The 71,894-nt window shown below is 38.0% G+C and overlaps 11 protein-coding genes across 11 annotated transcripts; 5 read left to right on the forward strand and 6 right to left on the reverse strand.

The window, feature by feature from the left end:
- Window positions 1–21,584: 21,584 nt before the first annotated feature.
- Window positions 21,585–22,060, reverse strand: IAQ61_004959 (uncharacterized protein; the record flags this gene model as incomplete). Its single annotated transcript, XM_066096555.1, has 2 exons — window positions 21,585–21,872; window positions 22,046–22,060. The coding sequence occupies 2 exons, from the start codon at window positions 22,058–22,060 to the stop codon at window positions 21,585–21,587; spliced, it is 303 nt and encodes a 100-aa protein (XP_065953478.1).
- Window positions 22,061–22,240: 180 nt separating this feature from the next.
- Window positions 22,241–23,671, reverse strand: IAQ61_004960 (uncharacterized protein; the record flags this gene model as incomplete). The annotated part of the gene is made up of 1 exon (XM_003838015.1): window positions 22,241–23,671. The coding sequence occupies one exon, from the start codon at window positions 23,669–23,671 to the stop codon at window positions 22,241–22,243; it is 1,431 nt and encodes a 476-aa protein (XP_003838063.1).
- Window positions 23,672–24,098: 427 nt separating this feature from the next.
- On the reverse strand, window positions 24,099–24,967 carry IAQ61_004961 (uncharacterized protein; the record flags this gene model as incomplete). Its single annotated transcript, XM_066096556.1, has 2 exons — window positions 24,099–24,455; window positions 24,512–24,967. 2 exons carry the CDS (start codon window positions 24,965–24,967, stop codon window positions 24,099–24,101), a joined length of 813 nt encoding a protein of 270 aa, XP_065953479.1.
- Window positions 24,968–25,348: 381 nt separating this feature from the next.
- IAQ61_004962 (uncharacterized protein) lies at window positions 25,349–25,915 on the forward strand (the record flags this gene model as incomplete). The annotated part of the gene is made up of 1 exon (XM_066096557.1): window positions 25,349–25,915. One exon carries the CDS (start codon window positions 25,349–25,351, stop codon window positions 25,913–25,915), a length of 567 nt encoding a protein of 188 aa, XP_065953480.1.
- A 913-nt stretch (window positions 25,916–26,828) lies between these two features.
- On the forward strand, window positions 26,829–28,249 carry IAQ61_004963 (uncharacterized protein; the record flags this gene model as incomplete). Its single annotated transcript, XM_003838011.2, has 2 exons — window positions 26,829–27,161; window positions 27,221–28,249. Coding segments are annotated over 2 exons (1,362 nt in total), but the record flags the coding sequence as incomplete, so codon positions are not given.
- Window positions 28,250–29,067: 818 nt separating this feature from the next.
- IAQ61_004964 (uncharacterized protein) lies at window positions 29,068–29,349 on the reverse strand (the record flags this gene model as incomplete). The annotated part of the gene is made up of 1 exon (XM_066096558.1): window positions 29,068–29,349. One exon carries the CDS (start codon window positions 29,347–29,349, stop codon window positions 29,068–29,070), a length of 282 nt encoding a protein of 93 aa, XP_065953481.1.
- IAQ61_004965 (uncharacterized protein) lies at window positions 29,328–29,642 on the forward strand (the record flags this gene model as incomplete). Its single annotated transcript, XM_066096559.1, has 2 exons — window positions 29,328–29,448; window positions 29,527–29,642. The coding sequence occupies 2 exons, from the start codon at window positions 29,328–29,330 to the stop codon at window positions 29,640–29,642; spliced, it is 237 nt and encodes a 78-aa protein (XP_065953482.1).
- A 493-nt stretch (window positions 29,643–30,135) lies between these two features.
- On the reverse strand, window positions 30,136–32,591 carry IAQ61_004966 (uncharacterized protein; the record flags this gene model as incomplete). Its single annotated transcript, XM_066096560.1, has 5 exons — window positions 30,136–30,444; window positions 30,868–30,988; window positions 31,342–31,609; window positions 31,983–32,265; window positions 32,352–32,591. 5 exons carry the CDS (start codon window positions 32,589–32,591, stop codon window positions 30,136–30,138), a joined length of 1,221 nt encoding a protein of 406 aa, XP_065953483.1.
- Window positions 32,592–32,988: 397 nt separating this feature from the next.
- Window positions 32,989–34,977, reverse strand: IAQ61_004967 (uncharacterized protein; the record flags this gene model as incomplete). The annotated part of the gene is made up of 1 exon (XM_003838006.2): window positions 32,989–34,977. The coding sequence occupies one exon, from the start codon at window positions 34,975–34,977 to the stop codon at window positions 32,989–32,991; it is 1,989 nt and encodes a 662-aa protein (XP_003838054.2).
- A 314-nt stretch (window positions 34,978–35,291) lies between these two features.
- Window positions 35,292–36,518, forward strand: IAQ61_004968 (uncharacterized protein; the record flags this gene model as incomplete). Its single annotated transcript, XM_003838004.2, has 1 exon — window positions 35,292–36,518. One exon carries the CDS (start codon window positions 35,292–35,294, stop codon window positions 36,516–36,518), a length of 1,227 nt encoding a protein of 408 aa, XP_003838052.2.
- A 586-nt stretch (window positions 36,519–37,104) lies between these two features.
- Window positions 37,105–37,473, forward strand: IAQ61_004969 (uncharacterized protein; the record flags this gene model as incomplete). Its single annotated transcript, XM_066096561.1, has 1 exon — window positions 37,105–37,473. The coding sequence occupies one exon, from the start codon at window positions 37,105–37,107 to the stop codon at window positions 37,471–37,473; it is 369 nt and encodes a 122-aa protein (XP_065953484.1).
- Between the last annotated feature and the right edge of the window lie 34,421 nt (window positions 37,474–71,894).

The following is a 71,894-nucleotide window of genomic DNA, read 5'->3' on the forward strand; positions in this document are numbered from 1 at the left end:
TATTTACTAATAGAAAGAAATTAGATAAGGAAGACTTAATTAATAACGCCCTCCTAGAAGGACCTGCTTCCTATCTATCTCTAGAGGTACCTTGTGCTCCTAGGAAATCTTAAAGCAACACTTCCCTTAAAGATAAATATATATTAACCCTATCTAAAAAGGAGAGGTTAGAGGAATAAGTTAAGTAACTTACTAATTAGTTATATAACACCTCCCTCTATAAGGAGATATAGGGTACTACCTAACCTAGCTAGTCTTTAGCTTCTATATTAAACCCTATAGTATATACTATAAAAGCTAAGAGATAATCTAAAAAGATGCTAAATATCTCTATACTTAGTAATAGTACTAATCCTACTTTTAGATAATAGCAAGCATCTATTTAGGATAGGCTAGAGATTAATACTAATTACTACCCCTCTTCTAGAGCTTAGATAGCGTTAGTCTAGGGACACTACTTAGGACTAGCAAGAGAATACTTAGAGCTATATTACCTATCTAATTCCCTAAGTCTTTAATTCTAAAAAGCTAAGGAAATAATTACTCTCCTTTAAACTTACTTTATTACTAGAAATAAGATAGCTAAGAGTTAGACTATATTTAACCGCCTGTATATAACTAATATAGAGACGTTCCCTGCTTTTAAGTTATAATTCTAGAGTCTTGCTATTAGAGGAGAAGTACCCTAATTAGAGTAGTATTACTACCTCTAGATAAAGATTACACCTTCCCTAAGGATGCTAAACCTCGCTTTCTAACAGAATTAGCACAATAATTTTAAGACTATAGTAGATTATCTTACTACTTTTAATATAGAACACCACCTATACTCTACCTTGTCTATTCCTATCTAGACTACTCTATTATCTAGAAAAGGACTAACCCCCTTCTAACACTCTAGAAACTAGTCTTATCTAGACGCTAATTAGAAACCCTATAATAGACCTTTAATAGCTAAACCTTATATACCCTACTTTTAATAATAAGGCACTACCCCTTAAAATAATTAACCCCTATCTGCTACGCTAGCTACTCCTAGCGCTACTATAACAGGAACCCTAGTAACTTGCTATAATTATAGAAAGCCTAGGCACTTCTCTAGTAACTGCCCTAAACCCCCTAGGATTTAGGCTATAGATATAGAACAGGTTGTTAAGAATTCTAAGGAAGAAGAAACCGCTGAATTAACTAATTCAGATAGCTATTAGATAGGAAACAACGACGCCTAGTAGGATCCTCCTTCCTAGGCCTAACTTAATATAACCTATTAAACCTTTCCTTAACTAAATTATTTATTAGTTCCTATTTACTTGCACGTATAACCCTGTGCCTTAATAGATCTAGTGTTCGCCTAAACGCTTTAGTAGACACTAGGGCCTAAGGTTACTTATTTCTTAATTTAAAAATTACTTATAATATCTCTTCTATACTTAGGGTACCTATCTAAAAGCTACTATATAAGCTTACTATTAAAGGGTTCTAGGATTAGATTACCTCCCTAGTTACCTACTATATTTAGCTTTATATAATAGTTAGTAGCTAAAAGGTTTATAACTGCCCCTTTATAATAGTAGACTTAGGTTCTTAGGATTGTATTATTAGACAACACTAGCTAAAATAGTTCTAAATCCTAATTAATACAGATAAATCTTAACTAATCTAGCTAGAGAAATATCCTCTAACCTACGACCCCGCACCTCCTATTCTAGTACAACTCTACTAGCAAGTGCTATCTACTTTATTTACCTACAATATCTTACAAAGAGACGCCCTTTAGGATTAAGAGGAGAACTAGAACTAAAACAGTCCTAGTTTAATTAATAGGATACGTGGTATACTTAAAATTCTAGCTGCTTATAGGGCTGCTACTAAACCTATTACGCTACCTACCCTAGTCTAATTGCTAACTGTTACCCTACCTGTAAAATTCTAAATTGCTACTATTTCTGCTAATACTTTCTATTTTAATATAAAAAAACCTTCTAATAAATTCTTTACTACTAGCCTGTATAAGATTAAGCGTAGGATCTAAACCCTATCTAAATAGGATACTTTTAACTATAGCTTGTTAGATTAGAAGCTCCTATCTAACTATAACTCCTATTAGGATGTCTTTAACAAAGCTAAGGCTAATAAACTTCTAATCTACTAGCCTTATAACTACAAGATAGTCCTAGAGGAACCCCTTCTAAACTACTAGAGTCCCCTCTATTATTAAAATGCTAAGGAACTCTAGGCTACTAAGGAATATATATAAGAGCACCTATAGAAAGGTTTTATAGAGACTAGTTAGAGCCTATTTGCCTCTCCTATCCTATGTGTTAAGAAGCTAAATAGAGGCCTTAGGATCTGTATAGATTACTATAAGCTTAATAGCTTAACGCAAAAGGACGCGTATCTAATACCCTATATAGATAATCTATTATCCTAGCTAGCTAAAGCAAAAATCTTTACTAAGCTAGATATTTATGCTGCCTTTAATAAGATCTAAATAGACCCTAACTTAGAGGAGTATACTACTTTCCGCACTAGGTATAGTGCCTATAAATGTAAAGTCCTACTATTTAGGCTATATAACAGACCTGTAACCTATTAGCGCTATATAAATAATATACTAATAGATTATTTAGACAACTTCTATATTACCTATCTAGATAATATCCTTATCTACTCTAAAAACCTTGCTACTTATAAGGACTATGTTTAAAAAGTCCTTAAGCGTCTTTGTTTTGCTAGATTATAGGCAGATATTAAGAAAAGCAAATTCTATATAACTTATACCTATTATCTTAGATATATCCTTACTAATAAAGGCTTAGAGGTAGATCCTAACAAAGTTAAAGTACTCTAAAACTGGTCCGCTCCTAATACAATAACTAGAGTAAAGTCCTTCCTAGGATTTACTAGATTCTATTAGTAATTTGTGGAAAACTTCTCTAAGATAGCCTAGCCCTTAACTGCTCTCTAGAGTCCTGCTACCCTATTTGTATAGACTTTGGAATACTAACAAGCCTTTAACTAGCTTAGGAATGCCCTGCTAGCAATCCTAAGCTTAGCTTACTTCTATCCTAAATACCCTCTAAAACTAGAGATAGACGCCTCTAATAGAGTTATTGCAGCTATCCTCTTATAGGAGTATCCTAATAGGAAATAGTACCCTATATCCTTCTTTAGTTAGACCCTTACTAGTTCTAAACTTAACTAGGAAATCTATAATAAAGAATTGTTTGCTATAATCTGCGCCTTTAAGAAATAGCGTGCTAACCTAATAAGTACTTAGCACCTTATTAGAGTATACACAGACTATAGAGCACTAGAGTACTTTATATCTACTAAAGTCCTTAGTGCTAGGCAAGCTAGATAGCTAGAGGTTATAAGTCCCTTTAACTTCTAAATTAAGTATACTCCTAGATCTTACAACGCCTAAGCTAATATCCTAAGTAGAAGGGAACAGGATATAGTTAACCTTAAGACTACTTAGAGGGATAATTATTCACAAGTAATAATCGCCCTAGATAGGTTACACCCCTAAATTAACTCTAACTTAGCGCAAGACTACCTAGCTAAGCGTTCCTTACTAATCCTTGCTTTAATTATAGCAGTTTAGAACCCTATAACTCTTAGATCCCTAGAACTTATTAAAACTCTTCTCTAAGAAAATAGGTCCTTATTCCTAATAGAAAGATTAGAGCTACCTAAGCACTATTAGATAGAAAACAGACTCCTTCTCTACTAGGATTAACTTTGCGTGCCTATTAGATTAGTCCTATGTACTAGACTAATTTGTAAGGCTTATAATTAAGTGTCTACTACCTACCTATTAGCTACTAAAACCTATTAGATTCTAGCCTAATATTACTACTAGAAAGGTATAAAGACTACCTATAAATGCTATGTTTAAAACTATATCCTATATAGGAGAGGGCACCTAAGATAGTACTAACTCCCTAGCATGCTCTACCCCCTTCCTATCCCTAGTCTACTAATGCAACACCTATGTATTAATTTTAAGGATTTTCCCTAGGATTAATATAGTTATAATTAGATTATAGTTATTATTAATCGCCTATTAAAGCAAGCTATTACTATCCCTTGCTATAAAACTATAGACGCCTAAGGTATAGCTACCTTATTTGTTTAGTAGGTATACTAATTTAGACACACTCTAGATACTATTATTTCTAATTAAGGCCCTTAGTTTATATCTAGTTTCTAGTCTAAGTTCTATTAGATTATAGGCACTAAAGTTAAGCTCTCTACTACCTACTATAAATAAACTAATAGACAAACTAAGATTATAAACAAGTATATTAATTAGAGACTAAGGCCTTTTATATCCTATTACTAAGATAACTAGAGTAACCTACTACCTATAATAGACTGTGCCTAAAGTACTCTTCTATATTTATCTATTAGCATAGCTCTATATTAGCTCCTCTTTAGTTCCTTACTAAAGTAAAGTTAGTATTAGAAACTAGAAAAGACCCTATCTACTATACTAGAGAAACTAAACTATAAGGACGCCTTATCCCTTGCTACTTAGATACACAACGCCTAGAAGATTACTAAAGAAAATATAGAAAGAGCTTAAGACTAAATACGCTCTACTACTAATTACTATTACTATCTAGTTAACTAGAAGGTTAGTAACTATATTTATCTATCTACTACTAATCTTGCTATTTTATAACCTAGCTAAAAACTATCTAAATAATAGGAAGGTCCCTTTAAGGTATTAGAACAAGTAGGAAACGCGTATCGCCTCTAATTGCTACCTAGTTCTAAGATCTATAACATTTTCTCTCCTAATATACTATACAAAGATCCCTAAGACCTATTACCTAGATAAGAGGCACTATAAACCCCTAGTACCCCTATATAAGGTGTAGAGGAATAGGAGGTGGAAGAAATCCTAGCTAGTAAATTATATTAATCTAAGCTAAAATATAAGGTTAAGTAGGTTAGATATAATCCTAATCCTGTTTAGTATCCTACCTCTAACTTTATAGGTGCTCCCTATAAATTATAGGTATTCTACTAATAGTATCTAAATTAGCTAGGTCCCCCACGCAGCTTACTAAAATAGATTTAAGCCTAGGAAAAAGGCAAAGAGGATCTAACATCACTTCATAACAATCATGCCTAGTATTAGAACTAATTTATATCCTATTTAGCTACGCATTATCTATTAACTACTACCTATTACTATTATTCTTATTGCTATTTATTATTATATCCTATTTAGAACCTTTAAGGTTCCTAGGACACTACCCCTAGGAAACCTCCTTATTCTATATCTATCTCTCTATTAGACCCTAGTTTAGACTCTGTATTAGCTAAGATAGCGCCTAGACTATCTTTCTTAGCTAGCTTCTAGACAACTAGTGCAGCAGGTGTAGGAGCTAGAACTAATTTAGACCCCTTCTTATTAAATACCTTTATCTTAGCCTACACCGCGAAGGTTGCCTCCTAATTTAGTACTGTTTCCTCTTTAAGTTTGTTAATAGCCCTTATTAAGCCCCTAACTACTAAGACTATCTTATAAATACTATTCTAAAGCTAATATAAATTAGATATAGCAGTATAATATATAGCTATAAGGATCTTAGCAGCTTCTATACCCTTAGTCTAAGATTTAGTAATAGTAATAGTTTTAGCTAGGTTTTAGGCAGTCCTCTAAATAGTAGCCTTAAATTAGTTAACATCCTTCTAATAGCGCTTTAACACCTAGGCTCCTGTAGACTCCTTAGGGGGGTTTGCTATCTAACTATAGTACTTATCTAAAGCACCTTAAAGAAGAGAGTACTTAGGCCTAATATAACTAGGAATCTATTATAGTTAGGAAAGAAACCTAGTAGACTTAGATACAAACTAGATTATAATACTTATTCTATAAAATATAGTACTAGTATTTCTTAAAGTTCTATAAAGCAAAGTTAAAGTTAATAAACTTGCCCTAAGCTAGAGCCCTAATAGCTCGCATGCACAGAGTACAGTGGGCGGCTAGCAAGACTCCTAGTGGTACTAGGACAGGCATAGTATTTAGATCTAATTTAGATTAGCAACTATTTTAATTATATAAATCTATTACTTACTAGATTTTAGATAGGATAGATATAGGTTAAAAAGTTTAAAAATTTAGGGGATATAGGAATAAGAAAGTTAGTAGGTAGAGGGCTAGTTATAGGCAGGCTAGGGATAGGGGTCCGTGCTATAGGAAGAAGAAGTAAAGGTAAAGGTAGAGGTAAAGGTGGATTTATTTTGCAAAAAGCTCTTCTTTACTAAGGGATCTAAACCTAGTCCTAAGGATAGGGACTATCCTTTCTCTATAGGAGGGGGTAGTGTAATAATAAGGCAGAATTGCCTGCCTATTATTCTATACCAAGTTAGGCCTAATAAAGGCCTGACTTACTTATGTATATAGAGAATAGCTTACCTATAGTTAGGATAGGCATGTTCTTCTTGTCCTTTTGTACAAGACCTATAGGTGTAGGAATCTTATCCTTTTCTATACAGACGCGCACTCCTATATGCCTTTGAGTCGTATAGGATACCTTTTGGATGCCCTACCTACCTAAGTTGTTACAATATTAGTATATTATTTATATAGCGCTAATAGGTTGCAGGTCTATTATATAGCCTAAATAGTAGGACTTTGTATTTATAGGTACTATACCTAGTGCAGAAAGTAGTATATTCTTCTAAGTTAGGGTCTATTTAGATCTTATTAAAGGCAGCACAAATATCTAGCTTAGTAAAGATTTTTACTTTAGCTAGCTAGGATAATAGATTATCTATATAGGGTATTAGATACACGTCCTTTTATATTAAGCTATTAAGCTTATAGTAATCTATATAGATCCTAAGGCCTCTATTTAGCTTCTTAATATATAGGATAGGAGAGGTAAATAGGCTCTAACTAGTCTTAATAAAACCTTTCTATAGGTGCTCTTATACATATTCCTTAGTAGCCTAGAGTTCCTTAGTATTTTAATAATAGAGGGGACTCTAGTAGTTTAGAAGGGGTTCCTCTAGGACTATCTTGTAGTTATAAGGCTAGTAGATTAGAAGTTTATTAGCCTTAGCTTTGTTAAAGACATCCTAATAGGAGTTATAGTTAGATAGGAGCTTCTAATCTATTAAGCTGTGGTTAAGAGTATCTTATTTAGATAGGGTTTAGATCCTACGCTTAATCTTATACAGGCTAGTAGTAAAGAATTTATTAGAAGATTTTTTTATATTAAAATAGAAAGTATTAGTAGAAATAGTAGTAATTTAGAATTTTGTAGGTAGGGTAATAGTTAGTAATTAGACTAGGGTAGGTAGCGTAATTAGTTTAGTAGCAGCCCTATAAGTGGCTAGAATTTTAAGTATACCACGTATCCTATTAATTAACCTAGGACTATTTTAGTTCTAGTTCTCCTCTTAATTCTAAAGGGCGTCTCTTTACAAGATATTATAGGTAACTAGAGTAGATAGCACTTGCTAGTAGAGTTGTACTAGAATAGGAGGTACGGGGTTGTAGGTTAGAGGATATTTCTCTAGCTAGATTAGTTAAGATTTATCTGTATTAATTAGGATTTAGAACTATTTTAGCTAGTGTTATCTAATAATACACTCCTAAGAACCTAAGTCTACTATTACAAAGGGGTAGTTATAAACCTTTTAGCCACTAACTATTATATAAAGCCAAATGTAGTAGGCAACTAGGGAGGTAATCTAGTCCTAGAACCCTTTAATAGTAAGCTTGTATAGTAACTTTTAGATAGGTACCCTAAGCGTAGAAGAGATATTATAAGTAATTTTTAAATTAAGAAATAAGTAACCTTAGGCCCTAGTATCTACTAAAGCGTTTAGGTAAACACTAGATCTATTAAGGTATAGGGTTATACGTGCAAGTAAATAGGAACTAACAAATAATTTAGTTAAGGAAAGGTTTAACAGGTTATATTAAGTTAGGCCTAGGAAGGAGGATCCTCCTAGGCGTTGTTGTTTCCTGTCTAATAGCTATCTAAATTAGTTAATTTAGCAGTTTCTTCTTCCTTAGAATTCTTAATAACCTACTCTATATCTATAGCCTAAATCCTAGGGGGTTTAGGGCAGTTACTAGAGAAGTGCCCTAGCTTTCTATAATTATAGCAAATTACTAGGGTTCCTGTTATAGTAGCGCTAGGAGTAGCTAGCATAGTAGATAGGGGTTAATTGTTTTAAGGGATAGTGCCTTATTATTATAAGTAGGGCATATAAGGTTTAGCTGTTAAAGGTCTATTATAGGGTTTCTAATTAGCGTCTAAATAGGACTAATTTCTAGAGTGTTAGAAGGGGGTTAGTCCTTTTTTAGATAATAGAGTAGTCTAGGTAGGAGCAGACAAGGTAGGGTATAGGCGGCGTTCTATATTAAAAGCAGTAAGATAATCTACTATAGTCTTAAAATTATTGTGCCAATTCTGTTAGAAAGTGAGGTTTAGTATCCTTAGGGAAGGTGTGATCTTTATCTAGAGGTAGTAATACTACTCTAATTAGGGTACTTCTCCTCTAATAGCAAGACTCTAGAATTATAACTTAAAAGTAGGGAATATCTCTATATTAGTTATATATAGGTAGTTAAATATAGTCTAACTCTTAGCTATCTTATTTCTAGTAATAAAGTAAGTTTAAAGGTGTAACAAGGCTAGGCTAAAATAGCTAGCGCTTACTAGATGCCTAGGCTAGACTTGAACAAGGTTCATAGGTTGGCGCTAGGGTCTAGCACTATTATCTTAGGCTAAGCTTAGCTAAGATATATATATTATACTATACGAGGATTACTTAGCTTAAGTATTCTCGTGCGTACCTTTTGGACTATAGCCAAGTGGTACAGGCAGGGGAGATAACGTAGTATTTATTTTATAGGCAGGGCGCCTACGTTGTTATATAATACTTAAGCAAACCTAAAGGTTAAGGGTTTAAATCCACGTGCAGCGTGAATTTATCTCTGGCTTAAATTATGCTTAGGGGACTAGGCTAGACTAGATCTGCTAGGGTTAGTGCTAGGGCCTATTTAGGACTAGGCTAGACTAGATTTCTAGGGTTAGTGCTAGGGCTTGCTAAGCCTAATTGGGGTAGAGCGGATATATATTGCCCTTAGCTAAAGAGCTTGTAGCTTACTTATCTTAGGGACTAAGACATTTAAGGAGGGAGGTAGTGTAACAAGGCTAGGCTAAAATAGCTAGCGCTTACTAGATGCCTAGGCTAGACTTAAACAAGGTTCATGGGTTAGCGCTAGGGTCTAGCACTATTATCTTAGGCTAAGCTTAGCTAAGATATATATATTATACTATGCAAGGATTACTTAGCTTAAGTATTCTCGTGCGTACCTTTTAGACCATGGCCAAGTGGTACAGGCAGGGGAGATGACGTAGTATTCATTTCATAGGCAGGGCGCCTACCTTGTTACAAAAGGAGGGTAATTATTTCCTTAGCTTTTTAGAACTAAACACTTAGGGAATTAGATAGGTAACGTGGATCTAAGTATTCTCTTGCTAGTCCTAAGCAGTGTCCCTAGACTAACGCTATCTAAGCTCTAGAAGAGGGGTAGTAATTAGTTAATCTCTAGCCTATCCTAAATAGATGCTTACTATTATCTAAAAGTAGGATTAGCACTATTACTAAGTATAGAGATATTTAGCGTCTTTTTATATTATCTCTTAGCTTTTATAGTATACACTATAGGGTTTAATATAGAAGCTAAAGACTAGCTAGGTTAGGTAGTACCCTATATCTCCTTATAGAGGGAGGTATTGTATAACTAATTAGTAAGTTACTTAACTTATTCCTCTAACCTCTCCTTTTTAAATAGGGTTAATATATATTTATCTTTAAGAGAGGTGTTACTTTAAGATCTCCTAGGAGCACAAGGTACCTTAAGAGATAGATAGGAAGCAGGTCCTTCTAGGAGGGCGTTATTAATTAAGTCTTCCTTATCTAATTTCTTTCTATTAGTAAATAGGCTTTTAAAAGCAGCTAAACTAGATACCCTTCCTTTACCTTTATCTAATATTTTGTAGTTAATAAGAATAATAAATCTTTTTTTTTCTTTTTAGGGGGTTTAGTTATAGAAGGATATTAGCTTTGCCTCTAATTCCTCTAGGCTTTTAGTAGTCTCTAGGTCTCTACCTTAACGCAATCTAACACGATTTTTCTAAAGGTAATCTAGCACCACCTATAGGTCTAGAAGTCTAAGCCTATAGGCTTTGGTTATTAGAAGTTCTAATAGCTATTCTAACTATAGAGTTGCAGGGTTAGATAACTACTAGAACTAAATTAGTAGCTTAAAGTAATAATAAATGCAATATTCTTAAATACTATTACTAGCTAGGATAATATTCTTCTTATAATATAATAACTTAGGTAGGTAGGGTATCTAAAAGGTATCCTATATAACTTAAAGGCATATAGGAGTGCGCGTCTATATAGAAAAGGATAAGATTCCTACACCTATAGGTCTTGTATAAAAGGATAAGAAGAACATACCTATCCTAACTATAGGCGAGCTGTTCTCTATATACATTAGTAAGTTGGGCCTTTATTAGGCCTAACTTGGCATAGAATAATAGGCACGCAATTCTGCATTATTGTTACACTTATCCTTAAGAAGATCTTAGCTCTTACCTACCTACTTCCTTACTAGAAAGGATAGTATAGCATGTTAGGTAAGCTTAAGGCTAGATTAGTTTATTAGTATTTTATCTTACTAAAGTATTATAAAGAAAAATTCCTAGATAGATTATATATATTAGGATATAGCTATACCTAAAGAGGTACTATAAGTACTAAATCTCCCTACTGTAACAAGGCTAGGCTAAAATAGCTAGCGCTTACTAGATGCCTAGGCTAGACTTGAACAAGGTTCATGGTTTGGCGCTAGGGTCTAGCACTATTATCTTAGGCTAAGCTTAGCTAAGATATATATATTATACTATGCGAGGATTACTTAGCTTAAGTATTCTCGTGCGTACCTTTTAGACTATAGCCAAGTGGTACAGGCAGGGGAGATAACGTAGTATTTATTTTACAGGCAGGGCGCCTACCTTGTTATATAATACTTAAGCAAACCTAAAGGTTAAGGGTTTAAATCCACGTGCGGCGTGAATTTATCTCTAGCTTAAATTATGCTTAGGGGACTAGGCTAGACTAGATCTACTAGGGTTAGTGCTAGGGCCTATTTAGGACTAGGCTAGACTAGATTTCTAGGGTTAGTGCTAGGGCTTGCTAAGCCTAATTAGGGTAGAGCGGATATATATTGCCCTTAGCTAAAGAGCTTGTAGCTTACTTATCTTAGGGACTAAGATATTTAAGGAGGGAGGTAGTGTAATAAGGCTAGGCTAAAATAGCTAGCGCTTACTAGATACCTAGGCTAGACTTAAACAAGGTTTATAGGTTAGCGCTAGGGTCTAGCACTATTATCTTAGGCTAAGCTTAGCTAAGATATATATATTATACTATACAAGGATTACTTAGCTTAAGTATTCTTGTGCGTACCTTTTAGACTATGGCTAAGTGGTACAGGCAGGGGAGATGACGTAGTATTTATTTCACAGGTAGGGCGCCTACCTTGTTACACCTACTAGAGGAGTTATAGTATTTACTATTTAACTTATTAAAAAGTGTAAAGTATAGATAATTTAAATAGGTTTTAGTATAATAAATACTAGGCTCCCTATAGTAGGAGGATCTTAGGGTCTCCTTAGGAGCTAGAGTAGGAGCTAGAGTAAGGGCCTTAGTTAGGGTCTAGGGGGGAGCGAGAGCTAGAGAGGGAGCAAGAGCTAGAGAGTGAGATAGAGCTAGAGGAGGAGTAAGAGCTAGGGTAAGGATATACCCCTTCTTTAGCTTCTTAATCTTACCTAAATATAACTATATATACTTCTTATAAGTAGTATTAATTAGGGCCTTCTTAGTAGTAGTAGTAGCTATATACTTAGCTACTATATACTCTATAATAGCCTTATACTTAGTAGCTATATACTTAGCCTTTTTAGTAGTATTAGTAGTAGTATACTTAACCTTAGTAGTAGTAGCTTTAATAGTATAGGAGGTATTAAGGGTAGTATAGGTAGTGTAACGACTTAGGTTAGTAGGGCATCCAAAAGGTATCCTATACGACTTAAAGGCATATAGGAGTGCGCGTCTGTATAGAAAAGGATAAGATTCCTACACCTATAGGTCTTGTATAAAAGGACAAGAAGAATATGCCTATCCTAACTATAGGCGAGCTGTTCTCTATATATATAAGTAAGTTAGGCCTTTATTAGGCCTAACTTAGTATAGAATAATAGGCAGGCAATTCTACCTTATTATTACACTACCCCCTCCTATAGAAAAAGGATAGTCCCTATCCTTAGGATTAGGTTCAGATCCCTTATTAAAGAAGAGCTTTTTGCAAATAATTCTACCTTTACCTCTGCCTTTACCTTTACTTCTTCTTCCTAGGGCACAGACCCCTATCCTTAGCCTGCCTATAACTAGCCCTCTACCTACTAACTTTCTTATTCCTATATCCCTAATTTTTTAATTATTTAACCTAATCTATCTAAAATCTAGTAAGTATTTAAGCTATGTAATTAAATAGTTACTAATCTAAATTAGAACCTTTAGCTATGCTAGTACTAGTACTACTAGGAGTCCTCCCTGTTACTTATCGCGCTCTCTATATAAGAGCAGTTAGGGCTCTAGCTAGGGGCAGGTTTAATAATTTCTATTTTAAGTTAAAGAATTCTAAGAAGTGCTAGTACTATATCTCCTAGAATAAGTATTGTAATCTAGTAAGTATCTAAGTCTAATAGGGTTCCTTTACTAATCCTAGCAGATTCCTTCTTTTATTAGCTAAGAGTACTCTGCCCTTAGGGGTGCTCTAGAAGAATACTACAGCCTAATTAGAAACCCTGCTAAAGGGGATAAGGATAAGGAAGCTATAGTTGCCTATTAGAAGGATATTAAGCAGTTTAAGGCTGCTGTTTAAGAAACCACCTAAAACCTAGCTAAGTGCGTTACTATTACTAATACTTAGACTAAGGGTATAGAGGCTACTAAAATCCTTATAGCTACCTATTATACTACTATATCTAATTTACGTTAGCTTTAGAACAGTATCTATAAGATAGTCTTAGTAGTTAGGGGCTTAATAAAGGCTATAAATAAACTTAAGTAGGAATTAGCACTAAATTAGGAGGCGACTTTCTTAGTGTAGGCTAAGATAAAAGTATTCTACGAGAAGGAGTCTGAATTAGTCCTAGCTCCTGTCCCTACTCCTGCACCTGCTCTAATCCCTGCTGTACTAGTTGTCTAGAAGCTAGTAAAGAAGGATAGTCTAGGCGCTATCTTAGCTAATACAGAGTCTAAACTAGGTTCTAATAGAGAGATAGATATAGAATAAAGAGGTTTCCTAGGGGTAGTATCCTAGGAACCTTAAAGATTCTAAATAGGATATAATAATAAATAGTAATAAGAATAATAGTAATAGATAGTAGTTAATAGATAATACGTAGCTAAATAGGATATAAATTAGTTCTAATATTAGGTATAATTATTGTGAAGTAATATTAGATCCTCTCTACCTTTTTCCTATATTTAAATCTATTTTAGTAAGCTACGTAGGGGACCTAGCTAATTTAGATACTATTAGTAGAATGCCTGTAATTTATAGGGAGCACCTATAAAGTTAGAGGCAGGATACTAAATAGGATTAGGATTATGTCTAACTTACTTAACCTTATATTTTAGCTTAGATTAATATAATTTACTAGCTAGGATTTCTTCTACCTCCTATTCCTCTACACCTTATATAGGGGTACTAGGGGGTTTTAGAGCCTCTTATCTAGGCAACAGGTCTTAGGGATCTTTATATAGTATATTAGGAGAGAAAACGTTATAGATCTTAGAACTAGGTAGCAATTAAAGGCAATACGCGTTTCCTACTTGTTCTAATACCTTAAAGGGACCTTCCTATTATTTAGATAGTTTTTAGCTAGGTTGTGAAATAGCAAGATTAGTAGTAGATAGATAAATATAGTTACTAACCTTCTAGTTAACTAGATAGTAATAGCGATTAGTAGCAGAGCGTATTTAGTCTTAAGCTCTTTCTATATTTTCTTTAGCAATCTTCTAGGCATTGTGTATCTAAGTAGCAAGGGATAAGGCGTCCTTGTGGTTTAGTTTCTCTAGTATAGTAGATAGGGTCTTTTCTAGTTTCTAATACTAACTTTGCTTTAGTAAGGAACTAAAGAGGAGCTAATATAGAGCTATGCTAATAGATAAATATAGAAGAGTACTTTAGGCACAGTCTATTATAGGTAGTAGGTCGCTCTAGTTATCTTAGTAATAGGATATAAAAGGCCTTAGTCTCTAATTAATATACTTATTTATAATCTTAGTTTGTCTATTAGTTTATTTATAGTAGGCAGTAGAGAGCTTAACTTTAGTGCCTATAATCTAATAGAACTTAGACTAGAAACTAGATATAAACTAAGGGCCTTAATTAGAAATAATAGTATCTAGAGTGTGTCTAAATTAGTACACCTACTAAACAAATAAGGTAGCTATACCTTAGGCGTCTATAGTTTTGTAGTAAGGGATAGTAATAGCTTACTTTAATAGGCAATTAATAATAACTATAATCTAATTGTAACAACGTTAATCCTAGGGAAAATCCTTAAAATTAATACACAGGTGCTGTATTAGTAGACTAGGGATAGGAAAGGGGTAGAGCATGCTAGGGAGTTAGTACTGTCTTAGGTGCCCTCTCCTATATAGGATACAGTTTTAAATATAGCGTTTATAGGTAGTCTTTATACCTTTCTAGTAGTAATATTAGGCTAGAATCTAATATATTTTAGTAGCAGATAGGTAGGTAGTAGACACTTAATTATAAGCCTTATAAATTAGTCTAGTACATAGGACTAATCTAGCAGGCACGTAAAGTTAATTCTAGTAGAGAAGGAGTCTATTTTTAATCTAATAGTCCTTAGGTAACTCTAATCTTTCTATTAGGAATAAGGACCTATTTTCTTAAAGAAGAGTTTTAATAAGTTCTAGGGATCTAAGAGTTATAGGGTTCTAAACTACTATAATTAAAGTAAGGATTAGTAAGGAATACTTAGCTAGGTAGTCTTGCGCTAAGTTAGAGTTAATTTAGGGGTGTAACCTATCTAGGGCAATTATTACTTGTAAATAATTATCCCTTTAAGTAGTCTTAAGGTTAATTATATCCTATTCCCTTCTGCTTAGGATATTAGGTTAGGCGTTATAAGATCTAGGAGTATACTTAATTTAGAAGTTAAAAGGACTTATAACCTCTAGCTATCTAGCTTGCCTAGCACTAAGGACTTTAGTAGATATAAAGTACTCTAGTGCTCTATAGTCTGTGTATACTCTAATAAGGTGCTAAGTACTTATTAGGTTAGCACGCTATTTCTTAAAGGCGCAGATTATTGCAAATAATTCTTTATTATAGATTTCCTAGTTAAGTTTAGAACTAGTAAGGGTCTAACTAAAGAAGGATATAGGGTACTATTTCCTATTAGGATGCTCCTATAAGAGGATAGCTACAATAACTCTATTAGAGGCGTCTATCTCTAGTTTTAGAGGGTACTTAGGATAGAAGTAAGCTAAGCTTAGGATTGCTAGCAGGGCATTCCTAAGCTAGTTAAAGGCTTATTAGCATTCTAAAGTCTATACAAATAGGGTAGCAGGACTCTAGAGAGTAGTTAAGGGCTTAGCTATCTTAGAGAAGTTTTCCACAAATTGCTAGTAGAATCTAGTAAATCCTAGGAAGGACTTTACTCTAGTTATTATCTTAGGAGCGGACTAGTTTTAGAGTACTTTAACTTTGTTAGGGTCTACCTCTAACCCTTTGTTAGTTAGGATATATCTAAGGTAACAGGTATAGGTTGTATAGAATTCGCTTTTCTTAATATTAGCCTATAATCTAGCAGAATAAAGACGCTTAAGGACTTTTTAAATATAGTCCTTATAAGTAGTAAGGTTTTTAGAGTAGATAAGGATATTATCTAGATAGGCGATGTAGAAGTTATCTAAATAATCTATTAGTATATTATTTATATAGCGCTAATAGGTTGCAGGTCTATTATATAGCCTAAATAGTAGGACTTTGTATTTATAGGCACTATACCTAGTGTGGAAAGTAGTGTACTCCTCTAAGTTAGGGTCTATTTAGATCTTATTAAAGGCAGCATAAATATCTAGCTTAGTAAAGATTTTTACGTTAGCTAGCTAGGATAATAGATTATCTATACAGGGTATTAGATACATATCCTTTTACGTTAAGCTGTTAAGCTTACAGTAATCTATATAGATCCTAAGGCCTCTATTTAGCTTCTTAACGTATAGGATAGGAGAGGTAAATAGGCTCTAACTAGTCTTAATAAAACCTTTCTATAGGTGCTCTTGTACATATTCCTTAGTAGCCTAGAGTTCCTTAGCATTTTAATAATAGAGGGGACTCTAGTAGTTTAGAAGGGGTTCCTCTAGGACTATCTTATAGTTATAAGGCTAGTAGATTAGAAGTTTATTAGCCTTAGCCTTGTTAAAGACGTCCTAATAGGAGTTATAGTTAGATAGGAGCTTCTTATCTAATAAGTAGTAGTTAAGAGTATCCTATTTAGATAGGGTTTAGATCCTACGCTTAATCTTATATAGGCTAGTAGTAAAGAATTTATTAGAAGATTTTTTTATATTAAAATAGAAAGTATTAGTAGAAATAGTAGCAATTTAAAATTTTACAGGTAGAGTAATAGTTAACAATTAGACTAGGGTAGGTAGTGTAATAGGTTTAGTAGCAGCCCTATAAGTGGCTAGAATTTTAAGTATACTACGTATCCTATTAATTAAACCAGGACTGTTTTAGTTCTAGTTCTCCTCTTAATCCTAAAGGGCGTCTCTTTGCAAGATGTTGTGGGTAACTAGAGTAGACAGCACTTGCTAGTAGAGTCGTACTAGAATAGGAGGTGCGGGGTCGTAGGTTAGAGGATATTTCTCTAGCTAGATTAGTCAAGATTTATCTGTATTAATTAGGATTTAGAACTATTTTAGCTAGTGTTATCTAATAATACAATCCTAAGAACCTAAGTCTACTATTACAAAGGGGTAGTTATAAACCTTTTAGCTACTAACTATTATATAAAGCCAAATGTAGTAGGCAACTAGGGAGGTAATCTAGTCCTAGAACCCTTTAATAGTAAGCTTGTATAGTAACTTTTAGATAGGTACCCTAAGTGTAGAAGAGATATTATAAGTAATTTTTAAATTAAGAAATAAGTAACCTTAGGCCCTAGTATCTACTAAAGCGTTTAGGTAAACACTAGATCTATTAAGGTATAGGGTTATACGTGTAAGTAAATAGGAACTAACAAATAATTTAGTTAAGGAAAGGTTTAACAGGTTATATTAAGTTAGGCCTAGGAAGGAGGATCCTCCTAGGCGTTGTTGTTTCCTGTCTAATAGCTATCTAAATTAGTTAATTTAGCGGTATCTTCTTCCTTAGAATTCTTAACAACCTGTTCTATATCTATAGCCTAAATCCTAGGGGGTTTAGGGTAGTTACTAGAGAAGTGCCTAGGCTTTCTATAATTATAGCAAGTTACTAGGGTTCCTATTATAGTAGCGCTAGGAGTAGCTAGCGTAGTAGATAGGGGTTAATTATTTTAAGGGATAGTGCCTTGTTATTATAAGTAGGGTATATAAGGTTTAGCTATTAAAGGTCTATTATAGGGTTTCTAATTAGCGTCTAAATAGGACTAATTTCTAGAGTATTAGAAGGGGGTTAGTCCTTTTCTAGATAATAGAGTAGTCTAGGTAGGAGCAGATAAGGTAGAGTATAGGTGGTGTTCTATATTAAAAGTAGTAAGATAATCTACTATAGTCTTAAAATTATTGTGCTAATTCTGTTAGAAAGCAAGGTTTAGCATCCTTAGGGAAGGTGTAATCTTTATCTAGAGGTAGTAATACTACTCTAATTAGGGTACTTCTCCTCTAATAGCAAGACTCTAGAATTATAACTTAAAAGCAGGGAACGTCTCTATATTAGTTATATACAGGCGGTTAAATATAGTCTAACTCTTAGCTATCTTATTTCTAGTAAGGAAGTAAGTTTAAAGGAGGGTAATTATTTCCTTAGCTTTTTAGAATTAAAGACTTAGGGAATTAGATAGGTAACGTGGCTCTAAGTATTCTCTTGCTAGTCCTAAGCAGTGTCCCTAGACTAACGCTATCTAAGCTCTAGAAGAGGGGTAGTAATTAGTGTTAATTTCTAGCCTATCCTAGATAGATGCTTGCTATTATCTAAAAGTAGGATTAGCACTATTACTAAGTATAGAGATATTTAGCGTCTTTTTAGATTATCTCTTAGCTTTTATAGTATACACTATAGGGTTTAATATAGAAGCTAAAGACTAGCTAGGTTAGGTAGTACCCTATATCTCCTTATAGAGGGAGGTGTTGTATAACTAATTAGTAAGTTACTTAACTTATTCCTCTAACCTCTCCTTTTAGATAGGGTTAACATGTATTTATCTTTAAGGGAGGTGTTGCTTTAAGATTTCCTAGGAGCACAAGGTACCTTAAGAGATAGATAGGAAGCAGGTCCTTCTAGGAGGGCGTTATTAATTAAGTCTTCCTTATCTAATTTCTTTCTATTAGTAAATAGGCTTTTAAAAGTAGCTAAACTAGATACCCTTCCTTTGCCTTTATCTAATATTTTATAGTTAATAAGAATAATAAATCTTTTCTTTAGGGGGTTTAGTTATAGGAGGATATTAGCTTTGCCTCTAATTCCTCTAGGCTTTTAGTAGTCTCTAGGTCTCTACCTTAACGCAATCTAACGCGATTTTTCTAAAGGTAATCTAGCACTACTTATAGGTCTAGAAGTCTAAGCCTATAGGCTTTGGTTATTAGAAGTTCTAATAGCTATTCTAACTATAGAGTTGCAGGGTTAGATAGCTACTAGAACTAAATTAGTAGCTTAAAATAACAATAAGTGCGATATTCTTAAATACTATTACTAGCTAGGAGGATATTCTTCTTATAATGTAACAACTTAGGTAGGTAGGGTATCTAAAAGGTATCCTATATAACTTAAAGGTATATAGGAGTGCGCGTCTATATAGAGAAGGATAAGATTCCTACACCTATAGGTCTTGTACAAAAGGACAAGAAGAATATACCTATCCTAACTATAGGCGAGCTATTCTCTATATACATTAGTGAGTTAGGCCTTTATTAGTCCTAACTTAGCATAGAACAATAGGTAGGCAATTCTGCCTTATTGTTACACTTCTATACCCTTAGTCTAAGTATTAGCAATAGTAACGCACTTAGCAAGGTTTTAGGCAGTTTCTTAAACAGTGGCCTTAAACTGTTTAACATCCTTCTAATAAGTAACTACAGCTTCCTTATCCTTATCCCCTTTAGCAGGGTTTGCTACTAAGCTATAGTACTTATCTAGAGCACCCCTAAGGGCAGAGTACTCTTAGCTAATAAAAGAAGGAATCTACTAGAATTAGTAAAGGAACCCTATTAGACTTAGATACTTACTAGATTGCAATACTTATTCTAGGAGATATAGTACTAGCACTTCTTAGAATTCTTTAACTTAAAATTAAAATTATTAAACCTACCCCTAGCTAGAGCCCTAACTACCCTTATATAGAGAGCGCGATAAGTAATAGGGAGGACTCCTAGTAGTACTAGTACTAGCATAGCTAAAGGTTCTAATTTAGATTAGTAACTATTTAATTATATAGATTAAATACTTACTAGATTTTAGATAGATTAGGTTAAATATTTAAAAAATTAGGGATATAGGAATAAGAAAGTTAGTAGGTAGAGGGCTAGTTATATGCAGGCTAGGGATAGGGGTCTGTGCCCTAGGAAGAAGAAGTAAAGGTAAAGGTAGAGGTAAAGGTGGATTTATTTTATAAAAAGCTCTTCTTTTATAAGAGATCTAAACCTAATCCTAAGGATAGGGACTATCCTTTCTCTATAGGAGGGGGTAGTATAATAATAGGGTAGAATTGCCTACCTATTATTCTATGCTAAGTTAGGCCTAATAAAGGCCTGACTTACTAATATATATAGAGAACAGCTCGCCTATAGTTAGGATAGGTATATTCTTCTTATCCTTTTGTACAAGACCTATAGGTGTAGGAATCTTATCCTTTTCTATATAGACGCGCACTCCCATATGCCTTTAAGTTATATAGGATACCTTTTGGATGCCCTACCTACCTAAGTCGTTACAATACCCCTATATAACCTACTATCTAATTAACTACTAGCTTACTACTAAGTGCCTAATAAAAAGTAGGAGCTCTAGTAAGGAAGGTTTACTAATTATTCACCTTCTAGTAAGGGTAGCTAAAGCTCTATATATATAAGTCTGATTATAGTAGATACAATCTAATAATCTATCTCCCAAATCATTCTTAACCTTAGTAATCTAGATTTCTATAGATACCTTTTAGATGCCCTACCTACCTATATTGTTATAATTATTACTCTATTTTAATAGGGTTAATATAGTGTATTTAGTGCTTTTAAATATTCCTTAAACTAGCCTAATATATAATACTTAGAACTAATATAGTTTTATTTATATAGACTACTATTATAAAGGGCTTAGGCTTACGCCTAAGCCTAGGCCTAACACAGGATAGACAGAGTCTAACACCACTACTAAGCGAACACGCTACACACCTATAAAAAGGCGTAAAGGGCTTACCTCTCCTTTAAGATACTAAATACTATTATTAATACTTATTGTATTCTCCCTTAAGGCTAGTCTATAATAACTACTATTAATAATATTTACTCTATATTACTATCTATAACTACCTACTAATATCCCTCTTACTCTTACAAGTCCTAACTAAATACTCTTGTTATACTTTAACTCTTTTTAAGCTAAAAGTCCTTCTTAACTATATTATATATATAATATTGTAATAATTATTATTTATATCTTCTTTTATATTAATATATAATATATACCTTATATTTTAGTAGAGGATATATCTTATACTATATATAATCTTTCTTATAAGTATAATAGGGTTTTAACTTATTCTAGTAGTAATAAAATAAGTATATTACTTAACTTTCTAAACTTAGCTTCTTAGCTATTTATATATGGAAACTTTATAGTATATATTCTTTTAGTAGTAAGCTATCCTTTACAAGTTATTTATTATACCCTTTAAGGACTACCTATATTAGTAGATTAACTAATTATTAACTAAAGATCTTAGTAGCTTTATTACTATATTTATACTATAACCTTTAGATTAAGCTTATCTAGTAAATATTAAACTATTTTATAACTTTTATATATATAGGGTTTTCTACTAATAGCTATAATTTAATCTATCTTATTACTATATTAATTAGATCTATATTAGGTAAGTTTTTTAGCGTAAAAGATATTGCGATTATAGTATTGTGGTGTTAGGGCGTGCGCTCCGCTAACACATGCATAACGCGCGCAGCCCTGGTAGTAGGCGACTACTTCGCTGGTTAGGCAGTGGTACTTGCCATGTTCACATAACCCCGTCTCTTTGCCAGGATTTCTGAGTGCTCCTATGTTTGAGGGAGCGCCACCTCGATCTTAATTGGGACATGGCTGGCCTCTCCAGGTCAGTCTTGATCTTGACCTCGTCGTCTGCTTCAATCTCGAAGACAAACTGCGGAGCGGTCATCTCAATGGGATTATGCTCACTATCTAAGCCCACTCTGGTGTAGCTTCCGCTTCTCTTTAGCATCCTCTCGCTTTTGAAAATGCTTTGCCGGCCTTGACTACCTGTTCGAGCAGTATCTTGCCTAGAGTCCTATTAGGCTTCTCAGAAGCGCGGCTGCTTTACGCTGCCCACACAATCAGCAACTTCTAGGGGATAGCACTGACGACAATTTCACCTTTAATGTCTTTGGCTGTGAAGTAGACTTAGTGACACGCTAGCCATCTAGTCAGTCAAGCTTTCGGCTGCGGGAGAAGAACACGTACGCTTTTGGGTGGCATGGTAGCGTCTTGGTCTCGTGATCGTACTATTCTGCGAGACACGGGAGGCTACAACGATAGATGGTAGAGGATTAAGACGCTAAAGGGACTGAAAGATAGAGAATCTTGAATCTCTTGTCGCGAAACATGTAACTAGTCTAACGGTATTGTGGTAAAAGTAAACGTGATGCCCGGAACATATTATGCAGACATGGTTGGTTTGTTCTCGGTGAAGAGTTTAGAGTATGCCTCGTTGGCCTTCTGACGCGCCTCCCAATGGTCCATCTCCTCTTCCGTTGAATTTTCGTTAGGCTGGCTCATTCTCTTCGCTATCCTACATATTCGATCATCCGGGTGCTCAATCCAATCTTCCGGTGTGGCCCATCCCTTATCCTCCCACTTCTGCTTCTCCTCTTGACTCCACTTGAACTCAGGTAAGCAATTCACCCTCGATCGATCAATCTTCATGAAACGCCAGATGTACGGATGATCAAACACTCTGCTCAAGGGCACTGCTAGGCGCAGGCGCCTTATTGGCGGCGGACGGTTCTCTTCGTTGAAAGCCTTCCATCGCACCGCAGCGATGGAGAAGGTGCATGGGGGGCAGGATTTTGCAAGCTGGTTTGGCGTCTGCGGAGGAGCGGGTTGCAAGAAAAAAGGAAAGATGGCGCGGAAAGACGTCTCTACTACTGCATGGAGATATGTGCAGCGGCAGGATGACGCATAGCTGGGCAAACCATCGGCACTGGTGTTGAATTGATCCAACTTGTTCACACCGTCCAAGCAATTGGTGTCGTCGTAGTATAGGTCGAGCGCTGCCTTGGCATCGAAGCCACGCATGTAGACTAAATGGGCAAAGGGCAGGGTGAAGCCATTGACAAGGTATTTGTCCGGATGAAACCTGATGGCGAACTTGCGAAAGGCAGCCGTGTAGGCGTGGCGATTCACAATCTTGGAATCGAGGGGTTCGGGAAGGCCGAGGATACGGGCTGGACATTCGGCATGCATCCAGCTAGACGGATATTTCAGTGAGTACCGGGTAACTATGGATGGCTGAGCTGCTTTGGCGAGAGCGAAATCGTAGTTGAATTTCATGTACATGCTGCCCACGAGCGCTGCGGTGGCGACAGTAACAGCGGCTTTGGCGATGATGCGCGCAGATGGCATGCGGATGCGCGAGATGCGATTCTTCCACCTTGAAGGTGTGGTCGTAATATACTTACGGGTTCGTTTAGCCAAGCTCACCGTTGTGTTTGCCATCTTGCCTGGTGTTTGAAGCATAATGTGGCAACCACGCACCATACTGCTCTGCATTCGCTGCAGCCATTGCTTACCCGTGCATCTAGTCGCATGCTTCCTCTGTCTGGCCCCGGTTTCGGCTCTAGGGTCCGCCATGTGCCTTGGCCAACGTCTACGACTATCTGGTCCCAGGCTCATTGTGCGTCGAGGCGCCGGTTGTTGGATAGCTTGTAGTTCAAACGCAACCGATGGAGTAACAAGACGGTGTTCTACGCCTTCCCAATTCAACGAGTATTCGTGCCAGAAGAGGTCCCTGTTCGAGGTTTCGCGGCTTGGATGGATCGCAACGGGCTCTATCCGCTGAGCAGCCCGGACCTCGTCTGAGACGCTCATCCTGGAAGGATGTTTCTTGTTGTTGAAGAGTCGATGGATTCAGGATGAGATGGAGGGGATGATCTATGGTATGATTAGAAGTGCAATTCGAACTGTTGACGATTCCCTTTGTTCTTTGCTTGTGCGTTGTGGACATGCAACTTGTTCATGGGCCCAAAGGCATGTCTTTATGTTAATCAGGGTTGAAAGGCAGCATGTTGAGAAGCAGCGAACACCATGAGATGACAAATCAACTTCGATAAAGAGCTGTCGTTGGCATTTGCCCATAATCCTGTACTTCTTTGTTCGTAACATTGGACCCGACAACCAGGCAGGATGCATTTGCAAATGACCCAATCAATGGCCGCCCAGATCGCGGACGGCCGCATTTTCTCTCAAGACTGTGCTTGCATCATGAGGCTGGCAAAAGCGGATCCCAAGTCGCTAGTTAGCCCAGTCTCTTTCCAATTTCCTGCCTCCACTTATGCACCTCTCCATTGTCTACGCGCTCGGCTACTTTCTTCATGCTCTCTCCTATTTGACCCTTGACCGCTTCTTTGACGCTTTCCTTAATTTTGAAACCGACTTCTTTGTCTATACCAACGATATGATCTGGCCAGGCAATGTGCTGCATCTTTCCTGGAAAGGTCTTGCCAAAGACGTGCATGCATTTCTGCTGAAGCTCGCACTGCGTCTTCAAATACTCGTCCAACATATTATTCGATCCCCAATCGGTTTTGATGACGGCAAGCAAATGGAGCACGCAAAACATTTGCTCGGATAGAGCGGAGAGCAGCAAACATGTCTGAGGTTCGTCAGTTGATCTGCATTGAGGGATTGAGGGAGTATGGGTAGACCTGCTTCATCCATGCTTGACTTTGCATGCTCATCGGTGTTTGTGACTAGGGTGTCAGCTTGCTCGGAGGGCTCCGCGGACCCTAGTGATTTCGTGCCGACCGAGTCAGCTTCCGCCTGTGTACTAGAGACCATGCTGACCGCCGCATCGCTTTTGGTGTTCTTTTTATTGTAGGACCTCATGGGATCAGAATGAAAACTTGTCCTAGACGTCAGTGCCACCTCTTCGTCTCCACCTGACTTTGTGGGTTGCGGAACGTTTGCCATCCATCGATTCCTCTCTTCTGTGAGCGCTTTGGCCTTGGCCGCCCATTCGTCTACCATGTCCCAAGCGGTGGTAAGCTCTTTTCTCAGATTGTCGTTCTTGGTGAGACAATCCTCGCTCAGTTCGCGCATATACTTGAAGGTCAGGTCTTCTGATTCGAGCTTGGTGCGACTGTTTCGGGTGTAATTATTGTCCATTGCCATGGTCTCCAGTAGGAAGCTACTTCCTGGGCTTCGTTCGGTGGTGATGAGAGCAGGTAGCCTGAGGAGCGTGTTCCGTATCGGTGTGATGAGCGATGTTTAGGCCATGACTAATTCCTGACTTGTGCGTTCGCCTATGCAGTCTCCCGTCTAGGCGCAGACGGCCAAAAGTGCGTACGTACGGGACTGAAGACATACACGACTTCTGGTGCCACTCATTTGCACAGTTTCAATTTTGAAACAGCAATGAAATTAGGACCAGACTAGATTCACGCGTCGCCCCGAGGGTTTAGCGATACTTAGGAGAGGGCGATGAGCGTACATTGCCAGACTGATATCGCCGTGTGTCCCCTTCTTTGCACGACACCACTGCCCAGCATGCCGCAGTCTTCCTTCTTTGAGAAAGATAGGGCCGCAATAGACACGGTGGACACGACATGCCCCAAGACACTGACAGTTGAGGACGAAGAAGACGAGAGATGTCCTACTGAGTCCTGGAAGACGCTATCGTACGAGGATCATGCGACAGCGACAGCAACAATAAAGAGCACTCTCTGGATTACCGAGTTCGAGTTCACAACGATCCAGGTGACGGATTCGGAACGTATCCCTTGGACGACGCGACCAGACGAGCTCCATGCAAGCACAGCCACGCCCATGGGCACGCCAGTTGTCACCCATTTCGTCACCAGCCGCTCGACGGTCAGCGAGGATACGATGAAGCTTTCCAGCGAAGTCATCCAATGCCTTCTTGCGGTCGTCTTTGTGGGCTCTATGCTTTGGCTTGCCACATTCTGGCGTGGGTGGGTAACATACCAGCTGGGCCTCGCCTCTTCCCCTCTATGGCTGGGCCGTCGACTAACACGGGCTGTAGCAAGAGCGCCTTCCGTACCTTGTGCGTCCTATCACCAACCTTTGCCCCGTCAGTCCTTATCTACTGGCTGAGGCCCCAACTGCATACGCTTGATCTTGGCTGGGCGTCTAGCAACGTGCTTCTGACAACAATCGCCGCGACTTCCTTCCTCGCCGCCTCGCTGCTTGTATTAGATGTCACGGGCGTGACCACGCTCCTCTACGAACTGTTCGACGTGCTGCGCAGGTGGAGGCATGCCGATGGATGGAAGTTTGGCTGGGGCTGGACGTCGGACGCTCGGGCAGGCGCCAGACGCGAGTTTACGTCTACCCACCCGGCAGCGACTTGTCCAACTGGGAGAGACCCGCTGCCAGGGATCCCTAGGTGCGGCTCATACCTGTAGGTGCAACTTGATGACTGGCGCTTCGAGCTGCCTAGGTGGCTCTCGCATACCGTATTGGAATTTGGCTGTTTACGGTGAGACAAAGAATACCAGTATAAGGAGGAGAAGATCGTCATACACATTGATAGAGTAGTGCACAACCCTAATGATAAAACCACGTCCGTTCTCGAAGACAAGTCTCGAAGACGAGTCCTGAAGACAAGCCGACTGTTTCCCAGGCAGTTCGTCGCTTATCGAGCGACTCTGGCAATTCGTGACAAAAGTTCAAAGACAAGTGACTACTCTAGGTTGCCAAACTCGTATTGGTAACCGGCCGAGGTCATGTGATAGCTAGCTGTTAGGAGTATGGTGGGTGCTTGGCAGGCACGTGACACTCATCCCCGTCACCCCTCACCCCTCACCCCTCGCCACCCTCGTCTCGTCTCGCACGGGAGCGTCACTCAGCACTCAGGCAGCCAGCCACTTGTTTTTACGAGGCTTCCAGCACTGAGCATGGTGACACGGACGCCGGGTCCTGGCCATAGGAGTACATCAAGATGATCCATGAAGGTATGCACGCACAGATGAGTCTTTGTACTCTGTTATAACACAATCTTGACAGAAGACAGAAGCAATTACTAGACGGCGCCCTCGACCTCGTACTCATTCCTGTCCTCTCCACGTCACGTTACTCCATGGCCGACACGGGGCCCAGTCTTATCTGGGTGGCCGAGCTATGGGTTCAATACTATCAGGCTTTCCTTGTCATCCTCACCATTCTGCTTTCCCTCTTCTGCTACTCCCTTCTGGCACCCTGCTGCAGGTCCCTCTGGAGGCAGTTCACGGACAACAATGTTTTCTGGAGGACGTTTGGGGCAACGTGCATGGCTCTCCTCTTGTGCATATTGCTACCCCTTACCGTTGCCTGGTTTGTCTGCAGTGGGGCGCAAAGTTGGGTGAGTATGCATTCTCCCACCATGAGAAGCGCCAAGAAGACGCGGCTCATGCTCCATAGTCAATCACCACATCCCCTTCCCGGCTGGCCTCATCCTATCCTCCGATCCCAATGGTTCCCCCTGTTCAGTGCCCTGATGGACGATCCAACGATTGCCACGCTCCTACAGTCTACAAGCATATTGAGCGTGGTGTCGTCGACTGCAGCATGCGAGCTTTAATCCAGCGTGAGTGGGTCCGCGATGAAACCATTCCAGGATCCCAGATGATTGCCCGCTCGCTGTCAGCAGAATGGGAGGCCGCTCAGCGTGCACTAGACGTCCATCATGATTCACTGCGACTGTACGTCGACAAGGAAGCCGACGTGAACATGGCCATGCACCGTGCTCTCCAATTGTTTGCCGAGCTGTCGTGGAGCCGGAATGTGCCCACTAGCTATGCGGAACAGCAGCTTGGACATGCCACGTGGAATGGGTCATCTATTATGTGCGACCTCTACACCTCTCTTTTCTCTTCACGATCTACTTACATTAAAGGTCTTGTTAGACTGGGTCTCAATAACTCGATGAGTACTATGTTACGTGCAACTATGCGAACGACATTCGTGGCGAACCAACATTGGAACAAAGACGTCTTTTTCCTCAAGTGCTGGTACAACCTACACCACAGATGCAAGGTTGGCGACATTCTACCAACTAACCAACACGATTTCAAGATGATGTTCGAGAGAGCGCAGAACCGTAAACAGAGTTGGAACACTTTTGCCACGGATGCGTTCGACCGCTACCTCAAGGAAGAATCCCGCGTCCTGGACCACCTTGACAGAGAACAACGGGGCATCTGCGCCGCTGCCGAGGTGGAAGCTCGTAAGCGCCGCAACGGTGAACACTACCTGGCGACTGAACCGCGGTTGTCCTCAGTTACACAAGGCACAGTACCGCTGATCGAATTCCAATACGCAGAGGCGGTTTGGTACATTGGCCGCTTAATCCGGGGACCAGCTCGTATAGCCGCGGTCGATCCTCCGGATCCGGACACGTGGTTTGGCGACGACAAAGAGCATGCATCTAAGAAGAAGTCTAAGCTGTAATCTGTGCTTTGAAGACGCTGCTGTGATACGTGGTAAATGAGTTTGGCTTGACCCGGATTCTGGAGTTCGAATTCGTTGGCTGTCTTCGACTTTAGACTATGGAGTCCGGTGTACCGATAGATGTGTATTTATGATTGAACTCCCACTTGCAACCGCTCTACCTGGAACTACTCTACCTCTTTATCGTCACGTTAGCTTCACGGAACCCCGTCTCGCCTATCACGACATACGCTCCTTTCCTTTCTTCGATGCTCGCGTAGTGACTGATAAGATAGACGTGCCTCCTGGGTCTCTGTGGCTGGCCTCGTATCTTGCCATGACGTCCTTGATGAGCTTCGCGCAGAAGTTGTTTTATCTTTCCCCTCTTCCTTCCCCAGCAGAATCAAAGACGGCCTCGACGAAAGACTAGGGCTGTGTGTGCCTTTCCTGGTGTTGTGCTTCTCCCTGGCGTTTGTCGTGAGGTCTCTGAAGAAGCCTTACTCGATGAACGCGCCATCGCCATCGTCGGAGCACTAGCACCGATGCTTGGTCTCGCGGATCGGCCCCTCGATAAGGTTGCTGCCGATTTCAAGTCTGGCTCCTTGCCCCTCTTATCTATCCGATGGGCTCTCATCCCAGAGTCACTTGGACGCTTTGCCTCCTCCGCCTCAGCTTCGTGTCGAGCTTCTCTGTCCTCTGCCTCCACTTCCTCCTGTGCCTCTCCGCCTTCCGCGGCGTATTGATGCCATTGGACCGCCTAACTCTTCATGTTATGAAGCGTGGATGATACCCATTTACCCTGAACCCAGATATGTGCAATAATCACTATCGTCGGCTTGTCATGAGGAGAGTGCCGAGTTAAATCTGATTTCAGGATCTGGCATAAAGGGGTTCTCCTTCATCGGGAGCTGGGATTCCCTGCCGGCCGCAAAGGACTTGAAAGCTAGCGTCAGAGCGCTTAGTGTATCTACAATGAACTTGCTTTCTTCTTTCTGTTTCTGTTCCTGCGCCGTTGTCGTTGTGGAGACCCGACATATCAGCTCTTGTCTAGCTAGGTCGACAAAGGAGAGTTTTACCTTTGCACTTTTCAGTCTGAAAAATGGTGAACTCGAAGATGGCATGGCTGCGAGACGACTCTCTATTCGCGGCAGTACTACTCGTTCTGCGTTGCTGGTCAACGAGTTTGTTCAGATGCTTTAATTGGAGTAAAGAAAGAAAAGGTACCCTGGGTATTCTCCCTACAACCTCAATTGAACTTTGGCCCTCGATTTTTAAGCCATTTCTAATCTCGTTTGCAGTGCTATGGCGCCTTCCTGTTCCAATACGCAACGTCGTAAACACCATCACACGCCACCTCGACACATGTAGCGTGAACCGTCGAAGCCTCTGTCCCTGCACCAAGGACGTGTTCTAAGCATTGCAGCATCAGTCCCTTATCTGCGTTCCCATTCTCAAGCTTTATGCCACGTAGCAGTGTCGTACTCCCCCCAGAACCAGACTCGCCATAGGCAGAAATGATCAAAATCTCTGACCGTATCGTTTCGTCTAAGAAGTAAATCAATTCCTCAAGTATGTCGTTATTGCTAGTTTGGGGTCCGAAAACTTGCTCAAGTTCGACGATGCTGTGCTTGAAATTCTAATCGACGTGAGTCGCGTTCCACTTGGACAGCGTCTTTGAGTCAGACGAGAGAATGCGAGCCCAGACGTGTAGTTTCGAGCCAAGACAATGTAGGCGGTGTAGCAAGCGCTCTCGTAACAACTACGTGGATGGCTTATTAGTTGAGTCAGATTAGAAGTTAGAAGTGGCCTAGATTCGTCATTTTCAAGTCTAGAGAAGGAAATTCTTTTAGACTAGGGGTTCATCGGAGACTCCTCATAACTTACCCAGTTGCGGGAAGCAAGTCGTCCTAAAGCATCGACAGCCTCTGCTTGGGCCTTTTCGTAATGTTCTTCCATGGTATGCAAAGTCTTTGCTGCCTCTCCATCTCATCTATCGCACCCGAAGCTGAGGCGGCCAGTTCTTGAGCCCTTTTACGCTCGAATTCCATCGCATTCAAAGCCAAGGCAGCAGCTTCATTGGCTTCTTCGAGTACGTGTCCGATCATGTTACTCGTCTCGACTCTGGCTTCTTGGAGCAGCGCAATAGCGTCTGAAGTAGTTTTTTTAATCTGCTGTGGTGGCGCAGCGCTTGAAGTTTGAACAAGATGCTCTTCACGCTAGCTGATGCATATTTGCACAACTTTAGATATGGTTATGGGGAAGATGAACAGGTGTGGTGGAAGCTCATGTATTGGTGTCAGAGGTAGCCGCGGGCCCAAGTTACACGACATAACGTTATGACAATCATGAAACCAGCCACTTCAAGCCACTTCTGGGACAAATACATTATTGGCAGACTTGGACAAATAGCAATCTTGACACGGGGAGAATCCAGCGTTCACACACTGTCGCGAAAATAAAGCTACGACGAAGAAGATTAGAAATATATAGGTATAGATTGCCATATTCACACTGATCATGTCCAGATACATTCCGTCTCTTCCCCTCCACACGCCCCTGATCTATATTGTATGCCTTATGTCTTGGACCAACACCTATATTACGTCGCTTGCGCAAACACGGCCAAATCTACAATGTACCATACCTACATGGAACCAGCAAGGGATAAACTCATCCACAGTGCATTTCCAAGTAGCACCGTGAACAACGGGCTTCGAGATTAGTTGCGTGGATGTCAAATACTTGGAAGCTGTGGTCCGGCTTGCCTTGACATTTGAAAAGGACGAGGTCGGAAATGCGGCTTCTTTAGATAAGATGTGTCATTGTCTTCATCCACGGGCTGGATCTGGTTCAGCAGTAGCAGTCGATTCCGTCTCTGTGTTTCTTACCACTGGTTCAACAGGGGAAGAACGACGACAGTGGCGACAGGTCCTAGCAGCAGTTGAATAGGTGGTGGGTTCAATGGCTAGAGTTATCTCCACCGAGCAAAAGATACGAAAAGGAAAAGTTCAATATGAAGGAAACCCGGCATAAAGCCGCACATAATAAACACCAAAACCATTAGGCATACAGAAGTGCAATAAGACAGGTTCAAAGGATATACAAGTATGTACCATACGCTAGGAGATCGAATAGAAACATCCAGGACTGAGTCCACTAACGCATCTCCAGCTGACAAAGGGGAACTACCAAAACCGATTCCAGCAAATCTTGCCACGATTTGGAGGAAGTGGAAGTATGATGGTGATGTTAGCAACGGCGATGGTAATGGTAGCCTGCTCATGCTTAAAAGGCCGGGTGTGATGGGAACGTCCTGCTTGTAGGGATCCGTATGGGTATCAATATCGTCCAATAACGTGGGCATGTTGAAGTGAGTAAGGTCTGGACATGTGTTTCGCTCTGTCTCCTTGTCCAAGTATGGTAGGTACACATTAAATACCATATGCTCTCATCGACGGCATCTTATACCTTGATCCGATTGCCGCCAACCTTGGTTTGGAATCTGTCTACCAGAACTATGGTAAATGAATCACTCGGCATTTCTGTTTTTGCTCTACAGTGCATTGATGCGACGACGCAGACACCATACAGCCAGGGGGGGGGGGGGGGGGGTGTGTTACGAATCTTGCAAACGAGAAACATTAATAATAGCAGACAAACCACATGGAATTGCACTCCAATCTTACAATAGCTGAACTAACTGACTCGCAGTCGCAATGGGGCGCGCTTTGACACGACCGTCGATTTCACCTACGCACCCTCTTTTTCTGGACATAGGTCAGATCGTCAGCCTCGTCACCAAGATGACCCTTGCGTTTCCTGGCTAATACCCCAACCTCCTTGGCATTTCCACGACACTGCCGTTTCTTTGGGCCTGAATCCAAATCATGGTGATTTGAGTATGCCAATCGTTTACGGTTCGGGATGAGGTGGAGAGAGGTGGCAGTTTCATCTCTACGCTCACGCTCATCAAGTCGTGCCTTTCCATTCACCATACTCCCAGACAGATTATTGCCCTGGCCACGGAATTTATCAGCCTCGCGCGCATGCGCAACACAAAAAGAATGGCTGGAATGGAAGAAAGAAGACGGCTGGAATGGAAAACAAAGAACACAAGACATACCGGTTTCTCCTTCTGCTCACTACCGATACTCTGGTTGCTACCACCACCTACGCCCACAGTCCAACCTCGGCCCCAACTCGAGTGCATGATGCGCTGACCGCATTTTTGCAACTCTCGTACCAGAATCTGAAACTGGCGTTCGTCTGCCATCGCCGTTCTTTCGTTTTTCCACAGCTTGTCTGGGACGGGGGATGGCGAGGAAGGTGGCGATGACGATTCGATGGGTCTTTGGCGGCGCATGGTCGTTGCCTCGGATTTTGACCATGGGCTTGGAGGATAAGAGAGAAGGGGCAGGACAAGATGGCAATGGAGAGCGAGGAGAGCCAGTTTTAAACGTCACCGAGCTTGGAACAACTCGAAGACGAGGATGAAAGATGAAGCTTTACAGCCACTCCTGGTCCGGTCCACGCTTGGGTCAAGAAGTGTCTGTCTTGTAAAAAGTGAGAAGCTTGTTTCTTACAAAAGTGCACTGTCTTGTGGAAAGTGAGAAGCTCAGTTTCTTACAAAAGTGCACTGTCTTGTGGAAAGTGAGAAGCTCAGTTTCGAGCCAGATGGATCAAGGCCCAGGACATGAAGTCCACACACTCGATCCCCACACTCACAATTGGATTCAATACTATACGTGGATACTCTGCCGCTAAGATACATCTTCAACCTCTTCCTCATCCAGCCGAAGCCCTGTCTCTGGCCTGGTGAAAGCTGTTTGGCTTCGCGGAACCGCGGCCTGCTGTACCCTCCACAGTGCTAGCCCGCTCCTTGGCAGATCCATCTGATGGGTGTTGTGGCGTCTGCCCGCACGGTCAAGTTCATGGCGCAACCTGTCGTAGTCCTTGGCTGACGCCTGTCTGTCCTTGCGAGACACCTCGCCCATTTGCTGGAGCTTGTGCAGTTGTTCGCCCATTGCCTCTATGGTGTCTTGACCGTCTCGCCAACGTGTGCCTGTACGGTCACGCTCAGAGCGCAACCTGTCGTAGTCCTTGGCTGACCCCTGCCTCTCCTTGCGAGACATGTCATTCATCTGCCGCAGCTCCTTCAGTCGTTGTTCCTGCTCTTGAATGGTGTGTTGACTGTCTCGAAAGCGGCGAATGAGGCTTTTCCGATCCAGGTCGCTAAGGTTGGCATTGTTTTGCAGTGCAATGATGTCAAGTTTGGCAGCATCGACTTGGGCTTGCATGGCAGCAATCTCCCGGTTGTACTGTCGGCGTCGGTCGAGTGAGTGGCCGTCTCGCAGCCGCTTGGTCATGCCGTGGACGTAGTCAAGTGAACTTGCAAGTTCCTGATCCCGAGTGCTTATCCCGGGCTGCCCAATATCGCCGTCGTCGACGCGCTGCCGTTGAGACGTCGAGCGGCCTCTGGATGGGCTGGGAGATCGGCTTAGGAGGGTGCGGCGCAGGCTCTCAAACTCACGGACCAGGTCTTCTCGCAAGGTATTTTGCAGGCGGTCAATGGCAGTCCGCTGTGCGCTCAGCTCCGTTGCCGCCTGCTCCATGGCCTGACGTGTCGTGTTAGCCGAGTGCTGGATGGCCTGACGTTCGTCGGTCGACTGCTGCATCCAGGTGCGTGACAGGTCGATTGCTTGCTGCATGGCCTGGTGTGTCTCCTGGGTGGCTTCCATGAGGCTGCCATGGCGTGTGACCGAGTCCGTGTCTGCAGCATGCAGGCGGGCGGTCATGTCCTTGAACGACGCGTCTGCCGATTCCGTTTGGCTGTTCATGTGTGCGGCGAGCCGGTGGACGGTCTGGTCGGCGGCGGCAAGGGCGACATGCTGCGTCAGCATGCGCACGCCGCCCATGGCATCACGCAACTGCTCATCGTGGGCTCGTGTAATCCGCTCGACGACCCGGTGGTTGTGGAGCTCGACAAGACGGGCATGATCGAGTGGAGGTGGTGGTGGAGGTGGTGGTGGAGGTGGTGGTGGTGGTGGTGGTGGTGATGATGGTGTCGGCCGAGGCGGACGACAAGGCGTGGCGCCAAGCCATCCCGCCGCCCAGTTGCGCACGCGCCACTGCCTCGGGGCGGGGCGGGGTGGAGTCGGCGGTTGGGGTGAGGCGGGGGCGGGAACCATCGGACTTGTAGGTAGTTGCACGCCCATGTCATCATCATCATCATCATCATGGTGCGCTTTGTTGTCGCCCACATCTCCGTCGTCCACATCTCCGTCGTCCACCTCTCCGTCGCCCACAAGGTCGACCTCGCGTCGGTACGCGCGTTCATAGTCGTCCAGTTCGCGGTGCAAGGCGCGGTGCTCGGCGCGGGCAAAGGCGCGGCGGTGGGCAACGCACCAGCGAACGTACTCGGCAGGACACTCGGCCAGCGTCTTGCCTGCGTGCACGCCGCGCCGGAACCTATACCGCCGAGGGCGCACTGGGATGCGAGTAGATCCAACAGCGCGACGGGTTGGGGGCGGCGTGGCCAGGCCAGCGGGGGCAGCCAGGCGCTGCTGGGCAGGCGGCGTCACGTGACGGGCGGCTGGTGCACCGGCCATGGCGATGAAAATACCGAAGTTTGTTTGCACTTTTTGAGCAAAGCGGCCACGCCGTCTTTCTATCTTCCATCTTCCGTGACCTCTTCCCCCCTTCGTCGTCCCCCCCGGCCGTGTGCCGTGTCCTTCACACAACGCCTCCATGTCGCCGCCTGAAACCCTCTCGCCACTGTGTGTCAGTGCTCGGCTGAGAGTGAGACGCGTCTGTCTGCACTCGCAGCTCCTCCCTCATCTCTCACCATCCGCCATCGACCTGGAGGACTGGCACTCGCTCTGCGCCGGTGGCGGGCGAGGGCCTCTGCTTCTCTCTGCCGCTTTCTGCATGCACGCTTAGCAGCGCCCACCAGGCGAATGGCGACAGCACTACATGTCCCCAGTCCCCATATCAACGCCCTGCTCCGCCCACCACAACATGTCGCTCGCATCTGCCTTGCCATACAACTCTCTCGCCGCAGGCCATGCGCAAACGTCAACGCCGCCTCGCGCCCTACGACGACGCCGGCCTCATGTCTGTTCACGAGCAGCCCAGGGACACGACTTGGTGGGATGCGCTGTCAGATGCAAGAGCTGCTTCGCCGGGCTACGAGCATGCCCTGGACACGGTCTCCTATGCTGAGCTCCTTGCCCAAGTCTGTTCACCCACCACTACCCCTCTCGCCCGTACGCCTTCAACCACTACCCCTCATCACACAACCTCGTCTCCATGCCAGTCTCAGTCTCCATCCAGCACCGAAGCTGTCGTGGCCAGCCTTGTGGCTCAGTGGCTTCAAAACCACGAGTCGTCCGTCTCTCCTCTCCTCCAGGACCTCTTTCGCAGCAAGGGCTACCAGCTCGTGCCCCTCAAGCCCTCACGCCCTCCCGCCTCATACTCGCCGTCGCGACGCAAGAAGCCGAGTTCCATGGTGGCATGGTGGGCGCGTTTCCTACGCCTCACTGCCTCGGATATCACCCTCACGCCCTCCCAGCTAGCTCTTGTCTCGTTACCATTGGAGGTGCTGGCTGGATTTGACAGCCTCCCTCTGCCTACTTCGCCTGCCTTGGACCTGGCCTCCAACCCTGTCGAGTCCACCTTTTTCACAAACTCAATTCTCTTTACCATCACCCTATCTGCATCCTCGTTCCGCATGTCTATCCTTTGCCTAACAATGCGCCTCTTCTTCTTCATCGCCTCGCAGCCATCATTTTGGGCTGCCCACGCCCAAAACCAACTGTTTAATGCCAACTCGCGACTCGAGCGCCTCAACGACGACTGGTACGCCCGGCTCTATCATACCTTGGCCCAACATCTTCCTGTGTCTATGACAGAGGACCTCTTTAGAGTTGAGCTTGACACGTGGCGCAAAGCTGGCAGAAAGTACGCTTATATCGCTCATCACCTCGGCCTTGGCTCTCTTGTCCATCTCCGTGACTACATCTCCCCGTCGCAGCTATGGGGTTGCACTACGGGCGGCGAAAAGTCATGCAACGCTACAGACGCTATCCACTTTCTACGAAACACGCTTGGGGTTCATCAATTAGCTGAGAAGAGTGGAGCGGATGCCCTAATGCATACACTGTTGTGGAACTTGTTCACCTCTCTGCCTTCGTTTGGCTCAAGGATGGGGGCAGGACAGCCGTTTCCGGGATTCGGGCCATTGCATAGGGACGTGGTGATGGGCGAGGAGCGTACTGTATCGGGGAGGTAGTGAGGTTGCCTTTGATGGTAGTAGAGTGGTGTGTACAACGTGTCTGTTCCTAGTCTTGTTGCCCTCGTGCAGATTATTCAAATTCAATTCCACAGTACATTGCATTACAGAAGGTCATGTTCTCAGATTGACAGTGCTGTACGGCTGACAATTCCGTCGAGGCAAACAAACAAAGACGACAAAGGCGACGAAACAGGCGAGCCAAGGAAAAAAGGAGACTAAACAACAATACGCAAGAGACGACTCTATCATTTCCTGTCAGCTTAGACTTCAACAATACGCAACAGACGACTCTGTCATTTCCTGTCGGCTTAGACTTCAACAATACGCAACAGACGACTCTATCATTTCCTGTCAGCTTAGACTTCAACAATACGCAACAGACGACTCTGTCATTTCCTGTCCGCTTAGACTTCAACAATACGCAACAGACGACTCTGTCATTTCCTGTCCGCTTAGACTTCAACAATACGCAACAGACGACTCTGTCATTTACTGTCCGCTTAGACATTGGCCCTTTCCTACCGCACACGTACTCGGGCAACGAAGCCAATCTTTCTTGCTTCCGTCAAGTCAACGTCAGGTCATGCCAGCTTGCTTGGGGACTACTACCCAGGGCCAACAATGCCGCCTAGGCGCGACAAGAGCCTCCGTACATGGAGATGTGGGCGTGATGAATCGCTGCAAACGTCATGAACACCAGAGCAAGGATTTTGGTGCTGCTGCAGCGACGCCGACCCCAAACACAAGAGACGACGACGATGTAAACACAAGAGACGACAACCATGCCAAGAAACAAAAGACTAGCCATCCCATCCACAACGCCATCCTCTTCACCAAACTCATGCCCCCTCTTCGCTTGCGCTACCTCTCAGCACCGCCAGACTTTCCGCCCATGTATCGTCGTCCCCGTCGAGATAAACGGCTACCACAATTCGTTCGGCCCAAGGAGTGACTCCTTCGACGCCAGCGACGGAGGAGTGTAATGACCTGATTCAATTAGAATTCTATCGTCTTGTATCCATGGACAAAGTTAAAGGGGAACATTACCTAGTGTCACATGCATACATGTCTAGCTCCAAGTGAGTGAGGTTCTTCTTGGTCTGCCCAGAGCACTAACCATCCAGTAATGGGGTTGGGAAGCCGCGGCTTCATCGCTCGACCGGTTGGCACATGAACCTTGTTTCGTTCTGCTCGATCCTGAAAGTGCCCAAGCCAGCGCCAAAGCCAATGTCAAAGGGTAGCAGCAAATGCAGCGCGCCATCACGTGGGCGCTTGGCTTTCATTCGAGGACGTGATTGATGAGAACATGTAGAGTACTTTGTGCTAATCAACTTCGTGTACCACTCAAGATCAGTGACGATACATGACTGCGTGGCTCTGCACATGCATCACTTCGCTTCGCCGTGTGTTCTTATCAAACTACAAAGCGTGAACGGCACGTGACATGGTGTCCTAATATTTTCAGCAAGATGCCCAACTTTCGATGAGTAAAGCATCATCGTCATCTTATTACAGGCCGCCATGATCCACTAGGGACAGTAGAAGCAGATGCTGGGGCATGTGCACACTGACTAACCAAGGCCAAGACCATGAATCCCGAGTTAATGTAATCTGTTCTGTGTCGTCGGAATTGCTCGACAAGATTGCGGTTCACTGCGGGTAATTAGGATGCCCTACTCGACTGCCCTAGCAACGCCCTCGGCAACCTCGAGACGGCCCAGAACTACAGAGATTGGCAGGATCCTTTGGTAACAGTGAGCTTCCGCTCGTCGACGAACCTGAGACCAGCCTTCTAGCTTGGACGTCCACACCATGGACCTTGCCGACAACATACTCACCAAAACTATAAAATGCATTATTAGAGATACTTCTACCTGTCAGGCCATGGAGCCCAGCGTGGCATGACAGACTAGGCCGATCCTAGTAAGCCTCGGCCGAGCGGAGAAGGTTATCTCTAGGTTTTTGGAGCAACATAAATAGCTAAAAGAATGAATGCTAGAGGTATTAACTTATGTTGCAGGAGGGATATCAACCGGATCACGGAGCATCTTGATCCGATCAACCCTGATCAATACCCCTGTATGACCCACTATCTGATTAACTGCCAGCTTACTGCCAAGTGCCTAACAAAAAGCAGGAGCTCTAGTAAGGAAGGTTTACTAATTATTTACCTTCTAGTAAGGGTAGCTAAAGCTCTATATATATAAGTACTATTATAGTAAATATAATCTAATAATCTATCTCCTAAATTATTCCTAACCTTAGTAATCTAAATTTCTATAGTTATAAGCCTAGTTCGCGCTTTACCTTATTAAAGATTGTCCTATCTATTTAAGCGTATTATTTAACTTAGACACTAAGCTAGCAAGCTTTACTCTTTTTTTATACTATTTCTTAAGCAGAAGCTTACTTATTACTCTTCTACTATAAGTGACTAAATCCTAAATAGGGATATCCTACTTACTAGATTAACTAACTAGCCCACCTAGTATATTTAATTTAGATACTATACCCTAACTAAAGGGATCTAAGCAGAGGTAGACCCTAATACTTAGGATACTAAGAACCACTTTAAGAATAAACCTATTAAGCCTAATATGCTAATAGATATCACGCTATCTAATATAACAAGCGAGCAGTACAAACTTAAAATAGCTTAGTACTAAGCCTACTTATTAGATTAGGTATTAAAGTTATTAGTAATCTAGAACCTTTTTATATAGGTTAATAATATAGTAGATTAAGGGATCCTTACCCTAGCCTATATAGAGCTTATTAATTAAGGAAGAGTAACCCTCTAAGCACTTATCTAAGTGCTCTATAATAACCTAGCGCTAACTAATTTAAGCGCTATAACACTAGTAAGATTATAGTATAAAGCTTATCTTACTAAGGCAAAGATAAGTAGCTAAGACGCTAATTACTAGTAGAAGGAGTAGACAATCCTATATACACAAGCTAAGGTATACAACGTTCCTAATATTAAAGGATAGCTTATAGTATAGGATTATCTTAAAGCTCTATCTACTAGGATCTTACTAAATTAAGGTTAAACTATATTTTAAAGGATTATTAAAAAGTTAGTAATAGGAGAGCTAACTTATAACCTCCTATAGGTTACTAAGATCTATTTATTACTTCTCTAAGAAAATAATATAAGATTAAGCTCTAAAGGTCCTAGAGTGTTTACAATAATAGGAGCTCCTCCTTCTAATTAACCTAAGAAGGAGTCTTTATACCTATATAGTAGATCCTACCTATAGAAACCTCCTAAATATAAAAATATTATTAAAGCTTAGACTAATACAGGTAACAAGCTTACTACTACTTAATAATTAGATATTAAGAAAAAGATTAATAGGAATCTAAAATTTAAAGAGTTAAGAAAAGCTCTAATTAAGTCCTATCCTATTAATTAAGATTATAGTAGTAAGGCAAGCGCGATCACCTATCTAGGCAGTATCTAGGCGGCACTAATTAACCCTATATTAATAGCGGAGAAAACAAACAGGATCTATTTAACTATAGACTTTAAAGCTTACACTCTATTAAAGAGCACTATCTTTAATAATAGGGGTGTAATACACCTAGTTAATAATATAAGCTACCTAGAAGAAAGCTTATTTAGATTAGTTAAATATAAGATAGTTAAAGCAGGAACTTAAGCTTTTCTAATCTTAGGCAGAGGGACTAGAGTAATCCCTAATGCTCTTAATAGACCAAGAGGTCCAAAAACAGAAGATTTAGTGCTTACTAATATAGTGTTAGTAGAAGGTTTTTATGTAAATATTATATTAGAAGCTTAATTGCTTAAAGCAGGAGTATAGTTCCTTAGGCTAGATGCTACCTTGCAGTTTAGATTATTAGAAAAGAGCGTTATATTAGCTAAGTTACTACGCAAGTTTAACTTAACTTTCCTAGAATACAAGCCCTCTACCCCTTATTAAATAATCTAAAGCATAGTGCCTGAATAACCCTAACAATCCTAGATAACTTACCTAAGACACAATAGTAAGGAGCTTTAGCACTAATAATTAGGCTATTTAGGACCTAAGGCGCTTAAAGCTCTAGTTAAGTTAGTAATAAATATTACAATTAAAGGAACTCCTAGGAGCAAATATAAGCACTACGCTATTATATATACCTAATAGGTTATATTAAGATAACTAAGGGAAAGATTACTATATCTATACTACTAGGTATTATAGGATCTATTTAACATACTAATAGGTATAGCTTACAAGTAATAGATCTTAGTATTAAAGTGCGACTACTTAGGAAAGCTTTATACCTATCTACTATAAGCTAAAAACCTTAATAAGATTATATAGGTATTTAAAAATTTTAAGAGCTTAATACTTAACTAATATAAGCTTAGCATAGTTAAGATTATATAAGATAATAATATTGCAACACTCCCTTAGCGTGGTAAATCTTATTTTTAGATCTAGGTAGCTAACAATAGTATTAAAATTAAGAGCTCACCTGTATATACCTATAAACCTAATAGAGGAGTAGAAAGAGCAGGGCAGGAGATTATAACAAAATTAATTAAAATAAGGATTAGTGCTAACCTACTAACAAAGCTCTAGCCTAAAATTGTTAAAGCAGCGACTTAGCTCTACAATATAAGCCTGTCCTATGCTTACAATATAATATCACCTAATAAAGTGCTAGATTGTTAGTTTACTAGATACTTTAGGTGGTGGCAACTAGAGTAGATAAGGGAGGTAACTACTAATCTCTGCCCTAATTAGAGTGGAATATACGCCTATGGCTATTAAGCTTACCCCCTTAACAGAGATTAAGCAGCTGGGCGTTACAAGAGGGTTTTTAAGGTAAACCCTTAGGGTTATATTAGATATCTAGTAGGATACAGAGTATCTAATATATATAGGATATAGATCCCCTTGCTTAATTAGATTATTATAACGCGGAATATTACCTTTAATAAGGATCTTTTCTATAAAGAAAAAGATCTAGAGTAGCTTTAATAGTTAGAGGCTTAAAAGATAGTTAATATTATTAGTAAAGATAAGATCTATAATATAGGAGAAGTATATAAAGAGCTTAATATCTTTAATTAGCTTTATATTATAGTAGAGTAATATAAGGAGTCTAGTAAGTAAGGAGGACTAAACCTAGCGCAGGAGCTAGGGGGTAGGGTAGAGCTAGAGGAGGTAGATAATTAGGCTAGCTAGCCTAGTAATTCACAACCCCCTAAGCAGACACCTCTAGCGTGGGTACTAAGCATAGCTAGCTTAGCACAAAGGATCTATATAAAGTCCCCTAAGCTAATAGGGCTCTAAACTCCTAAACTAACACTAGAACTAAACTTTAGTATAGGAAATAAAGGATCTATATAGGTTATAGATTAGGGTCTTACTACCTAAGATAGTAGTAATCTAACTTACTTTAACGCTATAATAGGTAGCTCCTAGGAAAGACCTAGAGGAGAGAGTGCTATTAGTAGGTTACTCTATAAGAGCACAGAGATAGGTAAGGGCACCCTATCTAGCTCTTATAGGGGTGGTAAGCAGAGCTCCTACCTACCTGCTTTAGGACTAGATTCTATATCTCCTGTAGATCCCTTATAAGCGGCACCTAGAGCTCCTAGAAGAAGTAGAAAACCGCAAGTAAAAGGACTACTACTAACGCGTGTTAGTAAGCAAGCTTAGGGACAGGACCCTAATAAACCACTAGGAGGCTCTATAAGTGCAGGGATATATATAGTAATAGATCTATTAGATATAGATCTAATTAGAAATCCCTTGCACAATCTTTTAGTATATCCTAAACTAAACACTATAATCTACGCTATAATTATAGTAGTAATAGGGAGCAAATCTCCTAAAAACCCTAAAAGAAATACGCACTAGGACGCTCTATAAAAAGAGCTAAAATAATAGAAGGATCTCTATAACCACTAAATAGAACAGCAATTTAGAGACATAGCATATAAAGAAATTAATACTCTACTAAAAGCTAGTACCTAGGAGGAGATTAATAGGCTAGCTAAGGGAGAGCGTCTACTCCTACTTAAATAGGTGTTTATATATAAGCTTAATTAGGATAGTTACCTAATTAAGTGTAAAGCAAGGATAGTAGTAAGAGGAGATCTATAGCTTACTAACTTAATTTATTTAACCTACGCAGCTACCCTAGTAGCTTAAACCTTTAGGACTGCAATAGCTATTAGAGCTAAGTTTAACCTTAAGATATATTAATATAACATTATTAGAGCTTTCCTTAACGCCTTAAGGGATTAACACCCTATAGTTATCTGCGAGCTACCTAAAGGATATTAAATACCTAGGAAGTGTGTTAAGCTTAAACAAGCTCTATATAGACTAAAAGACTTACTATTATTATAGTATAATAAGCTCTTAACTACACTCTAAGAAAATAAGCTTATTGCTTCTAAAGAGGAGCCATACCTGTTCTTTAACAGAGATCGCAGTATCTTGTTAATATTCTATGTGGACGATATCCTATCGCTCTATCACTAACACTACGCAAGCCAAGCTTACAAGGTTATCTAAGCTCTAAAGCAAAGATATACTATAGAAGAAAAGGGACCTATAAGCTAGTTTCTAGGGGTGAGAGTAATCTAGGATAGAAAGAGACAGACAATAACGCTTGTTTATAATAAATATATTAACAAGATTACAAAGAAATTTAATCTAGTAGAGATAGGAAAATTCCCTACTATACTACTATTAAGTAAAGATATTAAAAAGAGCACTAGAGAAGCCACTAAAAAGGAGATCAAGGACTATTAGGAGCGCGTTAGATTAATCCTTTACACCTTAATTATAGTGCGCCCTAATATTAACTATGTAGCCTCCTAGCTCTCCTAATACGTTACTAACCTATCTAAATAACACTTTAATACAGTTAATTAAGTAATTATCTATCTATACTAAACTTAATACTAATTAATCTAATATAGGAATAGGGATCCTAATAAGCTTATAATATATAGTAATGCGTTATTTACTAATAATATTAATACTTAGCGATTATTATATAGATACTTAATCACGCTCTTTAGAGGACCTATTATTTAGAAGGCAGCTTAATAAGCAACTGTTACCACGTTAACTACTAAGGCAGAGCTCCTTGCGCTTAAGCAAGTAAGCAAAGAAGCAATAGCGTTAAAACGCTTTTTAACTAAAATACACCTTACTTTAGATACTACCTAGATAATTAATTATAATAATTAATAAACTATTAGGTTAGTAGTAGGCAATAATAAAAGGATTACTACTAAGCTACGCTATATAGATATTTAAAATATATAGCTAAGATAAGAGTATATAAAGGGATCTTTCTATATTACCTACCTACCTACTAGTAATATACTAGCTAATAGGCTTACTAAAAACCTAACTATATAATAATTTATAAGGTTTAGGGAGCACCTAAAGTTATATAATAGTAGAGTATATATTATATAATATTAATTAAAGTAAGGTAGTATATAAGATCTATTAATATATAATATAAGAATAACTAACTATAGCCTACCTCTCTATTATTAACTAGGTAGCTTCCCTAAGGAGCTCTATTACGCGCGCGAAGCGTGCCTTAGAGTCTATAGGGAGCTGCCTAGGTTATCCTAACCTAGGATCTATAAGGGGAACCTTAAAGGAGCTAGAGTCCTTATCTTCTAATAAAGAGCTCTAGGCGCCCTTAGCTATAGTATTAGCCTTGCGCGCAAGCTTAGTAGTAGTAGTAGTAGCTTTTACTAGCTCCTGCTACTTAGCCTTGCTCTCCTTAAGGAGCACTAAGACCCTCTACTTCTTATCCTTAAGAAGGTCTTAGCTCTTACCTACCTACTTTCTTACTAGGAAGGATAGCGTAGAATATTAGGTAAGCTTAGGGCTATTAGTTTATTAGTATAGATCTTACTAAGTATTATAAAGGAAAAATTCTTATATAGATTATATATATTAGAATATAGCTATACCTAGAGAAGTACTACTAGCACTAAGTCCCCCTACTAGAAGAGTTATAGCACTTGCTATTAGATTTATTAAAGAGCGTAGAGCGTAGATAATTTAGATAAGTTTTAGCATAATAAATACTAGGCTCTCTATAGCAGGAGGATCTTAGGGTCTCCTTAGGAGCTAGAGAGGGAGTAGGAGCAGGAGCAGGGATATAGGGCAGGGTCTAGGGAGGAGCAGGAGCTAGAGTTAGAGCTAGAGTAGTAAGAGCTAGAGTAGGAGCGCCCTTCCTTAGCTTTGTAATCTTAACTATAGTAGTAGTAGCTATATACTTAGCTACTATATACTCTATAATAGCCTTACGCTTAGTAGTAGCACGCTCTTCTTTAGTAGTAGTAGCTTTAGTAACTATAGCTTTAGCTACGTAGGAAGTAATAAGGGCAGCGTAGGTAGAGCAAGCGTAAGTAGCAGGTTTTAACTTTAACTAAGATATAGGTTAGCAGGGATATAAGTATAGTTTAGATCTTTAGGGTTATATAATCTTATAATTTAAGCTATAGTAAAGATTATAGTTAAGTAGATAGAGTTATAGAGCTTAGTCTAGATAATATCTACGCGCGTAAGCGCAGGCTAAATAAGGAAGGCGCGCTAGTTAGTATCTAAAGGGTAAGCTAATTTAACCCTTTAGATATACAACGCTCTAATTAGCTATACTACCTACTAACTATAAGCGTAACTATAATAATAAAAGATCTACCTATACCTAGGGGGTGTGTTACAGGAGGGATATTAACTAGATCACAGAGTATCTTAATCTAATTAACCCTAATTAATACCCCTATATAACCCACTATCTAATTAACTGCTAGCTTACTACTAAGTGCCTAATAAAAAGTAGGAGCTCTAGTAAGGAAGGTTTACTAATTATTTACCTTCTAGTAAGGGTAGCTAAAGCTCTATATATATAAGTACGATCGTAGTAGATACAATCTAATAATCTATCTCCTAAATTATTCCTAACCTTAGTGATCCAAATTTCCACAACTTATTTGTTATTAATTAGTGTTGCAGGAGGGATAACAACTAGATCACGGAGCATCTTGATCCAATTAACTAATCTAAATCCTAATTAATATCCCTAATCTATATCCCTAACTACTAGGCTGGTAAATCTAGGTTAGTGTACACTAGCTGTGGTACTAGGTTAGGTTTGGGTCGCAAAGACCTAGTGCTTAGGTTAGGTTTAGGTGTTATAGACTGGCCTTAAGGGAGAATGCAATAAGCGTTAATAATAGTATTTAGTATCTTAAAGGAGGGGTAAGCCCTCCACGCCTTTTTATAGGTGTCTAGTGTGTTCGCTTAGTAGTAGTGTTAGACTTGGTCTGTCTTGTGTTAGACCTAGGCTTAGGCATAAGCCTAAGCCCTTTATATACCCCTAACCTTCCCTTATAAACTATCGTAAAATTGTCTTTCTAGGGGTCTAGGGTTATATCTTTATCCTCTATAATTTATATTAGGCTTTATTACTATATTTTTTAGTTTTATTATTATATCTTTATATTCCTTCCTAATTTATAATAGGCCTGTATATTAAGTAGTACGCGCGCGTAGCGTCTATATGCTTATTTTAGCACCCTACTATAAAAGTTCTAATATAGCTATCCTACCCTACTATAAATTTCCTAAACTTACTTTGTCCTATAATAGATTTTCCCTACTAATTAGCCTTCTCTCTACTCTTTCTCTATTAATCCCGCCTATCTAGCCCCTATTATATCCTTGTCTGCCGCTGCTAGTGCTAGTAGTAGTAATCTACTATAAGGCAGTTAGACCCTGCACTAGGCCTACTAAGACAAGGTGCGTGCTTCTAATATTCTCCCTATATTTCCTACACTAACTTTTTGCTTAGCACATATCTCCCTAAATATAGTTACTTAGTAGCTTTATTATTTCTAGTAACTTAGATAATAAGGAATATAATAGTAGCTTTATAAAGCTGCTTCCCTATAATTAGTATATTAACTAGCTTTGTCTCTTTAGCAAGTATAACTATTAGGAGGGTAGTAGTAAGTTCCCCTTAATTTTTGTTTTCTTTATAGCAAGTTCTAACTATATCTAGGGCGCTTATATAAGTCCTGCTATTGTGGCTATAAGACCTATACTTAATTAGAAGCTATCCTTGCTAATAATCCTAACGTTTGCTAAGCCCTCTATAACTAGCTTTAGTTTTATTATAGTTATTAGGAGGATTACCTCTATATTACAAAGAAGGGGACCCTTAGCACCTTTATAGGGAAACCTACTAAAGGCACCTATTACTAGTTTATACTATAGTTCTACTAGCTCTACTATTATTTTAAGGATCTTATATTAAGGGCTTAAACTAATAATACTATTACTCTATTTACCCCTACTACCTACTTGCCCGCCTATAATTAGTATTAGCTTAGTGCTATTATTCTATCTACTACTAGTGCTCTAGCGTTTCTACTTTAGTCTGCTATTACGCCTTTATATAGTAGTTATAGCAACAGTAACATTATATAGCTTACTACTACTACTAGTATTACCTTCTAGCGTATTAATTAGCGTATAAACAAGACCTAGGCCTAAACTAACCTTTATATTAATAAGCTTAAGAGCGCTACTAAGCGCACTACCTATAGTATTAAGACTCTTATTATTAGTATTAATTTCCCTCTATTCCCTTTATATATATTCTAATATTTGCTTTTCTTTAGGCCTAGGGTGCTATACGTTAGTAAACTATTAAAGCACTACCCTCCTCCCGCTACTACTACTACTATCGCTCGTACTTATTAACTAAGTCCTCCCCTACCTACGCCACGCGCAAGCGTTACTACTATTACTAAGAGATGTAGAGGCGTTAGAATAATATAAATAATAGTTTAGGGGGGGCTAGGGGGGGGTTAGTTATAGATAGTAATAGTATAGACACTACTACCTAATTATTAGCTACCTTATAAAACTTTAGTAGCAGGGCACTTACTTAGAGTATTATTAGGATAAATAAAAGATATCTCTAATACCTTTCTACTTCTTAATTATAATAAAGGTCTAAGTTATTATTCTAGTTTTCTTCTACCCTTACTTCCTAGCTTTTATACGTATTAGGCTATTATTATACGTAATATCCCTATACTTTTCCTTAAACCTATCTAGAGCCTTAGTATCCTATACTACCTCTAGCAGGTGCTATATTAGATTAATATACCCCTTCTATTTTACTAGGACGTAATACTTCCCTTTTCCTCTTGTATTCTTTATATAAAGGATCTCTTCTACTTCCTATTTATCTAGTATTGCGTCTTTATTTTCTAGAGTAACTATTAGGCCTAGTTATAAGTCCTAAAGCTTTTAGCTTAGTAGCAGGTTATTAGTAGCTCTCTCTAGTAGATCTATATACATAGTTTTATGTAAGTTCCCTAGTAAGTCTAACACTACTATAAGTAGAGTAGGGACTTCTATTACTTTATACTTTACCTATAGCTAGTTAAACTTTTTACTTAGTTAGTTTATCTTTATATTGCGTATTATAAACTAAACTATATTGCCTTTTAGGAACTTTTTTGCTAGGTATTAGGACTAGTTTATTACTTCTTATTATTATTACTATTAGAATATAATAGTAGCTTATACTAGCTCTGTACCCCTTTATAGGTGTAACAAGAACGCTATAGCCTTTCTACAAGGATTCTTAGGCTTTACTAGTAGTAATATTATCTTTTATAGCGTGTCTATAGTATACCTATTTAAAAGTAGATTTAGGCTAATACTAGTTATACTAGAGTCCCTATTATTAAGTGTAAGTTAGCAGGCTAGTAGGTAGTTAGGCTAGTTAGTCTGCTTAAAGCATACTATTATACGCAGCACTGCCTGCACTTCTTGGTTTGCCTGCTCTATCCTGCTGTCTGTCTAGGGGTAGTATATAGTAGATAGTAACTAGTTTATCTTTATTATCTAGTATAATATTATCTAGAAGGATCCTAACTAGTCTAAGCCTTAGTTAGTAATAATAGAGGATAGGAAGCCCTAGAACTACTACTAGTTATCCTAGAAGATCCTTGCATAATAATTACCTACTATAGAGACTATTGCTTTAAGCTAAACATATTTAGATAATCTGTTAGTAATAACTAATAGGAACTAAGGTTTGCTATTATCTTTTGTAGGTAGGTTAACTATAAAATCTATAGATATTTAGGACTAGTATTATAATATAACTAGTATAGGTTACAATAGACCCTATTAGCGCTTCTAGGAGATATAAGCACTATAATAATAGTAGTTTTAAATATACTGCGCAACGTCTCCTAACATTCTATCCTAATAATAGTTGCGGCGTAGTATTTAAAATATTATATTCTTTCCTAGGTATCCTACTAAACCTAATGTATATACTTACTATATAATAGTAGTTATAAGGGGTTCCTATATTAGTAACTAAATAATACCCCTTTAGAGTAAAGTGCCATATGCGCTAATCGCACAGTCCCTAATCTGTTGCTTTGTATTAGCTAAAACTAGGAAAGACCTAGCGCCTTTCTAAACTATATTAAGACGTACTTAGTATATCTTATCTTCTAGTACTACTTTGTCCTATAGTGTCTATATATATAGGTTAGCAAAGAGGCTAGCGCCCTTTAGTAACTTAGACTCCTCCTCTACTTCTAATACTGCAACCTAAATTAATTTAGGGCGCATTACTAACTATAGTGTTGCTTTAGAGGAGTTTAAATCTTGTGGTTATCTACTTAAGGTATTAGGTTATCCTGTAAGATAGCTAGGTCTATACTATAGGATATACTAATATTTTAAAAGTTCCTCTGCCTAGCAGCACTATTACCTGCTTAAGCTTTAAAAGCTAGTAAAGTACTCTAAGTTTTTATAGTCTATAAATATTGTGAATAGCTTATAAACGCTCTATAACTCTACTAACTAACTTTTAAGACACTTAATAATAGCAAGTAATTTCTTGTTATATATAGTGTAGTTTTGTCTCTCTAGCGTTAGTGCTATAGAGTAGTAAGCAACTAGGTGCTAGACGCCCCTAACTTTTTATAATAAGCAACCCCTAAGAGCGCATCCTAAATAGTCTGCTTCTAATAATATTTCTTTAGCTAGGTCCTATTATATTAATAGTAGTCCTAATATAAATGCCTTTTTTAGCGCATTAAATACACTTTATTCTTCCTCTCCCTATTAGAATAGAATATTTTTTCTAGTTAATTAGTTTAAAGGTACTACTACTTTAGAAAACTTTGCAATAAAATTGTGGTAAAAGTTAGTAAAACCTAGAAAACTCCTTACCTCTCTTATATTCCTAGGGGATTCCTATTCCTATACTGCCCTAAGCTTTTTAGGGTTAGGTCTAAGTAATTTGCCCGCCTTAATAATATAGCCTAGGTAGCGTACCTCCTTAATACTAAAAGCATATTTCTCTAAGTCTAGGTGTAGTCCTACTTCTTTTAATAGCGTAAGTACACACTTTACTTTTTCTATATAGTTAAACTAGTCTCCTTCTAAATAAATTAGGATATTATTAAGGTAGGCTATTATATATAATCTAAGTAACTCTATAAGCGTGGTATTAATATATTATTAGAAAGTAGATAGTGCACTACTAAGACTAAATAGATGTACTAACTATTTATATAACCTAAACTAGGTGCGGAAAGTAGTTAAGGACTTATAACCTTCTACTATTCTAACTTTATAAAAGGCGGCGTGAATATCCACTTTTATAAACTAATTTACGCTAGATAGTGTGCGTAAAGTTTCCTTAATAAGTAGTAGTAGGTATTAGTCTAAGGTTATTATGCTATTGAGTATCTAGTAGTCTACACATAGACGCTAACTGCCTAACAGCTTCTTTACTAGTAACACTAGAGCTCTAGCTGTAGAAGAGCTTGCTTAGATCTAGCCCTTATCTATTAATCTAGTAAGTTATATTCTTAGTTCTAGTAATTAATCACGCGATATAGGGTATAGAGGACCCTATAGGGGGTTAGGCTAGGTTCTGTGTAGGAGAGTTATTAACTAAATATAGTAATCTATACTACCTTAATAAGGTAGTAAACTACTTGCTAACTCTTTGTTAAATAGGTCCTTAAACTCTTATAGTTCTAGTAGCAACTTTGTGTTTCTAGTTTTATACTTAGGTTTATAGGAAACTATATTACTAGTAATATAGATAGTGTGTATATTAATAGGACTTCCCTTATTAACACTTCCTAGATATTTTATTAGGCGCAAGTTATATATTACTTATAATATATCTAGTATATTTGTTATAAAAATTTGTACCTATATATCTTCCTATTAGGGTTCTTAATTTAGCAACCCTACTATAACTAAACCTAAGATAATAGAGATATAGGTAAGATACAGGCGTCTCCTACTCTCTTATACTACTATATTTCCCACCTTCCTAATTATTAATTCACCTTATAGAATATCTATAACAACGCCCTCTCTACAAAGCTATAGTCTACCTAGTATTAGTTAATAGGAAAGATAAGGTACTATATAAGCTAAAAGCTAAGACCGCTAACTATCTAAATTATAGTCTAATGCTACTAATTATGCAATTCTTGTACCCTTAGCAATTCCCTAGGTATATTGCAAGGGTCGCAGGGGAATGTTAATAAAGGTCCTACTAATCTATCTTGCTAACTTTTCCTTAACTGCACTAAAACACTAGTACCCTAAATTAACTATTGCTTGCACGTTCTCTACTCTACCTAGGAGGAGGGGAATAAAGAAGGGAGGATTATTTAACCCCGCCTTAATATCTAGGGGATACTTAATAGCCTCTACTATTAATAATTCCTCTGTTACAGTGTCCTCCTTATACCCCTAACTTAGCCTAGGGTTAGAGGCAGCTAGTTTCCTAAATTAAGGCCGCTTGCTAATGCTGCAACTATCTTAACACCTACTAATTGCAGTAATAGGGTATTAGGACATGCACGTATAAAATAACCGCCCTATCTATACTAGGTGCAGACCTTTACTAGTTTCTGTGTATTAAATAGGTCCTGTAGGATCTAGTTAGGACATAATATTAGTGGTTTAGTAGGTGTACTTAATAAGGCTGCTACTTCTACTATATTTGTGTCGCTGTCCTAATCTAAGGTAGACTTCTACTAGGGTTCCTTAGACTTACTAGCCTAAAGAAAACCTAGTTCTAGAGAGGCTATTTTAATATCTACTATAATTATCTTATATTCCTCTATAGCTATATTATAGTTTATCCTAAAGACTCCCCTATTAAGGGAAACTAAGCGTATATAGCTATTAAGAGATTGCTAGAGTTATAAAAGCTTCTATTTATTATCCTAGTATAAACCTCCTAACTATATAAGAAGCTATATAAAATTCACAAAGAACTCTATAAAAGGCTAATTTTAGCCCTAATATAAGTGTTCTAATATAACTTAGGCGCGCTCCTGCCTATAATAGTTGCTATAATAGAACGCTAGGTAGTTAAGAAACCTGCTTATATCCTAACGCTTGCGTGCACTATCCTTAAAGTATAGTGCTATAGCGCGCTAGACTATAGGTAATAACTAGGACTAAATATATATAAACCTTGCCTCCTTATCCCTAATAAAGACCTGTTGCAGGAGGGATATCAACTGGATCACGGAGCATCTTGATCCCAATCAATCCTAATCAATCCTAGTCAATACCCCTGTATGACCCACTATCTGATCAACTGCCAGCTCACTACCAAGTGCCCAACAAAAAGCAGGAGCTCTAGTAAGGAAGGTTTACTAATTATTCACCTTCTAGTAAGGGTAGCTAAAGCTCTATATATATAAGTCCGATCGTAGTAGATACAATCTAATAATCTATCTCCTAAATCATTCCTAACCTTAGTGATCTAAATTTCTATAGTTATAAGCCTAGTTTGCGCTTTACCTTATTAAAGATCGTCCTATCTATTTAAGCGTATTATTTAACTTAGACACTAAGCTAGCAAGCTTTACTCTTTCTTTATACTATTTCTTAAGCAGAAGCTTACTTATTACTCTTCTACCATAAGCGACTAAATCCTAAAGGGGGATATCCTACTTACTAGATTAACCAACTGGCCCACCTAGTATATTCAATTTAGATACTATGCCCTAACTAAAGGGATCTAGGCAGAGGTAGACCCTAAGGCTCTAGATACTAAAAACCACTTTAAAAATAAACCTATTAAGCCTAATATGCCAACAAATATTGCGCTATCTAACATAACAAGTAAGCAGTATAAGCTCTAAATAGCTTAGTACCAAGCCTGCTTATTAGATTAGGTATTAAAGTTATTAGTAATCTAGAACCTTTTTACATAGGTTAATAATATAGTAGATTAAGGGATCCTTACCCTAGCCTATATATGGCTTGTTAATTAAGGAAGAGTAACCCTCTAAGCACTTATCTAAGTGCTCTATAATAACCTAGCGCTAACTAATTTAAGCGCTGTAACACTAGCGAGATTATAGTATAAAGCTTATCTTGCTAAAGCAAAGATAAGTAGTTAAGACGCTAATTACTAGCAAAAGGAGTAGACAATCCTGTATACGCAAGCTAAGGTATACAACATTCCTAATATTAAAGGATAGCTTGTAGTATAGGATTATCTTAAAGCTCTATCTACTAGGATCTTACTAGATTAGGGTTAAACTATGTTTTAAAGGATTATTAAAAAGTTAGTAATAGGAGAGCTAACCTATAACCTTCTATAGGTTGCTAAGATCTATTTATTACTACTCTAAGAGAATAACATAAGATTAAGCTCTAAGGGTCCTAGAGTGTTTGCAATAATAGGAGCTCTACCTTCTAATTAACCTAAGAAGGAGTCTTTATGCCTATGTGGTAGATCCTACCTATAGAAACCTCCTAAATACAGAAACGTTATTAAAGCTTGGACTAATACAGGTAACAAGCTTACTACTACTTAACAATTAGAGATTAAGAAAAAGATTAATAGGAATTAAAAATTCAAAGAGTTAAGAAAAGCTCTAATTAAATCCTATCCTATTAATCAAGATTATAGTAGTAAGGCAAGCACGATTACCTATCTAGGCAGTATCTAGGCGGCACTGATTAACCCTATGTTAATAGCGGAGAAAACAAACAGGATCTATTTAACTATAGACTTTGAAGCTTACGCTCTATTAAAGAGTACTATCTTTAACAACAGGGGTGCAGTCTACCTAGTTAATAATATAAGCTACCTAGAAGAAAGCTTGTTTAGATTAGTTAAATATAAGATAGTTAAAGCAGGAACTTAAGCTTTTCTAATCTTAGGCAGAGGGACTAGAGTGATCCCTAATGCTCTTAATAGACTAAGAGGTCCAAAAACAGAAGATTTAGTGCTTACTAATATAGTGTTAGTAGAAGGTTTTTATGTGAATATTATATTAGAAGCTTAATTGCTTAAAGCAGGAGTATAGTTCCTTAGGCTAGATGCTACCTTGCAGTTTAGATTATTAGAAAAGAGCGTTGTATTAGCTAAGTTACTGCGCAATTTTAACTTAACTTTCCTAGAATATAAGCCCTCTACTCCTTATCTAATAATCTAAAGCATAGTGCCTAAACAACCCTAGTGATCCTAGATAACTTACCCAAGACACGACAGTAAGGAGCTTTAGCACTAATAATTAGGCTATTTAGGACCTAAGGCGCTTAAAGCTCTAGTTAAGTTAGCTATAAACATTAGGATTAAAGGAACTCCTAGGAGCAAATGCGAGCACTACGCTATTACACATGCCTAACAGGTTATATTAAGATAACTAAGGGAAAAATCACTATATCTATACTACTAGGTATTATAGGATCTATTTAACATGCTAACAGGTATAGCTTATAAGCAATAGATCTTAGTATTAAAGTGCGACTACTTAGGAAAGCTTTATACCTATCTACTACAAGCTAAAAACCTTAATAAGATTATGTAGGTATTTAAAAATTTTAAGAACTTAATACTTAACTAATATAAGCTTAGCATAGTTAAGATTATATAAGATAACAACGTTGCAACGCTCCCTTAGCGTGGCAAATCTCGCTTTTAGATCTAGGTAGCTAACAATAGTATTAAAATTAAGAGCTCACCTGTATATACCTATAAACCTAATAGAGGAGTAGAAAGAGTAGGGCAGGAGATTATAACAAAATTAATTAAAATAAGGATTAGTGCTAACCTACTAACAAAGCTCTAGCCTAAAATTGTTAAAGTAGTGACTTGGCTCTATAATATAAGCCTGTCCTATGCTTATAATATAATATTACCTAACAAAGTGCTAGATTGTTAGTTTACTAGATACTTTAGGTAGTGGCAACTAGAGCAGATAAGGGAGGCAACTACTAATCTCCGCCCTAATTAGAGCGGAATATACGCCTATAGCTGTTAAGCTTACCCCCTTAACAGAGATTAAGCAGCTAGGCGTTACAAGAGGGTTTTTAAGGTGAACCCTTAGGGTTATATTAGATATCTAGTAGGATATAGAGCATCTAATATATATAGGATATAGATCCCCTTACTTAATTAGATTATTATAACGCGGAATGTTACCTTTAATAAGGATCTTTTCTATAAAGAGAAAGATCTAGAGTAGCTTTAATAGTTAGAAGCTTAAAAGATAGTTAACGTTATTAGCAAAGATAAGATCTATAATACAGGAGAAGCATATAAAGAGCTTAATATCTTTAATTAGCTTTGTATTGCAGTAGAGTAATATAAGGAGTCTAGTAAGCAAGGAGGACTAAACCTAGCGTAGGAGCTAGGGGGTAGGGTAGAGCTAGAGGAGGTAGATAATTAGGCTAGCTAGCCTAGTAATTCACAACCCCCTAAGTAGACACCTCTAGCGTAGGTACTAAGTATGGCTAGCTTAGCATAAAGGATCTATATAAAGTCCCCTAAGCTAATAGGGCTCTAAACTCCTAAACTAACACTAGAACTAAACTTTAGTATAGGAGATAAAGGATCTATGCAGGTTATAGATTAGGGTCTTACTACCTAAGATAGTAGTAATCTAACTCACTTTAACGCCACAATAGGTAGCTCCTAGGAAAGACCTAGAGAGGAGAGTGCTATTAGTAGGTTACTCTATAAGAGCACGGAGATAGGTAAGGGCACCCTATCTAGCTCTTATAGGGGTAGTGAGTAGAGCTCCTACCTACCTGCTTTAGGACTAGATTCTGTATCTCCTGCAGATCCCTTACAAGCGGCACCTAGAGCTCCTAGAAGAAGCAGAAAACCGCGAGTTAAAGGACTACTACTAACGCAAGTTAGTAAGCAAGCTTAGGGATAGGACCCTAATAAACTACTAGGAGGCTCTATAAGTGTAGGGATATACATAGTAATAGATCTATTAGATATAGATCTAATTAGAAATCCCTTATATAATCTTTTAGTACATCCTAAACTAAATGCTACAATCTATGCTATAATTGCAGCAGTAATAGGGAGCAAATCTCCTAAAAACCCTAAAAGAAATACGCACTAGGACATTCTATAAAAAGAGCTAAGATAATAGAAGGATCTCTATAACCACTAAATAGGACAGTAATTTAGAGATGTAGTATATAAAGAAATTAATACTCTGCTAAAAGCTAGTACCTAGGAGGAGATTAATAGGCTAACTATAGGAGAGCGTCTACTCCTACTTAAATAGGTGTTTACATACAAGCTTAATTAGGATAGTTACCTAATTAAGTGTAAAGTAAGGATAGTAGTAAGAGGAGATCTATAGCTTACTAACTTAATTTATTTAACCTACGCAGCTACCCTAGTAGCTTAAACCTTTAGGACTGCAATAGCTATTAGAGCTAAGTTTAACCTTAAGATATATTAATATAACATTGTTAGAGCTTTCCTTAACGCCTTAAGGGATTAACACCCTATAGTTATCTGCGAGCTACCTAAAGGATATTAAATACCTAGGAAGTGCGTTAAGCTTAAACAAGCTCTATATAGATTAAAAGACTTACTATTATTATAGTATAACGAGCTCTTAACTACACTCTAAGAAAATAAGCTTATTGCTTCTAAAGAGGAGCTATGCCTATTCTTTAACAGAGATTGTAGTATCTTGTTAATATTCTATGTGGACGATATCCTATCGCTCTATCACCAAAACTACGCAAGCTAAGCTCACAAGGTTATCTAAGCTCTAAAGCAAAGATATACTATTAAAGAGAAGGGACCTATAAGCTGGTTTCTAGGGGTAAGAGTAATTAGGGATAGAAAGAGATAGATAATAACGCTCGTTTATAATAAATACATTAACAAGATTGTAAAGAAATTTAATCTAGTAGAGATAGGAAAATTCCCTACTACACTACTATTAAGTAAAGATATTAAAAAGAGCACTAGAGAAGCCACTAAAAAGGAGATTAAGGACTATCAGGAGCGCGTTAAATCAATCCTTTACACCTTAATTATAGTGCGCCCTAATATTGCCTATGTAGCCTCCTGGCTCTCCTAATACCTTACTAACCTATCTAAACAACACTTTAATGCGGTTAATTAAGTAATCGTCTATCTATACCAAACTTGATACTAATTAATCTAATATAGGAATAGGGATCCTAATAAGCTTATAATATATAGTAACGCGTTATTTGCTAATAATATTAACACTTAGCGATCATTACATGGATACCTAATCACGCTCTTTAGAGGACCTATTATTTAGAAGGCAGCTTAATAATTAACTGTTACTACTTTAACTACTAAGGCAGAGCTCCTTGCGCTTAAGCAAGTAAGTAAAGAAGCAATAGCGTTAAAACGCTTTTTAACTAAAATACACCTTACTTTAGATACTACCTAGACAATTAATTATAATAATTAATAAACTATTAGGTTAGTAGTAGGCAATAATAAAAGGATTACTACTAAGCTGCGCTATGTGGATATTTAAAACATGTGGCTTAGGCAAGAGCATATAAAGGGATCTTTCTATATTACCTACCTACCTACTAGCAATATACTAGCTAATAGGCTTACTAAAAACCTAACTGCGTAATAATTTATAAGGTTTAGGGAGCACCTAAAGTTATATAATAGTAGAGTATATATTATATAATATTAATTAAAGTAAGGTAGTATATAAGATCTATTAATATATAATATAAAAATAACTAACTATAGCCTACCTCTCTATTATTAACTAGGTAGCTTCCCTAAGGAGCTCTATTACGCGCGCGAAGCGTGCCTTAGAGTCTATAGGGAGCTACCTAGGTTGCCCTATCCTAGGATCTATAGGGGGAACCTTAGAGGAGCTAGAGTCCTTATCTTCTAATAAGGAGCTCTAGGCGCCCTTAGCTATATTATCAGCCTTGCGCGCAAGCTTAGCAGTAGCAGCAGCAGCTTTTACTAGCTCCTGCTGCTTAGCCTCGCTCTCCTTAAGGAGCACTAAGACCCTCTGCTTCTTATCCTTAAGAAGGTCTTAGCTCTTACCTACCTGCTTCCTTGCTAGGAAGGACAGCGCAGAATATTAGGCAAGCTTAGGGCTATTAGTTTATTAGTATAAGATTGTACTAAAAGTATTATAAAGGAAAAATTCTTATATAGATTATATATATTAGGACACAGCTATGCCTAGAGAAGCACTACTAGTACTAACTCCCCCTACTAAAAGAGTTATAGCACTTGCTATTAGACTTATTAAAGAGCGTAGAGCGTAGACAATTTAGATAAGTTTTAGTATAATAAATACTAGGCTCTCTATAGCAGGAGGATCTTAGGGTCTCCTTAGGAGCTAGAGAGGGAGTAGGAGCAGGGATAGGGGAAGGGGTCTAGGGAGGAGCGGGAGCTAGAGTTAGAGCTAGAGTAGTAGGAGCTAGAGCAGGAGCACTCTTCCTTAGCTTCGCGATCTTAACTATAGTAGCAGTAGCTGTGCGCTTAGCTACTATATACTCTATAATAGCCTTACACTTAGTAGTAGCACGCTCTTCTTTAGTAGTAGTAGCTTTAGTAATAGTAGCTTTAGCAGCGCAGGAGGCGATAAGGGCAGTGTAGGTAGAGCAAGCGTAAGTAGTAGATTTTAACTTTAACTAAGATATAGGTTAGTAGGGATATAAGTATAGTTTAGATCTTTAGTTATATAATCTTATAATTTAAGCTATAGTAAAGATTATAGTTAGGTAGATAAAGTTATAGAGCCTAGTCTAGATAATATCTAAGCGCGTAAGCGTAGGCTAAATAAGGAAGGCGCGCTAGTTAGTATCTAAAGGGTAAGCTAATTTAACCCTTTAGATATACAACGCTCTAATTAGCTACACTACCTACTAACTATAAGCGTAACCACAACAACAAAAGATCTACCTATACCTAGGGGGTGTGTTGCAGGAGGGATATTAACTAGATCACAGAGCATCTTAATCCTAATTAATCCTAATTAATCCTAGTTAATACCCCTGTATAACCCACTATCTAATTAACTGCCAGCTTACTACCAAGTGCCTAATAAAAAGCAGGAGCTCTAGTAAGGAAGGTTTGCTAATTATTTACCTTCTAGTAAGGGTAGCTAAAGCTCTATATATATAAGTCCGATCGTAGTAGATACAATCTAATAATCCATCTCCCAAATTATTCCTAACCTTAGTGATCCAAATTTCTATAAGACCTTATCTGCACGTAGTTTAAACTCTATAGTTATTTGCTAGAAGGAGAAGTTTGCCTTAGTGCTATTATATAGCAAGCTAACTAGGAAAGGTTTGTAACGTAAGGTAGGAGAGGGCAGAGGCAGTATATTATTAAACCTGGCGGGCTTAGAGAAGGGTTAGGATAGAATCTAATTGCGTATTTCCTTATTCTATTAACGTAGTATAGCTATTATAGCAGAGTCTTAAGCCTATTATTCTATTAAACTATAGACCTATTATATTAGCCTTTCTACTATATTAGGTTGCACCTAGTTATTCTAAATATCTAGCCCGTCTATCTCTTATTACTATTATAGTATGTTTAGAAGAAGATACTAAAATATTATAGACTAGCCTTAAGGGAGAATATAATAAGCGTTAATAATAGTATTTAGTATCTTAAAGGAGGGGTAAGCCCTCTACGCCTTTTTATGGGTGTCTAGTGTGTTCGCTTAGTAGTGGTGTTGGACTCGGTCCGTCTTGTGTTAGACCTAGGCTTAGGCATAAGCCCAAGCCCTTCACATATACTCCTAGAAATATAACTATTTATTATAGTTATTAATTACAGGAACTAACCCTATTAGGTAAAGCGTGTGGCTTAGTAAGACTCTAAACCTAACCTAAGTACTAGGTCTATGCAACCTAACCTTAACCCTAACCCTATTATATAAGACTCTACCTAAGCCTAAGGTCTATATAACCTAAACCTAACCTAAGCCTATAGCCTATGCGAAAATTTGTAGTTAGGTTTAGGTTAGGTTTAGGGTCTTACATAAGCTAACCTAACCCTAACCTAACCTATACCTATTTACCACCCTAGATATAGTGCGTACGTTTAATATTCTCCTAATATTTTCTTTACTAACCTTTTTCTTATTATACTTCTCCCTAAACCTAGTTACTTAGTAAACTAACAAGGAGAGTAACCTATTTAAACAAGGAGAAGTAGGAGAGGCTAGGTTTAATAGTAGTAATCCTATAGTAGATAATATAATTTTAATATTAGATTATAAGAGAAAAGATTTTATTAAAGTGTTAAAGTAAAGTATCTAAAAGTGCTACTATTCTATCCTCTAACCCTTTATACCTTTATACTATTTAACCTAACTAACTTTAGACTAAGCCTTATTTTTTACCTATATACCCTATACTATAGTATAAATCTCCCTCTTCTTTAAGCTTAGCCGTATTAAACTTAATCCTTACTCTCCTTCTCTTAATCTATAACCCTAGTGCCTAGCTTATTAAGCTTTAGGTAAGGTGGTTAGAGTATCTAGGGTCTCTAATCTTAAACCTAAATTTAATAAAATAGTCCTTCTCTACGCCTTTACTAGGCTTCCTATATAACCTAGCCCTAGGCGCCTAGATCCTTCTACTTTCTATTCCTCTTTAATAGCTTCTAGGTGCTTTTTAATAGTATCTAAGGTCTTTACTTACTTAATTTATCTATTATACCTTTACTACTCTTCTACCTTAGCTAGCTACACCCCCTTTATACTAAAGTAGAATTAGTCTAGTACCCTAGTATCTCTATTCTTACTAAATATAAACTTCTTATTCTTAATATAGATAGCTTACTTCTTTTTTAACTTTTTTACTATCTTAACCTAACTTTTCCTAATCTATATTTTTATTTTTTCTCTATCTAAATTTTCTATTAGATACTTATAGATCTCTACCTTTACTAAAAGGTTATTCTACTAAACCTAATATATAATAGCCTTTAAGATCTAGATTAAGTAGGTAGCCTAGATATTGTTAAGAAATTACTATTAGACGCCTTTATATTAAACTAGGTGCCTTAATAGAGTCTTTAGGGCTATACGTATTTATAGGTAGGCTAGCGCGATTTCTATATATATCTTTATCTCTAGCACCTCTATTATTATTTTATTATCCTATACTTTTATATACTATAGTAGAACTATATACTATATTTAAGTAGTAGGTCTAGTAAAACTATATAGTATTACTAGGCTTATAATCCTTGCCTATCTTTTCTAATAGATTTCTTTCTCCTATTTTATCTTAGGGCACTTCTTTCTTAGTTCTTTAGGCTGGTATACCCTATCCTTCTATACCTAGATATAAGCCCTCTTATTCTACTATAATTCTTTATCTATCTAGTTTACCTAATTCTTCTATACTTCTTTAAATCTAGTAAGGAGCTTAGTATAGTTATTTTAGTTCTTATTATTAAAAGAAACTAAGCCTTAGATTATCTCTAGCCCTTATTCTAACTACGCTGCCTTAGAAAGATTTACGTCTATATAATAAAAGAATATCTAATCCTCTACCTAGGCGTACTTAGTATAGTATAGGTATAAAATTAGGTTTATAGTTTTCTAGATTATAGTATATTAGAGCTAGTATCCTATATTCTCTTACACTAGCTACTAAATAATAGAGCAGTATATAGTCCTGCACTATCTTAAATTAGCTACCTACTTTATCTCTTTAGAGTACTATTTATATATTTTAAAGTATTTATCTACTATTCTTACTAGCTCTAGGTCTTTATAGATCTAAGTAAAGGTATCTAAGGTTATACTTCTTTTTTATAAAAAGCCTTAGTAACTCTACTTAAATTTTATTACCTATTATAATTAGACCTAGTTAATTATTAATACTATTTTCTTAGGCTAGTAGTAATATTCCTATAAATTATTAGAGGTATAGTCTTAGTTAAATAGCTTAGTAAAAGCTACTATAGTAACTAGGTTAGCTTATGAGTTTCTTTATTCTCTAGGCTTATAGTATAGCACGTTTAGCTACCTATTACTTATTTCTATATTTAGAGTCTAAGTATAAAGCCCTATCTTACTAGTAATAAACTTTAAGTAGCTAAAAGATACCCTATTTAGATTCTATACTATTCTTGCTTTAGTATCCTAGATAGTGCTATAATTAGTAACTTTGTAGTACTATACTTTAACTAGCTTTCTTCTCTTAGTATTATTAACCGCGCTACTTCTAATCCTAGTAGTAATTAGCTATAGTATAGACCGCTAGTTTTTATACTAGTAAGGTACTTTATTTTTAACTACTATATAATTATTTTTAGTAATACCCTCTTCCTCTAGTAATATTATCTTAGTATTTAAAGTCTTATTAAGCTTTTTAAATAGTCTAGGTAATAAATTGCGTAGTTTATTTATTACCTTAGTATTAATATTTTATAGTTATAGGCCTACTATTATATATTAGCTAATATGCCTAAACTCCTAGTATATATTTTTACTAATCCTTACTAGGAGTTAGGTAGTATACCTTTCCTAGGCTCTTGTTACCTTTTGCATAGGCAACTTGTCGCAATACAATATCTTATCAATATCCCACCATATATATCAACTTATTGGGGTGGGGTAACAGTGTTTACTTTTGCCCTATTCTCGGTTTGCGACAGTTAGTAACTATAACTTAGACACTATACTAGTTAGTTATATTAATAAAATTATCTTTTAACTAGTTTTACCCTATATTCTATAGTATACCCCTAAGTTTAGGAAGCTAGTAAGCTAGTCTAGCTCTATATAATATAGCAGGTACCTTATATCTATATATTCTTAGTGTGTCTAGCTAACTTATAGGGTAAATTAGCTTAGGTATCTCTAATAGAATTTAGGGTAGTTAGTATAGATATACTAAATTGCTAAGCGTATTTTATTAAGTTGCTCTTTATATATATAGCGTGCTTCCTTTATAAATATATACTATAACCTAAAATTATTGTTGCAGGAGGGATATTAACTAGATCACAGAGCATCTTAATCCAATTAATCCTGATTAATACCCCTGTATAACCCACTATCTGATCAACTGCTAGCTTACTGCCAAGTGCCTAACAAAAAGCAGGAGCTCTAGTAAGGAAGGTTTACTAATTATTCACCTTCTAGTAAGGGTAGCTAAAGCTCTATATATATAAGTCTAATTGTAGTAGATATAATCTAATAATCTATCTCCTAAATTATTCCTAACCTTAGTAATCTAAATTTCCACAGTTATAAGCCTAGTTCGCGCTTTACCTTATTAAAGATTGTCCTATCTATTTAAGCGTATTGTTTAACTTAGACACTAAGCTAGCAAGCTTTACTCTTTCTTTATACTATTTCTTAAGCAGAAGCTTACTTATTACTCTTCTACTATAAGTAACTAAATCCTAAAGGGGGATATCCTACTTACTAGATTAACTAACTAGCCTACCTAGTATATTCAATTTAGATACCATACCCTAACTAAAGGGATCTAGGCAGAGGTAGACCCTAATACTTAGGATACTAAAAACCACTTTAAGAATAAACCTATTAAGCCTAACATGCTAACAAATATCGCGCTATCTAATATAATAAGCGAGCAGTACAAGCTCTAAATAGCTTAGTACTAAGCCTGCTTATTAGATTAGGTATTAAAGTTATTAGTAATCTAGAACCTTTTTACATAGGTTAATAATATAGTAGATTAAGGGATCCTTACCCTAGCCTATATAGAGCTTGTTAATTAAGGAAGAGTAACCCTCTAAGCACTTATCTAAGTGCTCCGCAATAACCTAGCGCTAACTAACTTAAGCGCTGTAACACTAGCGAGATTATAGTATAAAGCTTATCTTACTAAGGCAAAGATAAGTAGTTAAGACGCTAATTACTAGCAAAAGGAGTAGATAATCCTATATACGCAAGCTAAGGTATACAACATTCCTAATATTAAAGGATAGCTTATAGTATAGGATTATCTTAAAGCTCTATCTACTAGGATCTTACTAGATTAGGGTTAAACTATGTTTTAAAGGATTATTAAAAAGTTAGTAATAGGAGAGCTAACTTACAACCTCCTGTAGGTTGCTAAGATCTATTTATTACTTCTCTAAGAGAACAACATAAGATCAAGCTCTAAGGGTCCTAGAGTATTTGTAATAATAGGAGCTCTACCTTCTAATTAACCTAAGAAGGAGTCCTTATACCTATATAGTAGATCTTACCTATAGAAACCTCCTAAATATAAAAACGTTATTAAAGCTTAGACTAATACAGGTAACAAGCTTACTACTACTTAATAATCAGAGATTAAGAAAAAGATTAATAGGAATCCAAAATTTAAAGAGTTAAGAAAAGCTCTAATTAAGTCCTATCCTATTAATTAAGATTATAGTAGTAAGGCAAGTATAATCACCTATCTAGGCAGTATCTAGGCAGCACTAATTAACCCTATATTAATAGCAGAGAAAACAAACAGGATCTATTTAACTATAGACTTTAAAGCTTACGCTCTATCAAAGAGCACTATCTTTAACAATAGGGGTGCAGTCCACCTAGTTAATAATATAAGCTACCTAGAAGAAAGCTTGTTTAGATTAGTTAGATATAAGACAGTTAAAGCAGGAACTTAAGCTTTTCTAATCTTAGGCAGAGGGACTAGAGTAATCCCTAATGCTCTTAATAGACCAAGAGGTCTAAAAATAGAAGATTTGGTGCTCACTAATATAGTGTTAGTAGAAGGGTTTTATATAAATATTATATTAGAAGCTTAATTACTTAAAGCAGGAGTTTAGTTCCTTAGGCTAGATGCTACCTTGCAGTTTAGATTATTAGAAAAGAGCGTTATATTAGCCAAGTTACTACGCAAGTTTAACTTAACTTTCCTAGAATATAAGCCCTCTACCCCTTATTAAATAATCCAAAGCATAGTGCCTAAACAACCCTAACAATCCTAGACAACTTACCTAAGACACGACAATAAGGAGCTTTAGCACTAACAATTAGGCTATTTAGGACCTAAGGCGCTTAAAGCTCTATTTAAGTTAGTAATAAACGTTAGGATTAAAGGAACTCCTAGGAGCAAATGCGAGCACTGCGCTATTACACATGCCTAACAGGTTATATTAAGACAACCAAGTGAAAGATTACCACGTCTATACTACTAGGTATTATAGGATCTATTTAACATGCTAATAGGTATAGCTTACAAGTAATAGATCTTAGTATTAAAGTGCGACTACTTAGGAAAGCTTTATACCTATCTACTATAAGCTAAAAACCTTAATAAGATTATATAGGTGTTTAAAAGTTTTAAGAGCTTAATACTTAACTAATATAAGCTTAGCATAGTTAAGATTATATAAGATAATAATATTGCAACACTCCCTTAGCGTGGTAAATCTTATTTTTAGATCTAGGTAGCTAACAATAGTATTAAAATTAAGAGCTCACCCGTATATACCTATAAACCTAATAGAGGAGCAGAAAGAGTAGGGCAGGAGATTGTAACAAAATTGATTAAAATAAGGATTAGTGCTAACCTACTAACAAGGCTCTAGCCTAAAATTATTAAAGCAGCAACTTAGCTCTATAATATAAGCCTGTCCTATGCTTATAATATAATATTACCTAACAAAGTGCTAGATTGTTAGTTTACTAGATACTTTAGGTGGTGGCAACTAGAGTAGATAAGGGAGGCAACTACTAATCTCCGCCCTAATTAGAGCAGAATATACGCCTATAGCTATTAAGCTTACCCCCTTAATAGAGATTAAGCAGCCAGGCGTTATAAGAGGGTTTTTAAGGTGAACCCTTAGGGTTATATTAGATATCTAGTAGGATACAGAGCATCTAATATATACAGGATATAGATCCCCTTGTTTAATTAGATTATTATAACGCAGAACGTTACCTTTAATAAGGATCTTTTCTATAAAGAGAAAGATCTAGAGCAGCTTTAATAGTTAGAGGCTTAAAAGATAGTTAATATTATTAGCAAAGATAAGATCTGTAATACAGGAGAAGCATATAAAGAGCTTAATATCTTTAATTAGCTTTGTATTGCAGTAGAGTAACATAAGGAGTCTAGTAAGTAAGGAGGACTAAACCTAGCGTAGGAGCTAGGGGGTAGGGTAGAGCTAGAGGAGGTAGATAATTAGGCTAGCTAGCCTAGTAATTTATAACCCCCTAAGTAGACACCTCTAGCGTAGGTACTAAGCATAGCTAGCTTGGCACAAAGGATCTATATAAAGTCCCCTAAGCTAATAGGGCTCTAAACTCCTAAACTAACACTAGAACTAAACTTTAGTATAGGAAACAAAGGATCTATGCAGGTTATAGATTAGGGTCTTACTACCTAAGATAGTAGTAATCTAACTTACTTTAACGCCACGATAGGTAGCTCCTAGGAAAGACCTAGAGGGGAGAGTGCTATTAGTAGGTCACTCTATAAGAGCACAGAGATAGGTAATGTAACAACCCTATTATAAAGACACCTTATAGTGTTCTAGTTAATTAGGTGCATCCCTAGCTAGGTTTAGTGTCTTGGCGCCTAAGCTATGTAAAACCTGCGTTTCGCGCAGGGCTTAGGGAAGACAAGTATTATTCTTGTGTTAATACTATACTAATAGCTATCTCTACACTATTATATCTAGTATAAAGTAAATACTATTACCTATAACTAGAACCTTATATAATAATACTTCTTATTTAATAGTCTAGAGATAGCTCTATCTACGCGCGTAAATAGCTAAGGGGTACTACTAGCAAAAATATAACCACCCCCTATTAAGCCGCAACTAAGGGAAGAACTAGCAAGTAGTTCCCCCCTAAGCAATAAGCAGCAAACCCCTACACTAGACGTAGACTTGACGCTTAATAAGCGCATCTAAGCCGCCTAAAGGAGACGCAATAAACTCTAGAAACTATAACGCCTACGTAAACTAGAAGCTAAGATCCTACACCTTAAAAGCCTAGAAAGGGACACTACCCTAGACTTAATAGGGAGTATAATAGAGGATGTCCCTAAGATACTTAAAAATACGCACAAGTAGGGCGTATCTAGGGCGCTAACGCCCCTACCTTTAAAGCGCATGCTAAAACTAAAGGATCTATTAGAATATAAGGGAAAAAACCTTAAGGAATATTATGAATTCTTTTGCTCTTATAAGGGAGCCTTTCTACTATTACTACAGACTTTCTGCTATAATAAGGACAAGGTTCTTTAGGCTATATAGTACTTAGTAGGAGACCCCTAAGAACTGTAGTACACGCACTTTAAGCGCACGTTTAGAGTAACTACTATAATAGTGACCTAGTTATATTTTAAGGCGTATATACTTAACTTACTCTCTAACCTTATTAATTATATACTTAAAGTAGCTATAACGCACGCTTAGGCAATATAGCATAGGGACTAAATAGTTTACTCCTTTATAATATACCTTAAAGTCCTAGAGGATTAACTTACTCCCTACACTAAATAATAGAGAGTCTAGCATCTTTTCTTAAAGCTAAGGCTAGAGATATAGCAAGCAATTCCTAACTACCACTAAGTACTAGCAATAAGAGAGGATTTAATAGCGTTAGGCTCTACACTTAAGCAAAACCTGCGCTAACCCTCCCTAACGCGCGATTATAACACACGTCCTAAGGGAAACACTAGATATAGGGACTAGAAGCTACCTTCTCCTATAAATAAGCCACCTTAAGATAAGAATAGTATTACCTATTTTAAATATTAAAAGAAAGGCTACTACGCTAATAAGTGTAAAAGTAGCAACCTAAATTAGATCCCTATGCGTATTAATAAGATAGGAAAAGCTTAAGCCTTACTAATAACCTAGGGATAGTAAGGCACATTCTAATATATATCTTACTAGGTATAAAGCGCATATATAGCGCAGCTAGGGAGATAACCCTAGAGAGACAACTATAGGTTATTTTAGACCCTTAGGTAGATGTTAGCCTAATTAGTTAAAAGACTACTATTAAAATAAGCCTACTACCTATTAAAGGAGCAGAGCTTCCTTAGTTAGGCTAGATTAGGAGATAATAATAGAGCACTTACGCAGTATATACGCTCTAGGTACGCTTAGCTAATAATATAGGCGTTAAGCGCTGTATACAGACAACTATATATAGCGTTAACAAGGAGGGCTCTCTACTACTACTTAGTAATCTATTCCTCTAGTAAGGACATATTTACCTTAACTATAGCTCTTAAGCCTAGAGATAGGGATATAAAGTAGCTAGTATTTAGCTTGTTACTACTAAAGAGTTAGAAGAAGATATATAATAATTAGGTCTTAACCTACTACTTCTTAGTGTTATATAGACTACTAGCATAGACTTAGAATATAATACTTATATCTACTAAGTATATATAGCGTAAGAGCTGCGTATACTAGACGCTTTAAAGGACTACTCTAATATCTTTAGCAAGGAGGTAGCTGCCACCCCTCTAAATTTCAAGTCCTTAGACTATGCTATTCCTCTTCTAGAAGGCAAGGAGCCTCTATATAGTCTACTCTACAACCTCTCCTTATATAAGCTAAAGCTACTTAGAGAGTACTTAGAACAAGCGCTATATAATAGCTAGATTTGCTATAGTACTAGCCCTATAGGGGCCCCTATCCTATTTGTTCCTAAGAAAGATAGAACACTTTACCTTTGCGTGGATTACTGTAGTTTAAACGCAATTACTATTAAAGATTGTTGCCTGCTCCTACTAATTAGAGAGACCCTAGACCGCCTATTAGGCGCACTCTACTACACAACCCTAGACCTCTAGAACGCCTACTATAGAATATAGATTAAGGCAGGAGATAAATAGAAAATAGCTTTCTATACACACTACAGCTATTTTAAATATCTAGTAATGCTATTTAGGCTAACTAATACCCCTACTAGCTTCTAGGCCTATATTAATAGAGCCTTAATTAAACACTTAGATTATATATACGTTATGTACCTAGATAATATCCTTATCTACACTAGTAGCAACAAAGTTACGCTCTACTAGCGCGCTGTGCGCGCTGTGCTTTAATTACTGCGCAAGGTAGAGTTATTTATTAACCTACTAAAGTGCACCTTTATATCTAATAAGGTCTACTTTCTAGGCTTTATTATTAGCACGCAAGGTGTGTGCGCTAATCCTGCTTAGGTAGAGACTATTACCTAATAGCCGCAGCTAACTAATATTAAGGAACTATAATCTTTTCTAGGTTTTACTAACTTCTATTAACGCTTTATTACGGGCTATGCTATATAGACTGCCCCCCTTACTAATTTACTTAAAAAGGATAATAGCTTTACTTAGACACCTGCTATAGATAAGTCTTTTAAGATGCTTAAAAAATGCTTTTTAAGCGCGCCTATCTTGTGCCACTTTAATACTAAGCGCCCTATTTAAGTAGAAATAGATACTTCTACCTTTGCTATTATAGGTATCCTTTTATAACTTTTTAAAGATAATAAATAGCACCTAGTTACCTTTATCTTAAGGAAATTATAAGCTACTAAGCTAAATTATAAAGTCTATAACTTAGAGCTACTAGCTATTATTTATAGCTTTAAGCAGTGGCAACACTACCTAGAAGGTACCTAGTATACTATATAAGTGCTAAGTAACTATAATAACCTATGCAGGATACGCGCTACATAGAAGCTAAACCTATAATAAGCTTATTAGGTAATATATCTAGGAGCTTTTAACTTTAAAGTAGAGTATAGATTAGGGAAAACTAACCCTATAGATAGCCCCTTAAGAAGGGTAGATTATATATAGGAGAACCTGTTACTAACCTAATTATTACCTACCCTATAGAGTAAACTACTTATAAGGGATAGACTTAGTAGAGTAAGTAGATCTATAGATAAGTAGAGCTTATTAGGCGCGTGTGAGACGCATGTTGCTATAGTTTATAGAACTAGAAAGGTCCTTACTACTAGCGCTATAGTGTGCACGCTATGCGTGCTACGCTTACTAGCTAGGGTGTTAGCTAGTAGCAAACTTATAATAGTAGAGTACTAATTACTTATTAAGACCTTACACTAGTTATAGCAGGGAGATGCCTTTGCATAGTAATAGGTTACAAGCTTAACACCTAAGGATAGCACTTAAAACTATAGAAAAGCGCACGTTTAGCGCTTAGATAAGAAGGAAGTCTTAAGATATAATAGTAGAATATATATTCTAGAAGAACTAGCTATTAGGTAAGAGATTTTATTCTAGAACTATAACTTGCGTATAGTAGGCCACTTTAGCGCATATAGGACGCTTAAGCTAATTAAGAGGATATACTACTAGCCTACTCTATATTAAGATATTTAGGATTATATAAGAATATGTGCTATTTACTAAAGGAGTAAGGCTCTAAGGTATAGCTAATATAGAAAGCTATTACTACTACTAGTCCCTAGAGAAATCTTTAAGGAAGTTACACTAGACTTTATTACTAGCCTACTACTAGTAAAGGACTCTACTAGTTGCGTGTTTAATATAATCCTTATAATAGTGTGTTACTTCTTAAAGATAGTACTCTATATACCTGCTTTAAAAATATAGGATATAAAATAGTTTATAGAGGCTTACTTTGCATATATTATTTTAAAGTTTAGGATCTAGAAAGGTATTATATTAGATAGAGGAGCAATTTTTACCTCTTTATTCTAGATAGAAATCTACTACTAACTATAGGTAAAGCGCAGGCTAAGCACTACCTTCTATCTGCAGATAGATAGGCAAATAGAACGCTAGAACCAGACCCTAGAACAATACTTAAGAATATTTATATTAAGTTCTTAAGAAGACTAGGTAACGCTCCTTGCTATAGCGTAGTTTACCTATAATAATTTAGTATATAAGTTAACAAAAGTTACCCTATTCTAGGTAGTATATAGTAAGTATCCCTTACTTACTAAGCTACCTAAGGTTAGTAGGCTAGAGGGGGAGATACTAGACGTAATTAAAAGAGTAAAGCGTATGTATAGCGTAAGAGTAATAATAAAAGAATAGCTAGAGAAAGCACGTAAATATTAGAGCTAATACTACAATAAGAAACACAAGGAAGAAACCTTCTACCTAGGAGATCTAGTACTACTTAGTACTAAGCATATTAACTTAGCTAAATAACCTAGCAGGAAGCTATCTAGCAAGTTTATTAGCCTATTTTAGATACAAGGCGTAGTTAGAATGTAGGTATACTACCTACTCCTTCTACCCTCCTATTATATTTATAACATATTCTACGTTTCCCTACTAGAATATTAGAATCCTAGGACAGGAGAAGAGGATAACACTCTCCTACTAGACGTAACACCTAAAGGAGAAGAAGTTTAGGAGGTAGAGAAGATCCTAGGGAAGTAGAAAAGGAAAGGTTAACTATAATACCTACTCTGCTAGAAAGGCTATAATAAATCCTAGGATACCTAGACTCTACCCTTAGACTTTAAGAATATAGATAATATAATTTAATAATATAAACTTAGTAAAGCTCCTTATATAAGGAAAGCAAGAAAGGATTATAAGTAACGCATAGAAAATATAGTAAAGAAGCATATCTTCTTATATAGCCTCTAGCCTAAATATAGCCTTAGGCCTATAGGTATCTATAAATATAAAAATACTAGATATAATTTATAGGAATTGCGCCCTACGCGCGACATACCTACTCCTCCCTAGCGCCCTTGCCCTTAACCGCGCCCTCCTCACCTTTAGCATCCTCCTTATCTCTACTACTATTACTAGCTTTAGCACTAGCACCCTCCTTATTATTATTATTACTAGAGGAGCTATTAGTATTATTACTACTATTAGGAGCCTAGAACTAGTTAGCATGCGCCCTATATACGCTTAATAAGCGCACTTATAAGTCTAGCTACGTGGCCTATAATCTACTTAAGGGTAGCTATAATACAACACTGCTCTATAAGGATTAAGCTAAGGAATTAGGGCAAAGTAGTAGGGACCTAGGTAGCTATACCTAAAGGTGTGCTAGTATAGGTAGTAACGC

The sequence above is a fragment of the Plenodomus lingam genome (genome assembly GCF_022343315.1).
Source record: "Plenodomus lingam strain CAN1 chromosome Unknown contig_2, whole genome shotgun sequence".
Lineage (NCBI taxonomy): Eukaryota > Fungi > Ascomycota > Dothideomycetes > Pleosporales > Leptosphaeriaceae > Plenodomus > Plenodomus lingam.